We start from the raw sequence: 71,603 nt of genomic DNA on the forward strand, positions 1-71,603 counted from the left end.
AACGTGTACCATTTTACCTATAGAAAGTAGTGTCAAGTCAGTGACAGTGTGATTTTTGGGCCAACCAAACTTTTTTCCAGTGGTGACCATCTCTGTTGCCACCAAAAAGCTCAAGAAAAAGAAAAGAATAGTTGTTGAATTAATCCTATTGATGCTAAGTGAGGCAATGATGGTCATGTTGGTTGAAATCCAAGTTTTGTATGACTTGGGGTGTTTATTTAAAAAAATATAATTAAGGTTCAACACCCAATTGTACCACTTTTGCCGTGTTTGATTTTGGTGTTTTGTTGTATTACAATACATTACAGCTTTATTTTTATAGCGATTTTACAACAGCTGCAGCAGTTTCAAAGCGCTTCACAGAACATTCTAGTACTAAATAAGATGTAGTTTTATTAACACCATATTTTATTTTATTCAATTTAATTATATTTTTATCATTACAATAAATTACATTAAAATATTAAAATTAAGTATATATTTAACACTGTCTTTGTTTTGTCTTTTGAAAATCTAATCACCAAATAAGTGACCGTGACGATTCCTCAAGGATATTTTGTCAAATTTGAAGTCAGATTTTAATAAACAGAATATCTGTGTGTCGAAATTGTCAAATATAAGGTGGGCAAATCACCATAATTTCTAAGAAAAAACAAACAACGTTACTGTATTCAGATACAGTATACAGATGCGTACAAGGTTTGCGAAGGTGTGACATCACGTCGCACTGTGCGAGAGCTAATCCAATGCGGCTGCGCGATCACGCCGCCGGGAACGTGCGTGCGTGTGATCGTCCACCCAGCGCTCGTGTCTCCTTCGTGCTTTTCCGTGCATCTCCGTCATGCTAGTTGTTGTTGCTCTTCTGGCCACTCGGAGGGAGCGCTGATGATTGACAATAATGGCGGCGGGTTTATTCTGATTTGACTCCAGCAGGGGGGGTCGGGAGAGGAGAAGACAAGAAGGATAACCATCTCCGGTCGGGCCGACAAAGCGAAACACCTTTAGGTGAATGTTATGCGGCCGCACGGAGCATTTGGGATCCCCGAAAGGAGCGTGTATAAGCGCAAAGACTTGGCTTGAGCAAGGAGGAGGGTGTTATCCTGCTAGCTTAGCTTTAGCCCCGAGGCTCGCTTTTAGCTTGCTAAGTTGAAGAGGTTAGCATTGTTGAGGCGACGAGGGTCAGCGAAACAAACAATGTCGGCGCTTCGCTAGCTTTCCGCCTAATTACGTTGCCAATTTCCAGGGGCTCGGCGAATGCAGCGTTTGTTTGCCAAAGAGGAAGCGACCTCCTTCAGCAGCTAGCGCGGCTAGCTTCGCAGGGGCTGTGCGGCTTCAGTTGCGGACTTGCATTCAAAAACTGCCCGCTGCCTTGTTGCCAGCTCGCCCAGCTCGCTCGCTAACTCAAAAAGATTCGTTGGGGCTATTTCCCCCTCCTTTTTCGTTTCTTAAATGACCACCGGCAGGAACAACCGAGCCATGATGGAAGGAGTCGGGGCGAGAGTGGTTCGGGGACCGGACTGGAAGTGGGGCAAGCAGGACGGCGGAGAGGGACATGTCGGCACGGTCAGGAGTTTTGAAAGTCCCGAGGAGGTGGTGGTCGTCTGGGATAACGGCACCGCTGCGAACTACCGTTGTTCTGGAGCATACGACGTGAGGATATTAGACAGTGCTCCTACAGGTAAATGTGCACATCCACCAATTCAGTGAAGCTGGCTATAATAATATATTTTGCGTGTGCTTGTTTTGTGTATTGAGCCTACTTGGATCGAGACACTCGAAAGACTAGCACACAATAAATTCAATGGAATGTGTACACTATTGTTTTGTAGTCCGACCGCTTTCTTTGTGTAACCAACACAAAGTCAGATATGAAACTTGGGGGATGACACCGCTACCACCGCCTCCCTCAAAAAAAGAGAAAAAAAACAAAAGAAAACATATTTCATCATGTCTTAAAAGCCCCCTTTGAGATCCATCAGGCATTACACGCATGCAAGGAGCTGATTGGTAAAAATATTTTTGTTTAGTATCATGATAAAATACTTCTTGTGAGTGCAGTGACGACTGCAGGCACTCAAAATTGCAAAGACTGAGTTGGAGATTTGAATTCAGAAGTTTAGAGATGGTCAAATGAAGTTCCCTTAGCTTTAGCCGGCCGGACAATGGCACACTTTCATCAGAGATGATGTTATGCGTCACTAAATGTATTTTTGACACTGATTTAAAACATCTATCTTTTATCTAAAGCACAAAAGACTTGACATGTTTTCTTTTTAAGTTTGACCAATAAAAGCTTGCACAATATGGATTTTACCATGCTTTGTAATGTATAGCTATGATGTTTCGGGTATAAAAAAAAAATCTACCTGTTGCTAAAGCACGTCTTTAATTCTTAAATTTGACAAAACATAGAACCTTATCACGTTATAATATTGTTATTCTCATTATGAAAACCTGATGTGCTGCAGAAAAAAATGAGTGCGGATTTTGGGTCAACGCAAAAAATGATCACGAAACGATTACTTGCATGTCAATCTAGCTTCACAGGATGCTCCTTGATGATGGCCCTAAATGCACGATATGACATCAGTCACAAAATATCAAAAGACAAAAGTCCATAGTCAGCCAAATTTTGTCTGCTTTTAACATTGAGGTCAGACAACACCAACAAGTGATAGCAGAAGTAAAAAATAAAATAAGGACAAACCATTAGAGCACCACACATGCACACACACGCACACACTCTCACAAAAGCCAAACACTTTTTCCTTCGGGCGAAACTGAGGCCTACTGACAATTGGAGATCACAAGCTTTTTACGACATTTGTCATCTTTTTTTCGGGCATGTGCAAACTACTGACCGTGATTTTCACGCGCAGCGACTTGTAGCCACTTAACTCACCAACACTCCTCCTTGCCCGGCAGGCATCAAGCATGACGGAACAATGTGTGACACCTGCCGTCAGCAGCCCATCATCGGCATTCGTTGGAAATGTGCTGAGTGCACCAATTACGACCTCTGCACAACCTGTTACCATGGCGACAAACATCACCTGAGACACCGCTTCTACAGGATCACCACCCCGGGCAGCGAGAGGTTAGTTAAGATGACGGTACTGAAAAAACACAAAAAACTAAATTGGGTTACAGCGTGATGTGTTTCATGTGTTCCTCCCTTTCCCCCCGTCTATGTTTATGTGAAATTTGAGAATCTTTTGAGTGCGCCCTTCCTCACAGACAGACACACACACAATCTGGGTGCACCCAGCCCCAGTTGCCAGGCAACAAACTCGCCTGCTAAAATCTTTTTGGTCATAATATTAAGCCGGTGATTCCCATATATGGTGCAGTCGTCATAGTGGAAAGAGTGACGCTGTTCTTATTTCAAAACAATATTTGCCAATGGAAAAAAACTCAAATGAGACGTAATGGATTTTTTTTTCACCTTTTGAAATGCTTTCTCTGTGTTATTTCTGTGAAATTTGCCCGTGTTGAGGGACCGGTCCTGTGTCATGCATGTAAGCGACCATATACTCCGCCCCATACGTACTGCTGGGCCAATGGCGAATTTGGCTTTGGTTACCATGACAACCGGAGCACGCAGAGGCTAGTGAGGCGTAATCATAAGTCTGTAAGCCTTCATTATTTCAACTTTTCATGTTTCATGAAACAATGACATGTAAACATGTCACTGAACCTAACTTGACACTACATAAATAAATATGTCGCAAAAACGTTTGTATATGTAAGAATAATGGGGAAATGGGATATACTGTGTATGGTGCTTTTAATTCTTTATTTTTTTCAAAGGCCTCCCTCCCCATAGGCGACCGTTGCTCTCTGTGGCTGTGTTGGTTGACTTGCCTGAAACGATGTTCTAAACACACCGATGCTTCTTTTATATCAAGTCAGCAACCCAACACAGAAGAACACATGGCCCAACAGACGGTGGCCTTTTCAAGCGAGTACAACTTCATTTCCCCCCTGAGACAGACGGCGCACACAGCACAATGGCTGTGGTGGTCCCCCCGCCCCCTCAGATCACACTAGTCTGCCAACGTGATGGGGTGGGGGCTGCTTGTTCCACCACATTAGATTCTTTCAGTCCATCCTGATGCGTGAGTCGTTCACAGTGCTGGCCCGCCACTGTCCAGCTGCCATCAGATGTTTGCAGATGTATTTCTTTACTTTTTTTTTCTGTCTTAAATGTGCTGTGCCTATTTTCTTGGCTTGAAATAGGAGTCTTCACGAGTTTGAATTATTTTGTGACAAGCCAATTTGTGCACCACCCGTCGCATTCAATTAGCTCATTAAATAATAGCGCTGTTCGTAGATGAATCAACTAACTACACATCTGTTTAATTCCTCGCTGAGTTTATCAGCTGATACTCCAAATCAAGTGACTCGACTTGGACTCGGGTGGAAAAAGAAAAAAAAAGTGTATTGACTTTCTCCTTTGACTGTCGTCTTCAAACTTTTCGCACGTAGTCCATGTCCAGTTTGGCACGTTAACATGAGCCACATATCCGCATCTTTTAATTTGCATTTTAAAATCGGTCCTATTTGCGAACAACAACTTGATAGGTGACCCGACTGACTCAATGGGCTGTTTCTCTCGCTGTGGGCAGAGTGCTTCTGGAGTCGAGGCGCAAATCAAAGAAGATCACCGCCAGAGGCATCTTTACTGGAGGCCGCGTCGTGCGAGGCGTGGACTGGCAGTGGGAAGACCAGGATGGAGGCAACGGAAGGCGAGGAAAGGTAAAGGACAGTCAGACGCCTCCCAAGCAGACACACGTGACTCGACGTCAGTGTCGTTGTCTACACGGTGAAAGACGTAACTGGTGCTGTCGCAGTTCTAACACCTAACGTCCGACTTTTTCCAAATGTGACAGGCGACGGAAACATGTTGAAAAAATGGCATCCTTTTTCTGTTCCGTATTGGTCTTTGGCGCCGATGGCTTTCATCTTGCTGATTGATCTTAATCCTGACTAATGCTTCGCATAAAAGTCATTATGAAGTCATTCCGGTGACAGATGGGGTTGCACTTGTTGTCCGGTATCTGTACGACACACTGACATTGACTCGGCTCCAGTCCAGAGCGTATTTTAAGAGCCCCTCGCGGCAATTTAACACTTCATTTTGTTGTGGCATATCTCATCACTATTTTATGATGCCGGCAGCGGTTATCACACTCCACCCGAAAACCGTTATCCGAGATGTACTTCTAGTGGAGCCCAAGTATTAACGAGAGCCATTAATCAATTACCTCTGCCAGGGACTGAAAATAAAGCGTCTACTGCATTTACTTAGGGCACACGTTTTAATGAATAAATTAATATACTCTGGTGCGCTTCCTCTTCATCTCACTTTCTTGACCTTATGATTAGTCTCGTACCAAAATCAAACCGCATCCATCCATGACCTCGCATTTGATCAACTTTCAATAGCTGAAGTTTCCCAAGATTTGGTGTAGCAAATGTCACAAAAACAAAATCCAGAATCAATTTTCTGTATCGATAGCACATGCTTTGATGTTGACATAAAAGTAAGCTTCATGAAAATCATTAATAAGGAAGTTCCGCACATGCTTTGCTTTTGATGGCCGGCCACCACTGTCTGTGTCAGTTGGATATTGAATATCTAATAATATATAAGCGCAGAATCTTCACACCATCAAAAACATCTTTTCATTTTCATTTTTTTATCTTTCCACCATTCCTGAACACTCACGCAAACAAACGTACAAAAATGAGTATGTCACATAGTTACAGTTCCTCTTTTTCCATAACAGGTGACTGAGATTCAGGATTGGAGCGCGGCCAGCCCTCATAGTGCCGCGTACGTGCTGTGGGACAATGGGGCCAAGAACCTGTACCGCGTCGGCTTTGAGGGAATGGTGAGCACACACAGACGCACTTGCTGTCCTTCAATACACCTTTTGTGTTTGGCCGCAGGGTGGAGGCTCTTTTTTTTTTTTTTTTCCTCCTACTCTGCTGCCTTTGTGAGAGCCTCAGCGGGCTCGGCCTCTATTGTATGTACAAGCAGCTGGAGGTGGAAGCCATCTGCATGATAAACGCAATCTGTTTCTTTGAGGAGGGGGGGGATTGTGAACATGGAGGTCAACCTTGGGGTGGGGGGGGTACATTGCGGGTGCGTCTACACACGCGTCTCTGATTAAAAGCACGCTTCTACTCATTGGTGGAATTTGGCTTTGTTTCGTGAAAGAAGCCAACCGGGTTCTCCAGTTGCGTAACCGACTTGTCCTTTTGTTATTCTAATGCAGTGCAACCTCTAAAGTTGAACAAAAGCTGTTCCAGTTGGAAATACGGCTATAGAAAAAGAATCCGTTCCTGGGCCCAACTATCTCCATCATTAAGCCTTTACCAACAGTACAGGCCATGTTGCAGTTGACGTTAACATTCGTTAACAGTCATACAAGCGTTGAACTAAGTTAACCACGATTCATATGAAGATAAAACGATCTTAATCATACATTTGGGAGTAAAGAATAGTTTCCATCTGCATAGCCACAATAAGCAACATTTCTGTTCTGGAGATGTTGACCAAAGGGCATCATCAAAAGGGGTCCAAGGACTGACCCTTGAGGGAATTCATGTCATGACTGTTCGATACCTTAGAATGGTCACAAAATAAGGATAAGGATCTTCACCCTGATTTTCATCTGTGATCATAACTTCATCTATAGCACTTTTACCTCGCGATTTTGCAGGTTTTCTTTTTGTTTTTCTGTCGGACCAGTCGCAAAATATTTGTATTTGGGAACTGTTCGATAAATTAAAGTTCTAAACTGCAGACGCTTGCAACTTGAGAGTCATATTTTGTTTCAGTATATGTCGAATAAAGGCTTTGTTCACACAATCCGAAGATAAAATGTGTACCATTGGCTTGAAAGATTGGAAGGAATGTCTTCCCTTGAACTCTGCCACACATCCACTTTCTGTCGCAACGTCTTGCTTTGCTGCCTCACCTCGTCGCCATGTTGCTGATTTTGTTGCTCTGAGCAGACACACTCTTGCGGCAGCAGCTTCAGTGTCTGCATTCTGTGTTTTCATTATTCATGCTTGTGCCCTTCCCGTGGTAAAACTCTTACGGGCCACTGACTTACAGAACATTTGCTTCTTGTCTCTTGCAGTCGGACCTAAAATGTGTTCAGGACGCCAAAGGAGGTTCCTTTTACAGAGACCACTGTCCTGTGTTGGGTAAGAAAGCCATCTGACGTTTTTTTTTTTTTTTTTTTATTGTCATTATTGGGCCACTTCTCAACTATTGCTGTGCTGCAGCAAATCAAGGGCAAAGAGAGGTTCTGATGTAGTTAGCATGTATGACCACTAGGTGGTAGCACCATCTTGTTGCTTGGTTTCAGTACAGTTTCCCTGGGATTTTTTTTTCCCTACCTCATCCAATACTGGCTTAAATTATATGACCTTAAAGTTAAATGGTGCCATTAATACATGTAATGTATCTGTCCATGTAGTAAATATTACATTTATTGTTTTTTTGCTTTATGACTACTTTTTCCACAAGTTGTTATGATGTCATTATAGTGATTGAAAATATATTTTTGGGAGAAATAGGTTATATATATATTTTTTGCGCCTCGTAGGTGAACAAAATGGCAACAGGAACCCCGGCGGTCTTCAGATTGGAGACCTGGTCAACATCGACTTGGACCTAGAGATTGTCCAGTCGCTGCAGCACGGTCACGGCGGCTGGACCGACGGCATGTTCGAGACGCTCACCACCACCGGCACGGTGTGCGGCATCGACGAAGATCACGACATCGTGGTGCAGTATCCCAGCGGGAACAGGCGAGTGCTCAGATTGTTATTCCAAGTGAAGTCATCGTGGCGATGCCTCAGTGAATTCATCGATTCCATTTTCCCGTCTTCAGGTGGACGTTCAACCCCGCTGTGCTAACGAAAGCCAACGTGGTGCGCAGCGGTGAAGTGGCCGCTGGGGCGGAGGGAGGCACTTCCCAGTTCCTGGTGGGCGACCTGGTTCAGATTTGCTACGACCTGGACCGCATCAAGCTGCTCCAAAAAGGCCACGGGGAGTGGGCTGAGGCCATGTTGCCTGTAAGTCTTTTTGTTTGATCCGGGGGAAATGCTGACTCACTTTTAACCTCTTAAGCCGGGGAAGGTCAAATTGATTTTGATTACTGCGGTGTGGCATTTTTTTTTTTTTTGTAATTTTCTTTTTTTTTTTTTTTAATTTTCTTTTTTTTTTTTTAAATTCTTTTATCAGAGTTACTTACAGGGGTGCCACATAGGAGGACGCCCTGGTGTAAAATATCTGCCATTCTACCTCAGAATAATTTATAGCATCCTTGTGTCTGCTTGTCTCTCGGTTTTTGAAATGGCTCCTTTTTGTGTCGTACTTACCAACTGAATCTATTTCCAATGATTTCTTTTTCATGCATTTTAGTTTGGCCACAGTGGAAATGGCAATTTCCGAGGAAATTTACCACTGGTGCTGATTACCCTTCAAAACGGACTGTTCTTTACGACAATGTTTTTGTTTTTTTTCTTTTGAAGATTAAGTGTCCTTTATCTCAACGCGACATTGCTTTCTAGAATCTTTGACGGTACTTAATGGCAATTTATTTACTCCCAAGATGCCACCTGTCTCTACTTAATGAACCCGAGCAGTCATTGTTATTGATGAGCAGCACACGCAAAGCTTGACAAACTCCAAAATGCCGCCTCTAATCTTGGACTGAGACATTGTTTTACTCAGTTGAGACTTTGCTCCACAAATGATGAATACCTCCCAAAATTGAGATGTGTCCCGTTCTTTTTTTTATATCCTTGACTAAAACCGATTGTCATCTTAATAATAACATATCGTGATGTTTTATTGTGTTATTTGTCAGGTTTTATTTTTGCTGTGGACTTTGTTACATGTTCACGCCACCCGCCCTTATTTTTACATTATCTTACCATTCTTTGTCTCGCTCGCTCCGTTTGTACGTATATCTCACCTAGCCCGAAGAGAAAAAATTGTAATGAGTTTTGTGGCAACATTCATCAACAGACCCTGGGGAAGGTGGGCCGCGTGCAACAGATCTATTCTGACAGCGACCTGAAGGTAGAGGTGTGCGGGACGTCGTGGACGTACAATCCCGCCGCCGTCACCAAGATCGCTCCCTCGGGCTCCGCCGTTAGCAACGCCTCCGGAGGTCGGTGCCAACTCCGCTTGTGCGCCATGACTTTGACTCCGCGACTCTTAATGATGTCACACCCGTCCTTCTGTTCGTCCAGAGCGTCTCTCGCAGCTGCTCAAGAAACTGTTTGAGACGCAGGAGTCGGGTGACATCAACGAGGAGCTGGTCAAGGCGGCCGCCAACGGAGATCTGGCCAAGGTGGAAGATATTTTGAAGAGGCCCGATGTTGACGTAAGTTTGGTTTTGCTACCTGTCCGGGGGCGCGCATATCATCTTGGTTCAAACTGAACTGTCGAAATTGAACGATGGCATTTTGGGAAGCATTTTATTCCCATCTCCAGCTGTACACGCTCATATTCTATTTCTCAATAATAACCACGAGGCATTTCATTTTGCCACAGCTGGCTTGTGCATTTTAATGTGTCAAGGTTTAACTCGCAGCCTCGGGCTTTAGAGATAATTTCTTCTTGAAATACCGATTTTATTGCAGAAAAATGCAATTCTTTTAGTGTTTCGGAAATATTAGTCATCCCGCTCGTTGGCCTTTGGACTGAGGTTGGCAAGTGCGGGCGAGTCGCAGCTGGCTGCTGAAGGGCAAAAGTTTATGGTCTTCGAATTTGAGGCTAAACTCAGGTTGTTGGTTTTTTTTTTGCACACGAATGTGCTGGGAACGAATAAGACAAGGACCCAGCTGGATTTTGGAGGCTGTTTTCTTTATTTTCGCACTTGATGTTGAGGACAGCACAAATTCAATGTAAACGCTAAACTTTGTAATAACGCACGTCAGCAATATTCCTACTCCTGTTGTCGCAACAGAGCATGGATAACATTTTCAGTACGAGTGAATTCATGATTGCCTTCTTTTTGGCTCCTTTCTTGTTGTACGAAATCCCTGGCTGGAATTACAGGTACGCTTTGAATTTAGACCTGTCAGTTTATTTATGAATTTATTTTATTTATTCATCTTTGCCCTTTGCACAGAACCAAGCAAAGCACCTTTATACATCATCCAACAATTTAATGGTTGGATGCGTAACCTCAACCCCTTTACAGTGCCAGCATTTTTCGGTAACACACAACCAAGCAAAGAGGGATGTTGCCTCGACTGTGTAAAAATGCGCTCGGCGGCCCAATATCAGTCAAACAGTCTAGAAATATTTTCTAACTGTTCTGTGGAGGTGGCACTGACAACCTGGGGATGAATTCAACTCAAAGTTAGTCGCAGTAGGTAACACCCGTCTATTTATCTGATCGTAGGATGATTCGGTGTCTGTGTGTGAAAGCGCACGCCGGGTGCGTCGCTATCCTGCAAAGACATTAAAATGCCCGGTCTCCTCGTACTGCTCTGATGCAGTTTGAAAGATGCTTGCGATTGGCACACGAATGCCCCCGACTGCGTCACGCTTTTATCGCGGCGTATTGGGGCTGAGCGTCTCCGAGGAGCGGGCTGAGATCCTCCCACTTGTGCGTCCTTCTCAATATGAGGAGCGTTACCGCAGAGCCCCAAGGAGGCATGAAGCGCACCGGTGTGCACTGCAGCACAAACCTGATTCGTAGACGTGCAAGTGTGTGGCGTTTCTGCTCGCAAGCCAGATGAAACAGAAGAAGCCTACGTAGAATGTTACTGCTTACATTTAGTTTTCACTGTTGACTTAACTCAAAGAGACAAAATAAGTGAGCGTATGTGTGTTAGTTAAAAGCTGGTCGTACGCCCTACTGCCTTTCATTGGAATGATTTGTTTAAAGCTGAGCACACAAAGCCTGACCGTGATCTGCCTGCTAGGACAAGCAAGAGGTGTTTTGAGACTCTCAAATGAGTCCGCATGAATATTTATTCACACTGGTTCAGTTTTTAGCGGTGTGCTCATGAAGCAGAGCCATAAGTGCAGACTTAGCCTCTCTCACAGAGCGTGTACAATACAGCATTTTTTTTTTTAATGTTTTTGTTCCGCATAAATGGCATGGACATGGAATAAAAGTTGAAGTCATGCTAGCTCCGATTTGACAGCTGGGATGACACGCATGTCAGGGAATTCCGTAGACGGGTGTGAAGGTCATTATGTGAAGCGGATCCTCGGTTAACAAAAGCTTTTGAGGTTACCAAGAGTGTGCAATGAACTTGTTTGTGGGGCACGCTCAGTTACCTGCACACTTATGGGTATGCGTTTCTTAATGACCATTTATTGTAATGACAACTTCGCTCCTGTGTTCATGGCTGTGCATTTCTGAAATTAGACCAGCTCACTAGACACACGTTCTTAATGCTTCAAAAAGTGGTGGACGTTTTCAAATTAAAATTCGGACCTTGTTTCACCACAACATATCTTCTTTTTGAAGTGACCAGGTGCTGACTTCTCAGTTCACTTGATCCCGTTTCCATTTTCATCTTGTTCTGTACAATACAATACTCAGATTACTCGAGTACTCGTTTGAGCCCTTATGATGTGATTGTTTCAGGTGAACGGGCAGTGTGCCGGACACACTGCCATGCAGGCCGCCAGTCAGAACGGCCACGTGGACGTTCTCAAGCTTCTGCTCAAACACAACGTTGATCTCGAGGCAGAGGTTGGCATCACCCGAGATTTAATTTTTTTCCCCTCTTCTTCCTCTCCTCAAGCCGCGCTGTAACTGACTGCTTGTGTTTTCCTGTCCTCAGGACAAAGACGGGGATCGCGCGGTGCACCATGCCGCCTTTGGTGACGAGGGCTCAGTCATTGAGGTGCTGCAGCGGGGCGGCGCCGACTTGAACGCCCGGAACAAGCGCAGGCAGACGCCGTTGCACATCGCTGTCAACAAGGGACACCTGCAGGTGGTCAAAACGTTGCTGGACTTCGGCTGCCACCCCAGCCTCCAGGTATCCCGCAGCACCATTAATTTGCCATCATAATTCTAAACCACAATGATCCCAAAACTTTGATATCACTTCAAACCTATCTTCATATATTACCATTTAAATGCAAATGATTGATCATGATTATATGTTTCAATAGCCACTTACCAGAGCAAAAAAGACTTTCCGCTAACAACGCAGGTTAAACTTAGCTCCTCCCCAACATACGAAAATTGCAGTGTTCAGTTACGCCAGCTATTTTTATGGAAGCGATTGGGGGGGGAGTCCCCTTTAACGCAACGTTTCCCGTCCAGGACTCTGAGGGTGACACCCCCTTGCACGATGCCATCAGCAAGAAGCGGGACGACATGCTGTCTGTGCTGCTGGAGGCGGGCGCAGACGTCACCATCACCAACAACAACGGCTTCAACGCCTTGCACCACGCCGCTCTGCGAGGAAACCCGAGGTACGAGACGCCGCCGACATTTGCTTGCCGTTTGCAAAGGGAGGAGGATTGGAGCCAATCATCCTACGTCACATTCGTGCCTTGATTGTATTTATTTTTTTTTTACGAATGCTCAAATTACACAAAGTGTGAAGTGAAGCCTTGTACATTTTATTGTGTTCACAAACCAAACGCTTAGATAAATAACAGCGGTGGGAAAAGTAATTACCTCTGGGATCTTTTTTTGATTTGATTCAGTATTGCTGACAAAGACTTTAATTGGAATTGAGCGGCGCGTGCTCCGTGTGCGTTTTACATCACAACGGGTTTTGATTTCAGAGCACGGTCTTAATGTGAAACTTTCATAGTTGAACGCTGGTTGTCTTGTCTTCCAAGTTGTCATCGTTTCAAAACACCACAGGAGATAAACTGTCGCCATTATGACACCTTAACTAACTCTCGAGGCAGCGTCTTAAGTCATATTTGTCATTTCTAACTGTCTTACATGTTCATCACTATAAAGAAAAAAACACCCTCACCTTGTGTTCTTTGGAGTACTTTTGAAGTATGCATTCTCAGAATTATTTCGTTGAACTTCAAATGATACAACTTGGATTTCGGAAGTTCCGCACTTACGCGCTTCAGTTTTTTTTTTTTCTTCCTTCTGACCTCAATGTCATTCCTCCATGCCTCATCTACCATAGTCTGGTTCCATCTCAAGCATTTGTTCCATTGTTCTGTACTCGGTTGTGCTCCAGGCCTAAAGCGTCTATCCCCGGCATTAACAGTTGTCCTTGGCTATTTCTGTGTCCTGCGGGTTAGCTTTTTTTGTTGTTGTTGTTGTTTTCAAACCCTCGAGTGCATTAAAGGGTCCCCCGTTGTTATCAAGAGTAGGATCTGGAATTCTTGATGGCCAGTATAGTTTTCGGCTTGAACTCCTTGCTGCATCTATACGAGTGTGTTTGCGGCATTTCCCTCTTCCTTCCTTGGCATCATTTTAATTGGCGTGAGGAGCTGCAGAACGTCTGCCTCAAGCCAACCGAGTAGATTGTCAACACTCGCTTTTCCCTGAGCGTCGGATTCATCAACTGTGCACATAAAAAAATCTAAAAAGACATTGCACATTAAACTTAAAAGTATGGCGAGTTAAAGCCTGATTGTAAAAAAGCTATTTAAAGACAATTGCTTTGTTTTGTTTTTTTCTGTCCTGAAATGAAAATTACCCGAATAAAAGACTGGGTCGCTAAATTAGGAGCGAAGGAGGTGGGGTGGTGTTGCGAGAAGGGCCCATCGTGCTGCATTTATTTGCAATCTCTTTGGTTGCATATACAGTAAATTCCTGACAACAACTTTTAACTCTGTGTACTTCTCAGCTAGCCTGTCCAGAAGTGTTGCGATGAGCTGCTGATAAATCGCTCACTCTGCCCACTTTCCTCACTGGAAAGCAATTCAATGCACATAACTTCTAGCCTTTAAAAAAAAAAGTCTCGTTATTTAAAGAAGGTCTAAAGCTGGCGGTGGTGCACTTGAAATTGCTTGCTTGCATAAAGCGTCAACAGTTTGTTGTGGTTTATGTTTGTACAGCAGGAATCTGATTGTTAAGGAGGGAGTTGGGTGGGGGGGCCGCGGAGGGGCTCCAGTGGAGGACTCTCTGGACTTGGAAATGAAAAATGCTGGAGTGCAGCACGACCGTGTCACGGCCCCCTTGTTGTGTGCGCGTGTGTTGTCCACTTGCTTTAATACACTTTGTGTACCCTCGCTCACCTCACAGTCAAGAAGATATACGTCCCCTTCTATCGTTTGCCCATTTACTTTTATTTCACGCTTCAGCTCTTCCAATATCAGTGAGCCTGGCCGGCCACAAGTCCTAAAGCCCTCGAAAATTTCTCCCCCCAGGCTGAGGCTAAACTTCCCACCTGGTGTGCTTTTTCGTGGTGAATGCTTATTTTTTTTTTTTTAAAGTACACTTGATGTGTTTTTAGTGGAAAAAGTGCTTGAAGATTGGATTGATATGATATGATATAATATGCCATGCGTAGATTAAACAACTGTAAATTTTCCCCTCCACATAAATTCTTCAAAATAGCTACAAGAGAACCTTTGCTTAGAGAATCCAGTGAAACAACAGAGACATAAAGTATCCCACATTTATTTGCTGGTGGAAAATTGACGCCTCAGCGCCATCAGTGTCGTCTATGCGGAACAGCGATCATCGAGTTTTCCTCACCGCGCCAATTTTTAATGTTAAAAAAATAAATAAAAGTTCCACAGTCAAACTGTTAATTGTGAAATCTTTAAGTGTACTGGCAGCATTTAAAGTCATGTTGTGACATTCTTACCTGACCAGTGTTCACGCGGTTTGTGATGCTCAATTTGGATTTTTTTGTTGTTGTTTTATGCGATTTGATGTGTACAAAAACAAACGTGACTAACAGAATGCGCCCGTGTACGACACACGATCGAACGTGGGGCAGTGTTTGTGATCAGATCGATTGGTCGTTCCACCTCCACTTTTTTATGTGACTTTTAGGACCTTTGCGCTTCACTTCCAATTTATTGGCCCAAAATATTTTGTCCGTCTGTCACATGATTTTGTTTGATTTGACGAATATGCAGCAACCTCGTAGTTTGATCCGAGTGCATCCTGACACGGCGCCCATCTGTGTCTTGATGCATAGCGCTGTCATGTTTTACACTTGCCAGTAACCATAAGGGAAATATACACCGTATACGTCGCTGCAATGTGTTTTTGGACAGCAGATTTCTCTCCACCTCGTGTGTTTACTGCCATCTCCGCCTGGCTCATCTCTGAGTGTTTTCCCTCGGGCTGCTGGAAGCCAGTACCTGCTCCAAAACTGTAAACAGTTTACAGATTAATAGCCCATGACTCATAATGGTTGGGATGAGGGCGGGGGGGCTCCAAACAAGCCCCGCACTGGTCGTCGTGTACCATTTCACGTCACCTCCCTCTCAGCATTTCTTTTAATATGGCGATGCTCTTCCAGTTGGCCCGACCACATATGGTAATTACTCCGCGGGCTCTGTGGGAGCTAATGGCTGTCGAGTTAATGCCGTGATGGGCGTGTAATAACAAGGATCACAAACAGAAACAGGTGTTGCCACACTATTCGTTGCCGGTGTTTGGATTTGTCAGCTTCCCGCTTTTACATTTTACAATCGGCCAGTGTGATGTTGGTGAGGGTGAGAGTGGAGGAAGCACTTCAAGGGGAACTTTAACAGTCCCTGACAGTGGTGGGCTAAATTTGGAAGGGGGTGGGTCTGATCATAGGAGTAAATGTAAAATGAATCGGTTTAATAAGACGCAAATTATTCCTATCATAAAACCTGGCCCAGAGTTGCCAAAAAATGCCAAGCAAGTTAAAACCTTGTTGCTCCCTGAACTGAGCTCTGGATGTTTTTTTTTTTTTAAAGAATGAATATTTGTTGATTTCCAAGTATTACTTTTTACTTGCCTTTCGCTTTCTTTATGATGTCTTAAGTGACATTTTATCCTTCTTTACCGCCGTGCAAGTTGAAAGAGAAGTGAACCGCTGTTATGAAACTCAAAGTGGAACTGCTCACTCTGGGATAGCCGTGTAATGGGGAGTGAACAGGGAAGGTGTTTGCAGAGTGATACTGCCACCTAGTGGTAGATTTATCCGTATCGGTGGAAGGAGAAAGTCCCACGCCGCCATGGTTTCCATGGCTGGTTGTGTGGTTGTCTTGGTGGCGTTTGTCTTTGCCGTCGAAGATTCACATTTGGAGTTGAAAGGTTTGCCACATACCTCGGCGTTTAGGTTCACCTTTGGTACCGTAATGAAACAAAAATACAAAACAAGCCGCATCTCTTTTGTTTATGACATTTAAAATGAAACGTAAGTTGCGTCAATCTTTTCTTTTTGCGATAGCGCAACATCGATATGGTGGCAGCAGGGGAGCACAGCAGAAGCTATTTGAGTTGTGCTATAAAATGACAATGGCGTTTATTGTGGGTGAGTTTAAATGCCGTTGAAAATGTCTTGTTTGGGGAAAAAAGGGGGGGGCTAGTCGTAAGAAGCTGGATTTCTTGTCTTTTACCTTTTTTGTTCTGTGTGTTTTCGACCCAACATATTCCATAATTGCCACTATGTTTAATTTTTTTAATGGCTGGTTTAGAACAGAAGTAAAAAAATAAATGTATGGCTTTGCGGGCTACATAAAATTGCAATCCTCGGTTTTGATCCGTGTGCTTTAGATGCTGACTGAGATGAACTCTCAGGGGAGCCAAACGTTAACATGTTGGTCGAATTCAAAATATTTTTTGTGTATTCATTGTCTTACCGTAAATTCACAATTGTGTCTCTTTGTTCTGTGACTCAGCACAGGTGCTCGCATCGCTACCATTCAGACCCATTTTGCCGGGCCGTTTAGCTTGTTTTACGTTGCCGTCACACCACTGCCGAGTCGTATTAAGTGCCAGCCCCTCGCCCAGAGCGTAATCGGCCGTTAGCGTCCGGCGACAGTCATTTAAGGAGGCATCTCAGCCGTCCATCCGCGCAGCGACGCGCCCCTGAAATAGCCCGGGCTGCACGTCTGGCTTTGCTATTTTTGAAAAGTGACCACCGATGATGGCGTGCTCAGAATACCAAAAAGGGGACCAGGGCAAAAAAAGTTTGATGCAGTGCCTTTTTATTGTTCTTCTAAAATGAGACATTCGGCGTTGGCCACGGCAATCACAAGGGGTCGGTTGAAGAGCGACACCTCAGTCGTCCCCGCAGTCATCAAAGCATAGCTACAGCTGGTTGAAGGGGACCAAATCCATTCAAGAGCTGATTTGGTTCCATTTTACCAGCTTTAGCAAAGCATTGTGGAAAATCGCTCTCTTCACACCTTCGTCGTGATTTCCTTTTCAAAACCAGTCCTTTCCCCCCTAAAACACACTTAACACACACAAAACTTCATCGTTCAGTCTCTCTGTCTTTCGCTACTTGTCGTGAAACAGAATGGAACGACTTTCTGGGGGGTGGAAAAAAAAAAAAAAAGGATCATGATAATCTGTAGCGCTCGAGTCAAATGTCCTGCAGTCACGAAGCAATTACAACCTGTGACAGATGGGCCCTGCTGCAAGTGTGCGGACGCTCTGGCCGCTCAGACGGACACGTCCACGTTCACGCACACACACACACACACACACACGCACACACGCACACACGCTTATCTACACTTGTACTCCTCAAGCAACCTTCTGGGTGTCAAGCCACAGCATTCATTTAAGTCGTTCGGTGGTTTATGTCACGCAGACTGACATGTAGTGCGGAATATATGGTATGAATGGCGGCAGTGCAGATTTCCGAGCTTTGCGTTATGCCTCCCACAAAAAAAAAACATTTTGTTGATTTTTCTGTGTACCCCTGCCAGTTAATTATCCCGCTCTGGCTTCAAGTACTAACAATCGAGCAACATGAAAGAACAATTTGGTTTTTTTTCGCCTTATGTTTGGACACCCGTGAAAATAAGGCGCCGTTTTTCGAGGGGGTTATTTGAATTTAGATAAATAAAAGCCACAAACTCCATTTATCATTTTCTGAAGGGGAAAAGTCGAGCTTCTATTTCGGTGTACCTCCTTCCAACTATTTTTTTTTTTTCCACCTAGTCTTGACATTATTCAATCGGGGCTATTTTTGTATTCTATTTTTATTTTTTAAATATATCTTTATATAGGTCTATACATGCAGAAAACCTAAAATTATGCATAATTAAAACTAATTACATTTTATAAGTTTTCAACATTTTCAGCCTCCTATTAAACGTCCTTTTGGAGCCCAAATCTTCCAAATGCTTTTAATTTCCCTGACATTATTTTTTGGGGCATTATTTTAATTTGTCAACAAACTGTCTTCAACCTCCAAAAGGTTGTTGCCGAGTCATGCATTCATATATTGGCAGGTGCTTTTTAGGCGTCATTTTTAAGGTCTCCATCCTACGTGTTAAACATAATAAATATTTCCCTGACATTATTTTGTCGGCTGGAAATGTCAGGAACGCAGTTGGCTGTTCATAATTCTTGACGTTGGCTCCCTCTGCCAAAGCACAAGCCAGCGTCTCAAAGTGGGCGCGCGACAGCTGAGGCGAACGCAACGCAGCTCGCCGCGCCGCGTGAAGGCAAGATGGAGGTCAGCGTCATGCCGGCTTGACTGCACATGCAGTTCTATTTGCAACGTACGCGTGCACACCGACAGTAGCAAAGAGTCGGGTGGCCGGGCCGCCCACCTCGGCGGAGGGCCCATAACAGGGCAAAAAAAGCAACGTGAGGGTCGCCAGGCGTACAGGGCATTTGATAACGTCAGCGTCTGCTGTGTGTGTCACTCACACACAGCAAGTCGTTGGCGTCGAAGGCCTCGGACAAAAGCTCAGCACTCACAAATGAGTTTGCTCGCCGGGCACAATTGCCGTGTGTTCACATTGAAGTTATCTTTGCATAACTGTGTGGACGTTTATCCGATGGGGCTATTTTTAGGTATGCCAGTGCCCGTACTAAATGAATACAAATATTGAACAAAATGTTATTCCATATTCTGAGCAATTTGGAGGTCATGTTTTTACTTTCAGGAAAACTGCACTCGCTCTTTATATTGCATTCACTTGCCTTTGAAATTTGATGTGACATTCTGAAATGACCTTCTAAAGACGTTGCTTGTGAAGGTTAATGACTTTGCCTATTTGCTTATTGGAAAACAATTTTCATAAAAAAAAAATATCACTTATCCTCTTAAATGTTCTGATGATAATGAGGCTCTTTTTTGTCTCGAAATGATCATCACAACACTTTAGATTTCACCTTCAAAGTTTTGAAATTGGATGAGTGTTGGCGAATAGCTTGCTGCATTGTGTCCGTCCACTGTTGGGAAACAGCTGACAGGCCCGAGTTGATCCTGCATTGTCACTTTTTTTTTTTCCCCCCCGATGCTCTAATCTGACTGCCACGCGGCCTGGCGAAAGCATTTGGCAAGCGTTGCAAACGTGAACAATGAGGGTGGAAGGGAGTTAAGGGGGTTAGCCAGGTCGGCGTGTGTTTGGGGGGCCTACGGATAAAGGGAGGCCTGCCGTGGTTAAACACACAAGAACGCCGATGCTGTACGACACAAGTTTTGCGTTCTGCCTCCTCAGCAACTATTATTGCACAATGACAGCATTTTGCTTCACTTGAACACTTTTTGTTTCCCCCCTCTTGTGGCGAAAATATGACGCTATTAAGGTGCCGCTACACTACAGCGGGCTAACTGCAGCAACGACGACTCTGGGCATGTGTCGCATGGCCGTGCTGGGCAATCCGTGAAATGCTGGCGAGTGAATGTTTTTTATCTTTTTTTTTTTTTTTTTTGAAGGGGGGGGGGGGCTGCTACAAGAAACATTGTCATTATATTTTCACCGTATTCTCCGTAATTGCCCAATGAACTGTCGTCATATCTTGGATGAGAGCTTTTTATTGGCCATGTCAGCCAGTTTGCTGAAGCTGCGAGCTCCCCCACAGCGCTGACTGCTGCAGTGAGACTGCCCAGAGACAGTATAGCTAATGCATGAGCCTTACATCCCACTCTTTTGCTCTTTCTCTCTCTCTCACTCTCTCACTCGCTCTCTCTGCTCTCACACAATTATCACAGGCACATTAAAACAGAACGCATTTCTTCCAAGAGTGACGACTCGCGCCTCCCCCAGAATACATACTTCTTTACATTCCATAGCTGTCATATGTTCATATGGGTACATAAAGAAGTATGTGCACCGGGGAGGCTAGGTTGAGATATGGAATTCTCACTCTCTCTCGTTCTCTCACCTTTCGGCCAAGACGGAGAAGTTACGAGCGGAACAATTTCCTTGGCCGCTTTCCCTCCCAAGTATGGTAGTCTGCACTGTAAGGTGACTTTGAGTGTAAATTCACTTGAACGCTCGAGGCTTTCCTCTGGTTGCCATGTAAGGCTGAACGGGATGCCCCCTCCCTCCGCTCCGTCGCCCCAGAACGTAACTCTCGCAGTCCATACGATTGTCGACCATCCCGGTGACCCTTTTGCCGTCCTCCTGATGAGTACCTCCCATTTGTACGGCAATTTAAAAAAAGAAAAAAAAAGAAAAAGTCCTCTTGATGAATTGGTTGAAGGCGGTTTCCTCCCGTTCTGCTGGAAGTTTCCTCCGTGTGCACCTTGTCTTATATGACGGCCTCCGCTGTGTCCACGGTGCTGGGTTTCAATGACCATACTTAACATTTTCACTTCTGCCCTCCCACTGGCCCGACGGGCCCCCCACCCCTCCGTACGGGCACCCCTGCTTCTCTTGTGTCAGCGACGCCCCCAGTGGCTTGCGGCGTTTGCTGATGTTTGAAAACAACGGTGATCCAAGTGGAACAGGAAGCTATTGTGAGACGGATTTGGGCTTTAGGCGCCCCGGGGTGGGCAGGCCATAGGTCACATGAAGGCGCTAATGCCCACTCAGCACTTGTGGATCGGTGGCCCCCCTCGCTCCCTTTGCACGTACGTCCCTCCTCTGCTCCAACTGTTTAGCCCCTTTCACACAGAGATGCCGCCATATAGAAATTTCCCTTACACATTTGTTCTGTGTGAAAGTTTTTGGATTGAAAGAGAGCAGTAGAATTGACGACCATGTGAAAGGAAATGGTGGAAATCCGGGAATTTAGTATTACGCTTAACATCGTTTTCAATACAACAGAGCAGGAGAGGTGTCAGGTGTTAAACTTTACACCCCAGTCCCGGCATTGTGGAACTCCCTTGCACCAAAGTGTCATCCTGGCTCCAATGCAATTTAAAAAAAAAAAGATGTCTTTTTAAAGGTTGTGTTAAAGGGGCTTGTATATTTATGGGCAAAGCAGCTGTTGGTCTGCGCGGGAGGGGGTGGCGCAGATCAGCAGATCAATAACCATTTGCACCACAGTGAGAAATGTTCAGTAGGCCTCTAATGAATATTTGCCCCAGACCAACACATTCCACAAGTTGACACTAATCTCACCAGCAGGCTTGAACGCTCAAGCGGGCAAAAATGAAACTATTGTTCCCCCCGCTCCCGCCTCTATAAACGACGAGAAGTGGTGCAACGTGGTTGGCAGGTGGAATAGCAATGAGGCTGAGCTTTCAAAGGCACGTGCGTGAGTCCTGAAGGTGTGACGTGTCCTCGGACGGAGGTTGCCAGGAGTGCAGAAATCACCGCCAGTGGGTTTTTTTTTTTTTTTTTTTGGGCCGGTGCACTGCAGCACTGTGCCTTGCCCTGCCTTTGCCCCCGTAACGGCAGCCGCGTTCACTTAGATGGCCAGTAAACTGGGTTAGCAGTCTTTAGTGATGAGGCGGGTTCCGCCGCTGACACACATCCATCCCGTCATCCGTCCTCAACCCGCCACATCTGTGTTAATACACTTCTCACAGCTGCGTGTGCCGTCAATCCTCTCTCCCTACCCCCGCCCCGTTCATAACTCCTGACCTGCGTGCTCGTCATAATTCTGATGCCTCATCGTGCCGCGTGTCCTCCAACTTACCGTGACCTCCCCCGCCTCTTGCTTTAATTAAAAAAAAAGTAAAAAATAAAAATGTTAGGAGGGAGGGGGAAAAAAAAGCAGATTCAAAGTCCCGGTAATTTACGTATCCGTGGATGCATCCCCAAACAAATCGAATCCGATGCCGGCGCAAGTTGACAAGTCCGTCGTTGACATAGCCGGCGAGAACAATACTTAATGAGCCAGAGGAGCCGTGTTGCGGCGGCAGTGGCGGCAGCAGCATGTCCGGTCAGTGCCAGAAACAGACAGAGCGAGGGGGGGGGGGGGGCGAGAGCGAGCAAAGCTGGGGCGAGCGAGCGGGAGGGAGGGAGGGAGTGAAGGAGAAAGATGAGAGAGATAGTGTGGACAGTGCAGAAAAGGGCTTAAATCCATGTGGACCGGAGCAACTCCCTGTTCCAGCGCATCTTGCATCCTCGCTACTGCTCTTTGTGGCTTCTAAGAAAGGGAGAAACAAGATGCAAAGCGCGCGTGCTTAAGTTGCTGCAGAACAGTCGACACCACCCCCACCTCCCCGATCACCAGAGGCACTACTTCAACACGCACCTTCCTGTCGACGGTGCGCCTTGTCAACCGTCAGGGTTAAACTCCTTCCCAAATATGACCTGTCAGATCACTTTCGCATCCTTGCAGCGCCCCGCGAGTGAAAAGAGCCGTAATGACCTCGAGAGTGTTCCAGCTGCTGCAGCCACAGTTGTGCGTGCGTGCGTGCGTGCGTGTGTGTGCGTGCGTGCGTGTGATCTGACTCGCTGAATCAGCTTCTATGATTGGGGGGTGGATGAGGAGGGAGGGTGGGAGGCAGATGAGTGCCAGTGACAGTGAAGGGAGGGGTGGGAGTTGGGTGGCGGACATTCCCACACACACACGCTTACAAAAAAAAAGTGGTACACCTTTTTCTGAGACTCACTGAGGGCTGGTTTTGAGGGGGGAAAAAATTGCCGCACTCTCCTCTCCATCACGTGCATGTTTAAAAAAGAGATGTGGGGAGGATGCCCTCGACCATTGAACGGGCTTAAAAGTGTACAGGGCGTCCTCGCCACTCTTAGATTCTATACACACACGCACGCACACACACAGCCACGCACACTACGACTTTATCTGGTTCGTGAAATGCACTTTTGTCAACTCGAGCGAGGGAGTTTGCTGAATATTTGACAAGCAAATTTTGGAGCGCTATTTAAAGTGGATGTCGTGAGAGGCGCTTCGTTTGTGCAAATATTAGATTACAAACATGGGGAAAAAAAGAGAATATTGAAACATTTAGCGTGATTTTATGTTACATTTTTATTGGTTGTTAGTTTTATACAAGAATAAAAATCAGTTTACTGTAACCAAAGGACATGGACATGGTGACTACATAATAATTCGGTGCTGAGCAACAATGAAGTCGGCCTGTATGGATAACGCTGATATTAAAATTGCAGAGAACATGCAAACTCCACTCAGGAAGGCCAGAGCCGGAATCGAACTCACAACCTCTGCACGGTGAGGCCATCGTGCTAACCAGTGGTCCACCTCTCACCATAATAGTATTTATTTATTATTTTTTTTTTTTTAATAAAGGCAGCAGTCCAAAAACATTTTAGTACTACTGACCTTGTTCACATGAAGATATTTTGATGGACCAGAATAGAAACAAATCAAAACAAAATGATTAAAAATAGCAGGCACCATTAGCTTGGCTTCAACAAACTGTGGTCGTATTCTGACAAGTGTTACGAAAGTCATGACACAGTGCCATCATGTTTGCTCCTCTGTGATGAATAATCTTCTCGTTAGCACGCAAGTTGCAAGTTGTTGTGCGGCCCTTCATCCCGTTCGCACACTGCCGCTTAAGGCTAGTGAGTCGCCACATGAGGCGAACCTCCATTCGGAAATTCAATCCGACACCATCGCTCTAATCAAGGACGGGAGAGTATTCCGAGAGGCGGCGCGAGCTCCCTTACTCTGAATTTACAAACGTTTTTGTTGTCAAATCCCCCGTCATCTTGCTTGTCCGCCGCTTTCGGTCCCCAGTCAGAGCGGCAAGAGTGCCGGCATCCCCAGAGTGCGGCACTCTGAACAACATTCCAGCAGTGCTCGGAGCGCGCTAAAGGTGCAAACCCCACTTTTTTGTTTTTCATCATCACTTCCTGTTTCTGACACTTTCTTTTTCTGTGATAGAAATAAGTTGGCCCAGAACAGCAACCACAACAAAAAAAACCTGCGTCTGACTCTCGGTCGTGGCCCAACACAGCGTTGTACTGGCCAGGGGCTACTGTTAATTTCGAACCTCGACATTCAAATTTGAAACGATCTGCATTGCATCCCGACAAGACAAACTAATTAACAAAGTACAACAAAGATAAATCTGCCAAGAAACTGTGTGCCTGCCTGCTCGATGAGCGATAAAATCGCTTTCAGCGTTTTACTCTTGACAATTGGCAAGGCCCATTTTGGGCCCCGAAGCCAAAGTTTGCGAACGCTCTTCTGGTTGAATCGAGTCCGAGCAGTGGCCCAGAGAGGGCACGTAGAAGACGGTGGCAGCTAATAAGGGCCGAGGGGCCAACGTGGCAGAGAAGCTTGGGCGTTTAGCACATTGTGTGCAGCCAAGCATTGGAAGCATGCCTCAGTGCTTGTTGCCGGCCTGCTCCTGTGTCTTGTCCCGACACCCTCCCTGACCATATTTAGTCACGCCGTGCAAAAAATAGTTCCCGTGTTGCACACCTTCCCCCATCCCTCACTTTTCCATATCCCTTCCTCCCCCTCTTCTGCAACTGTTGGCTGCAGACTCCGGGAAGCGTCGCTCCGGCGGCCTGCCTATCGATTCCAGCGGCCTGGAAGCGAGAGAGGAGCGTCGGACCGCTTTAGCCTCTGCTACCATTTGCTGCTCTATTTTTAGCGGCCGCCAAATAAAGTGGTCTCTCATGCTTCCACTTGTGTGTTCTTGAATTTTTACCCCCTCCCCTGTTTTACATCCTTCACCACCACCACCACCTCCGCTGATATAAGCGCCCCCTCACTCACTGTGTCCTCTTGACCTCCCCGCATAGTCTCCACCATTCTCCTTTTAAAATAGTCCAGGACACACTCCTTATGGTTGTCTTACACTCACCCCTATATTTAGAATAAAGGCGTGTTGGCGGAACGGATCTGAGAGTGAGGTTCAATGCAGGACAGCCATGGAAACAAATAATGTGGTCTCTTTCATTGATTCACGAAATTTCTTTAAGTTTAGCCAGTTAGCAAGAGTCTTGCAGTGTACGGTTGGTAAGGACGGCGACTTTACAAAACAGTTATAGCTTGAAGCCGTTTAAACATCACCAATTGTGTGTTTTGGCAATTACAACATGGACGTCAGCTGGTGGTGGGTTTCATCAGCAAAGTAGCACGGGGATTCAACTGTGTGTTAAAAGATAAAAACGATTCAAGGGGGTTTCCGTTTCACTTTGATGGATTTTCGATTAAATCAAGGATTTGACGCAGTACCAATTTTACTTTTGCGTCCTCAGAAGAACCAATGCGGCAATTAGTACAAACATCTTTCTGTAACTCGCATTAGTAAAAATCTGTGCTCTTTTCAATTACTGTATCTTCACGGCCGTTGCATAATTGAACGTTCAAACGGGGCAAATTGATTCCCAGCTAATGTGTCTTCTTAAAACACGACCTTACTCAGCCGACCGTAGCGGAGCATTCCAGTGGTGCAAGTGGCGAGTTTGACTGAACGTTGCACCTGTTTGCATCCATTTTGTCGGCTAATTTTAGACAATACTTACGTTATGAGCTCAAGTTCAAATTGTGTGGCTGGAGAAAGATTAGCTGCGTGCGTGTTTGTCCGTCATTTTCGTGAAGTTAATTGAGTAGTGACTGGTTGTGTCGAGTTTTTTGTATAACATGTTTCATTTCCCACAAAAAATAAAACGTTTGTATTTGCTCGTTACCAGGTAAGCTAACAGTTAGCCTAGCTTCGTCTCTGACTATTTTGTCCTCGCTTTTTGCGACAATCGGGATGAGCTTTCTAACCGTGCTGCCTCACACGTGTCAGTCTTGTATGCCAGGCAACTGATTTGGTCGTGATTTGCGTCAGGACGCTTTTTACGCTGGATACACTTGCAAGTTTCCAACTCATTCTACCCACGGCCGGACATGAAGGCGCTGGCCAGGAATCAAACCGATGCCACGCTCACCATCTGGATGAAAAGCCGCGCCATGTACGACAATTCGATGACCGCAATAACAAATAAGAACATCTAGTGTTCATTTTTATGTCGCAAAATCTTGCACTGCACCTCCTATCAGTTTGTGTTTTTACGTCCGTCCCCTTTGCACGCGTTACGTTGTCCCTCAATAATCAATTTGCTCCGTTGGCGAACATTGCGCTGTGCAGTTAATCGATCCATCGAAATAAGACGCGGGTCATCGAATGGATGGGCTTTGTTTGGCAGAATGAAAGGGCCAGGGCAGGTTGTTCGTCCCCTTCGTATTGAAATGGGAAAACAAATAGCGAGAGTGTTTTCACAGAGCAACGTTTAATTAGCTGATTCATTTTGTCGGTGCAACAAAGCATCGTGAATGGATGTAATTAGTATTTTAAATTAGGTGAGAACACAACACATTGTTTAAAAAGACGTTCGCTCTTTAAAACAGTTGTTAATTAAATTGGAGTCATTCCCAAGATTTTAGATCCCTGCTTTGTCATTCACAAGCCCCCCCCCCCTCCTCCCAATCATTCAACTTTAAATGCCATTCTTTGGCAACTCTCCGGAAGTCTTGCCGCTGCTTTTACCCTGCCCACCTGTCAACATCGCACATAAGTGCTTCGATGTGTGCGTCTTCATCCTCCCTCCGTCGGCCTTCCTCTTCTTCCGCGCTCACCCACGACCGCCCCTCCCCAATTCTGTCGCCCGTCCCTCCTCATCCCTTTCCACCGTGCATCATTTGAAGAGGCAAGGCTGCTGAGCGCCGGGGAGGAATAAAAGTGATTTATGAATGGGCCACCCTTTACCTGGGAAAGCCAGTCTCCCTCTCTCACGCTCACGCTCTCTCTCACATCCAGCATTCCATTGTTCCCCCGCGGCCACACTGCAGGAGAAGCTGCTCTGCTTCCGCTCCTGCGTCTGATCTTTTTATCGTGCTTTACGGCCGCCACGTTGCCGTTGAGCGGCTGTCCGACGGCACGGATGCCGACCGTGTGTAGTGGCGGGCTGCTGATGTTTGCAAAGCTGTCATTCAAATGCAGTTGCTCGTTTTATGTTTTCTTCAATTAATGTGTGAGAGATGTTTTTTTTGTTTTTTTTGCTTTCTGATTCAGGAGAGTTTGTCGCATTGGAAAACTTATCTACAAAAAAACATCACTTGCCAGCATTATAATTAATGAAGAGGAATGGCCGTTCAAGTCAATTTCTCAGATCCACTTTGATCAAAATGAACAATCAATGAATAATTTTTCAAATAAAATAAAATATGCAGATGCTCGGTGCTTGCTAGGACGAATCAAGTTCTCATCAGCCGACAGTCGTTTTCCATAACATTTTGCCGCCAAAGTTGGAGCTCCAGTCCGCGCCACCGTTCTCATTTCTGGCCGCCAGTCTTGTACCCATACTGACACTGCCATAAATTTTTTACGACAGACTCGTTGCAACCGGACAAGTCAAACCTCGTGATGCGAGGTCACCGCAATGCTTAATTTAAAACGCACATTTTTTTTTAAGCTCGTTCATACCTGCACAGACTTACAGAGACTTTGTCGCTTTTCTGGCTGCACTTGTCGTTGAGATTAAATTTCGGCCGCGGTAGTTGACAGATGGTTCAAAAGTCCCCTATAAATTGACCAAATGGACGACAGGGTGGCAAAAAAACGCATATTTAGTGATGAGTTGACTTCCATCTTTAAACATCCAACGGGCAACTGCGGGATAGTTTAATAACCTACACTAATGCAGTAGTAAAGTCTTTATTACAGTGTTTGAACGAAAACCACTTCTGCATTGTAAAAAAACAAAAAACAAATACATAACTTTGTGGTAATCATGCATGGCTTCTTATGATGATGTAGATATAGATTTGATTTTTGAAGTATCTGGAAAAAAATGTATGTAGTTAAAACACCAGAATGAAATCGTTACGTTTCAGACACGCTTTTCTAGCCTCATGCAGGTAAATGCATCTAATGAAAAAAATAAAAATAAAAGTTCGGTGCAGGGACTCATTCGGTCTGGTTCCTCCCCGCATGCATTCATTTTGACTTAATTGCAACTTATTTCTCAAAGTACCGATGGTCTCCACCGGATAGATTGGGCCACAGGACGGGTCTACGCAAGCTTGCATTCCCCGTGTGACCCATTGGAACACCCACACATCCGGCCAAGACCGGGCCGACGGTGGCCCTGAGCTCAGCGGTACTATTGCGCTGTCTGTCGTGCGGCGTGCTGAAGCGTTAGGTCACTGGCAGCTACGTCGCTGTCGCAGATGGAGTCCGTGTCGTACGTTACTCAAGGACGTAGTGTATGTAGCTATCGAGAAAACGACTGCAACACGTATAGGAGGATGCTGCCATTGTGCTTTTGAATTTATTTGTGCCATTTAAAGGGCCGCCGCCTATGCAGATAATAAATACTATAGAGCAAAGTGATATATTCCCGACGGCAACGCTGTCAGACATCTTTAATACTTCTTAGCCTAGTTAAAAAACAAAATGCACTTCATATATTCATTTTATGCGCCGGAATAAGTCATTGGATTTATCGGCACATATGCTTTGCCTTTTAAGCATGTGCTCAGCGGTCCATCCGAAGGTAATAAACATCCATAAAAATCAGAGCAGAATGTCTGTTATGTGGTTAACATAACAAGCAATTATAAATCGTTCATTTTTGTGTGCATTCCTTCAATACTCTGCATTTTATTGCAGATTTTTGACAGAACAAAAATTGTCTGCAGTGCTATTAAAATACGTGGAAAGTTTCAATTTTAAAAATGTTGTTATCGTCATCTTTCAGGCTGCCGCATTATAGTTTAGCGTCCATTTCGAGTCAGCAAATATTAAATAATCTACTTCAATAGCGCTTTTGCTGGAGTGTACAATATCTACGGACCAGCATTAAATACTGGCGCCTAACCCAGAATATGCAGTTCAAAATAATGAAACTATATTCCCTCACTCCACCGAATTTGCATATCTATTTTTATTTTTTTTCAAACCTGAAAATAAATCCAACTCAGCTTTTGGCCGTGCTACATTTTTATGTTTAACTTATGAGTGAAGTTTGCATTTTAATGCACATGTATATTTTTATGATTAAATTGCAGGAACACATTTTTTTTTTTTTTAAATAAATTTCTCTTCCCGTTAGAATTTATCATCCCTTCAGGCTGTTACAACACATGTATTCTAGTGTGGTGTAAAGAGCGCAATTTAAATTTTTATGGACTTGGCCAATGTTGAGCATCCCATGTTCTGATATTTTCAACATTTGTCAGCCAGGTGGTGTTTTAGTCATCCTAACGTACACAGAAGGATGCATATAGTCTGACGTTCCTCTCCCAAACAAACAAATGTTAAGAAGATGAATAATGCAGGCCGCGTTACCTCAGTAACGCATATGGACGCCAAAGTCAGAGCGGCGCCCATCTAAATGTTGTCTGACAGGTCAGACAGGCTGAGAATATTTGCATGATTTGTCCCAGTCAGACAGGTATTAATGTCGAATTTGGTTGAGGAAAAACTTTCATCGTGCTCTCTGTAGGTCATGCGCATTTGCGAGATGCGTTTAAATTTCTTTGGCGGCTTATCTACACAATGCATTAGCTGCTTGACATTTTGTGCATGAGGCCTGCCGCCTCAGTGTTTTTCTTTTTTTTTTTTTTTTTGGATACAAGACCCTTTGATCTGTATTATTTCCCACTGCGAACAATAGATTTTAATTACAGAACTGCTTCTGCCACAGCATCCTCGTCTGCATAAACAGAGCCGGCCTTATTTTTCCCATTAACTTAAATAGAGCAACTTGTCGTGTCATTTTGGATATCTACTTTCAATTCGCCGCCTCCCACTTCAGCAATTTTGGGCTGGCTTTCTGCTCGCAACATGCGACAAAGCATCGTTTCAGAAGGGAGTCTAATTTGTCTGAGGGGCATAACTGGCAGTCCCGTGCGGTGACTGCGTGAGGGGCTGTCGATGGAAGGACCTTGACGGCGACCCAATACAGCACCGCTATGCAAAATTCATTCGCGGCTCAATATATGGAGCATGCAAAAAATGTCATCATCATGCAATGAACATATTAATTTTCTTTTTATGTTCGACCGCACACAGAACTCTCCAGGAATGCACTTAATGCTTTTCCTCGTGTGGCCACCCACAAAAAGATGACTTCATCGACAATTGTTGGTCTCCTCCCCCAAACCAGAGGTAGTCACAAGACTGACCTGTGGGGGGCAGCATAGTGCCATGGGGCATCGATACTGCTTGATAACTCAAAAGAAAAAAGAGTAGGACAAGAAGAAAGGGAAGAAAGGATTTCTTCTATTTTTTCTTTCCAGTGTTCGAATGCATCTGCTGTTAATGCAATGAAAACGTACAACTGAATAACATTGCATTTACAATTTCCATAACAAGTCTCCCCGGCTAAAGTTGTCATGTAACTCTGAATTGTACCCGTATCACGCACATATTTGTGAACAAATGACACACGTAGAGTATTGTTGCCGGTGCGCAAAGGAAATTGAAGCTGTGGAGTGTAAAGTGCGCGAAGACAAAAGCATGAGAAAGTAATTGGGCCATCCTGAACCAATGGGATATTAACACGCCATTGGGCCACCTCCGCCTTCATAAATGAATCAGGACGTCCCATAGCACCAGGTGATTTAAGGCTAATTAAAGCTTAGCCTTTCCGTACCCCCGCCTACGTGTACCAAGCGATGTCAGGCCATTTTATTCGGCCGCCTGCAAACAACCTTCAAGGTACGGACAATAGACTGATAAGCAAGACGTCACAGGAATGGCACCCCCCCACTTGTTCGCTTTATGCAAATAATCCCGAATGAAAGCAACGCCAACGCAGGAGCCTCAGGTATAGGCGGCAGGGGAAGGTCACATTGGAGGGGGGGAAATGATGCTCGTCGCCGCATGGTAATGAAAAGTCGTTCACAGAGCGGCGCCCGTCAAGTTCTTGTCTCCGGCTCCTGCGCTGCGTTGGTGACTCAAATGCGAACCCGCCTTGATTTACTCCGTCCAGCGCGGCGCTGACAATGGTGATGTTGGAGGGCCCTGATGAAGCGCGGTAGACCCATAGGCGTTTTTTCAGGGCAGATTCTGCTTCTGCAGGCAAGGCCACCAGCACAGCAGAGAGAGTGAGAGAGAAGTGTGCTGCAGCAAGCCAAAATCAAGCAGCTTTTAATTTATCGGCCTTGAAAGTTAAAAAAAAAAGCCGATGCAGTCATTGACAAAATGCTAAATATGCCAATAATTGGTCTATCACTAATATCTAGTTAAATATTGAATATTATTAATAATAAGACCGTGGAAGTTCCAAAGTAAATTGTTGTTGTTGCGTAAACATAATCTTGGACACCTCGTTAAAGAAAAATATCAATCGAAAGCAACTCTTGAAGAAATGTATTGATGGTGGGACTTGGCATGCTGAGGCCGACCCAATTAAGCGTCGCTAACGTAAATATTTTTGACATCATCTCCCAAAGTCCACTTCACAGCTCAGTGAACGATCCGTCTTGGATATTGTTTTATTTACTCCTTACAAGGTCAACTATTAACTTAGCGGCAACATTGATTTCCGTTCGATTAAGGTTTTGATTGGCCTGATCCCCTTCATCATCGCAAGATTGCGTTTTTTTAAATGTCATTATACACTTGATCACCCGTTTCGCTTTGCCGAAGCAGGTGCGGCAGGTGCTCCGCGAGTCATTTTCTAGCGTGAAGGCGAAGTTAATGACTGAAAGTATGCCAAACACGTCTCGTACATCAGAGTAGCCATATGTTTTCATCTCCGGCGTGGATGTGGACTTGTCACTCTTCACTTCCCCTTCTAATACCGGTTTGCCCTACCAGCACGCAGATGGGCTGTCAGGGCGGCGGACGGGCCCTCGGTGCTCAAAGCCGCTTCACTTGTCTGGCATGCGGTGACAAACAGCGGCGTCCCGGTCAATGACAAATTGCAGAGCCGAGACAACGGCGCTCCTGAGGGACTTGCGGCCATCTCTCGCAGGCTGACCCACTTCGGCAGCGTCTTCCATTTCGCCTTTTTGTCCGAACAAACGTGGCCTTCTGCTTTTGTGGTGGACTACTCGTGGCTTAATAACCATGTAATTAATCCATTAACCCGCCAACCGCTTAATGGCCCCGTAATCTTAATTCTTCATCATATGAGGATATTTTGGATAACTCTGCTTTGAACTTGTGCGCGTGACTGGCAACCAGTACAGGGTGGAACTCGCTTTTTGGTCAAAGTCAGCTATGATATGTAGGGATGGACTGATGTGCTTTTTTCGTGACCGATTATTAGTCGGCATGGAGGTTGATCTATTTTTCTCTGTAGCGGTAAATGTATAGTCCTCAATCGCTTGGCGTGTGCAGAAGAGTCGACGGCGATATCGACGGTCCACTCCAGCTGCGTTCACCTGCGTCGCTCGTTGTGTTGGACCGAAGACGTCACGCCGTTCACAATGAAATTGTTTCAAGTTAAAAGTCCACTATCTTACGCTCATTAAGTCCCACTCAGGCACCGCTAATGGCATCGGTAAATTTGGCCCAAAACGGAACGTCACCTTCACCGTTGTACTTCAGCGTTCTGGATTTACAGTGTAATAATGTCTTTTCAGTCTAAGCTGACTAAAGAAGTTTAATGTACACGCGCTCGCAACGGCTTTCATGCGATCGCTTCGGGCCAGACTCTTCACGTGACAAGGTCTTTTCTTGCATAATTTGCTTGTCTAAGTCCCGGAGTAAGAAGCTCCTTCCCGGTGCGAGTGCGGCGGATTGAATTAGTCGAAAGTGTCCCTCCTCCTCACATCCCCCCATGAGAGGTTAAATCTACAGTAGGCGAGCAAATAGTTCTCCGTAACAAAGGCGATGTGTCGTGAATGTGTGATGAGGGTGGAGGGGCGCGGTTGCTATCGCGTTTAAGCGGCGCGCCTCTGCATTAAGTAGTTGAAGATGGCTGCAAGCAATGCAGGTGCAATTGGAGCGAGCGAGCGAGCGAGAGAGAGAGAGAGAGAGCTATGCTGCACTGTTCATCACTGCAGCAGTACAGCAGCTGCATGTCCGCACGGAGATACCTCGTGCCGGCCCCTCAAGCGGCCGTGCTGATGAGGCAAAAGCCCACCATCATGATTAGCTCGGCAAACATGTCATCTTTGAATTGCTTTCTTTTTTTTGATTTTCATTGATTATCCTGAGTGTGCCACCCCCTCGTCGCCCTTGCGTCCCCTCCGTACGGACCCCCGATCATAAATCCGCCACGTACGTACGGGCTGCTTGGCCATACACAAGAGTAAAAAAAAATAAAGAAAAAATGGCTCCTTTTGTCGCACTTCAAAGAAATGTCCTGCGTGATTCTTGCGTACTAATCAAGGTCGCAAGTGTTCCTCCCGCCTTAGCGGCGTTAATGCTTATTTGAAGGTACAGCGTGTCCCGAACCTCAAATGGGATCAGTGAGATCAGACCGCTCTTTGACTTATATTTTTTATTTCCAATTTCCGGAAACTACGCAACCCCTTCAAATTGCACAATCACATCCTCCCCTCTGCGTGAAGGAGGAGTTCCTTTTAATTTAGTGTTCATTTGTTTTCAGACTCTTAACGCAAAAAAAAAAAACGTCTGGTGGTACTGAGATAATGACTTCAAGCTGCAATGCAATTGTTGTCATTCTCATGTTTTTATTTCGAACACAATGCGACATTGAAGCGTCCTCGGACTCTTCCGTGCTTTTACTCCATTTTGCAGCGCGCTCGCGCCCTCCAAGTGACCTTCAGTCGAGCAGAAACAACCGGCTCCGTTGGAAAGCGCATCAGGGCACTTAAGTCAAACAACGGCATGTCAACAATGTTTTGTTTTTTCATTTCATTTCTTTTCTTGCTTTTTTTTTTTTTATGCCTCCCTACAAGAGGCACTTTGGTGGGTCACAAAGCGACAAATGGCTTTCCCCTTTTTGCCCTGGAGTGAAAGGGGGCTCCTGTCTAAATCTCCGTTTTTAAATAAATGAAAGTAAGTCCTATGTTGTTATCTTGAACAAGTACAGCTATTTCCATGGCAACCGGGACTGTCTTTCCAAACACACACTTTTGCCACAGATCACATCTTTCCCATGCGTTAATTTTTCGACTCAATCTGATCGCCATAATTTGTTTTAATAATAAATCGGCAGAAACAATAAACCGCCCGCCGACAACCTTGAAGGGGTCAGAAAAAGTCAATTTTTGTCTTCCATTTCACAATGATGGACGTTGATTTCAGTGTAAAACATCAGCGGCGCGCTTTCATGACATTGCGAGCTGTCGTTTCCAACTGAGGGGAACATAAGCAGCTCGTAAATATGCGTTGATCATACGAAGCCGGGAACACAGATCGGCGGAAACATTTGAAAACGTACGCATGCGGCATCCGGTTGATGGCGGTGAAAACAAGATTGATGTTTTTGCGCGCGAAATCTGTCCTTTTGCGACGCATTTTAATGAAATACGTCGCCCGGAAAAGCGTTTTTTATTATGGAAATGTGACAGTTGTCGTCAGACGGCCGTGATTAATCGCCCGCGCGAGTTGTACGTAACGGCGCTTTTGGGAGAGCCGCTCGTCCTTTAAGTTGATTAAATGCGCTTTTGGCCATGTATGAAAATGGGACGCGGTCTAAATGGATCATGCTTCCGTATCTGATGCTCAAACCTCACAAACTTTGTTTGTTTACCGCCAAGCACCGCCGTGTAATATTTAGACGCAACTGGATTATTTTTGACATTTCCGATTGATTGGAGCTCCTTCCTCTACCGCGACCCCTCACCACTCTTTATTTATTTATTCATTTTTTCTTTTTCTCGTCTCTGCAGTGCGATGCGCGTGTTGCTATCCAAACTGCCAAGGCCATGGATCGTGGACGAGAAGAAGGACGACGGCTACACGGCGCTGCACCTCGCGGCCCTCAACAACCACGTGGAGGTGGCGGAGCTGTTAGTTCATCAGGTAAGGAACGATAAGCGAGCGAGCCGGCAAGCGAGCGCTGGAGCTCCTTGCTCATTTAAATGCCTTGCGACAGATGCGACAATTGCGCTCCCTGCAGCCAGCCATGCTGTACTGGGCCACTCCAAGCTGCAGCATTTTTTTTTTTTATTGAATCCATACGGTTTGCGGGCCCTCCAGGGGTGTTCTTTAAGGCCCTGTACCCTCCTCCTCATGCAATCATAGCTTCACGCTCTCCTACCCCCCCTTCTATTAATTCCCCCGAGACTTACAGGAGTTTGCGGCAAAAGCCACCTGACTAAGCAGCAACTGGGTTATTTAGGATAAGGCAGAACTCCAGCTGCAATGTCCCCCCCCCCCACATGTGTTGGGAGAACCTCACCCCCTCCCCATAATTCTCCGCAACGGGTGTTTGGCAGCGATGCTTCAGCCTTGTGTTTAGCGCTCATGCGGAGCTCACTGCAGATTCCCACAATCACCCGCCCACCCAGCCAGTCTGATTTCGTCCAGAATTAATTAGCAAACTGATCACAATCATTAGCTTCCCTGCACATCTTCTCAGCTGAGGAGTTTGCAATTTGGGGAGTAATAATCACACGTTGTGTTGTTGTGTGATCCTTTTTTTTAATTTTTTTTTTATAAACACCTCGCCCGCTTGCCCTTCTCCTGGCAGACAAGGTTAAAGAAACAGAAGGTTCTGCTATGGTACATGGAGCATGAGTGTTTTGACCGTTTTTTATCATTTAGAAAGTTATATTTGCATATTATAGCGCAACCTCGAAACATTTTGGGGACAATATCCCTCAATAATCAAATTAAGAACTTGACGTCAGCAAGTGTAATGATAACGATAGATCCTGAAACTGGCTTCCCTGACTTCTCTGAAAACATGTTTGGGTTGTTGCTGTTGTTGAGCGGGGACATATCCTGTCTGACTTGGGGGCGAGATGTGTGGCGGGGGGGGGGGAGACACTAGACTGTTCTCTCGCCAATGACATATTGAGCTCTCACTGTTGAATATTTGTCATTTTTCCATCGATTAATTGGATACAAAAATTTTTGTTAAAAATGCATTTTCCCTCAATTATTGATTAGGAACCAATTAGCGATATTAATTTGGTTTTGTTTAGTGATTAAAAGATAACTGCAACTAAGCAATATACACAAGAAGATTTTATGTTATACTCTCCAACCTTTTTGAAACCGATTCTTACTTATTGGGTCATTGTCTTCCCAAATAAAAGCAGATTTGCTAATGTCTTATTTTTCTCCAGAGAGGCTGGTTAAAAAAAGGATTGTTTAATTTTTAAAATAGGTATCTATTAATTTGATAATAGACATTCAATTAATGGACAATTTAGTCTTGAGTGAAATTACGATATAAGATGTATTATATATTGAATGTGGTAGCACGTGTATTAAATAAACAAAATCATATGAAAGGTCAAAAACCTGTCTGTTCGCTTCATTAATTGAACTCTAAATTGTCTTTGCAGCCGATGCGAATGGGAGTATGATGAGTATGGGTTTTTTATGTACGTGAGCATCGCAATTACAGTAAATCGCAATATGCAATTAAATAGCCGTGAAATCATTTAATTTTTAATTAGGATGTCGCCGAAGCATATTGGCTAATGACTTGCGTGAAGAAGCTTGCTGCTTGCTTTCGATTTTGGCCCGGTCACTTGAAATGATATAACATTGGTGTTTAATTTATGGCTTGCTGCCATATCGCTCTGTTGTATGTCGTTGTAAACGTATTCAGCCATTTGCTTCATTTTATGTCTTTCCTTGTCCGGTTCTCAGGGCAATGCCAGCTTGGACATCCAGAACGTCAACCAGCAGACAGCCTTACACCTGGCCGTGGAGCGTCAGCACACCCAGATTGTCAGAGTAAGGAAGATTGCGCACTTGTTCTTCCTCAGAATGTGTTCTGATCGCAAACACAGTAAGTCACGCCAAAGTAATGCTGTGTCAGGACAAAGATGTCTTTTTCCATTGAGTTTACAACACTGCCATCTTGTGGACTCAATAAAAAAAATAAAGGACATTTTGAAGTACAGTCCTCGCCGTAGTGAAACGTAACGGTGCCAGGAGCGACGTGTAAACGGGATTTATGGCATTTCTGATGTACCGTTAAAAAAAAAAGAAAAAGAAGGCCACTGAAAAGAGTTTCTTTTGTTCCTCGCGCCGTTTGCGCGACAGCTGCTGGTGCGAGCCGAGGCCAAGCTGGACGTGCAGGACAAGGACGGGGACACGCCGCTCCATGAGGCACTGCGGCACCACACGCTGTCCCAGTTGCGGCAACTCCAAGATATGCAAGACGTCAGCAAAGTGGAGCCTTGGGAGCCTTCCAAGAACACGGTAGGCAGGCACATTTTTTTCATGACAGGTGCACCTTAATAAATTGTCAACAATGTGATCTTTCTTTCAGTAGTTCCGTACAAAAGGCACCTTTTTTTTTCTTCCCAAAATGTAATTAAATACTGCATAAGCCATCCATCATTTTCATCCCAACCGCTTCACACTCGGCTGCGAAGCGCTCCAGTGAGAGTTGGCGATCACGGCTTGAAGAAACAGCCATCAGTACCGCATCATCATCAAAAAGCACAATTGCAATACGGAGGCCAACAAACCTAACCGGACCCCCTCAGTGCCTCGGCTGCCCCTAGAAATTCTGTCCATAAAAGTCTGTGACAAAGGGCAGCCTTGGCGAGTCCAACCCTCACTGGAAACAACATTTCTACCCTAAAATGAAATTATTAATGAATATAATCTAATCAGAATTTGCTTCAGGTTTTCATAGTTTTTTATTCTGAAAAATCTGAAAAAAATCACTGGCTTTTATTAATTTATATACTTGATTAAATTATTGTTGTATTGCACTGGAGAGGGGAGCTCTCTAATGTCGTTGCACACTGTACAATGACAATAAAGGGATTTCGGATTCTGATTCTGACAAAAAGCTCTCTCCAATTTAAAAAAACAAAAAAAAATGGTTAAAAATGTTTGTCGTGTGTTTCCCGCTTTACTTCTTTATTGTCCTCACCTGTCACGCCTCATGCTCCGTCCCAGCACCGTTGGTCAAAGACGACGGGAGCCGGATGGAGAAGCGGCGCTCTCTTCCTTGAGATGAGAATTGAATTAGCTACATTGGCCGCATGCTGACGACTGTCACACTCTGACTGAGCAGGGGATGTTGCCGTAATGAGATTTTGGATATGGCCGCGCTGCCAGAGAGGCTTCTTAAAACATGACAAAACTCTGATTGGATAATTGCTGGTGATCTGATAGCACTCCGACACGGATCATCTGGTTCTGTCTACAATGGCTCACGGCGCGTTTGTTTGTTTGTCTGTGTCTGCAGTTAATCATGGGCTTAGGCACCCAGGGGGCGGAGAAGAAGAGCGCGGCGTCCATCGCCTGCTTCCTGGCTGCCAACGGAGCCGATCTGACCATTCGTAACAAGAAGGGCCAGTCGCCTCTGGACCTGTGTCCTGACCCCAGCCTCTGCAAGGCGCTGGCCAAATGTCATAAAGAGAAGAGCAGGTAAAATCAAAACGTGTTTACATCTGCATTTGATTGATGGTCACAAAACATTGTTTGGAAAAAAGGCCGAATTGTCATTTAAAAACCAGTTTGTTTTGGTGAGTTCTCATGAAATGAAAATGAGCAAGGGAGCTGCCAGGGACATTTATCCACAGAAAGCCAAAATGCGTCCAATGGAACAGCGAAAGACACTTTGATAGTGGAATGTTTGCATTGTATTTTTGCATTTCTTGATCTTTGCCCACCCCCCGTCTGATTGTGTGATTTCACAGCGGCCAGGTGGGCACGCGCAGCCCGTCTCTGAACAGCAACATGGAGTCTTTGGAGGAGTGCATGGTGTGCTCGGACATGAAGAGAGACACTCTCTTCGGCCCTTGCGGACACATCGCCACATGCTCCCTCTGCTCACCGCGTGTCAAGAAATGTCTCATCTGCAAAGATCAAGTCCAGTCACGCACCAAGGTATCGCAAACGTAAACAACGCTCCATATTTTATTGATGTCGTTTGCTTGCTAGCCGCATAACGACCATGCGTCATTCTACTTTTGAACCTCTAGTGTCGATCACTGCCATGCCGAGGGGGCGCGTGTGACCCCGTGGAAAGTGTATTTTATTTTTATTTTATTTTTTGCTGTTCTATAACAAAGTGTAATTGCACATCCACTCCACTAGTGGGCAGTGGCGCTCTCCTTTCCCATTGTGCGCAGCGAGCATTAACTCGACGGTGTCGGTTTGTTTTGCAACGGAAATGCAATTATTTAGAGTTGTGGTGGGGGGGGCACTGCTCCATAGGAAAAAATGTTTATTAGTTGACATGGCGCCAGTTCAAATGGCTGATTTTGTTTTCCTGATTGAATACAAAAATTAGAGGCAACTATTTGAGGAGCGGCATTGATTTGTCCATTTCCGCCCCCCTTCCAGATCGAGGAGTGCGTGGTGTGCTCCGACAAAAAGGCGGCTGTGTTGTTCCAGCCCTGCGGCCACATGTGCGCTTGTGAGAGTAAGTCGCGCTCCTCTGAACGTCGACACGTTGGACACGAACGTCAGGTTGGACGTGTGACGATGTTAATCGCTTTGCTTTTTTGCGCGTCCAGACTGTGCCAGCCTCATGAAGAAGTGCGTACAGTGTCGGGCTGTGGTGGAGCGCCGGACCCCCTTCGTGCTTTGTTGTGGGGGGAAAGGTATGGAGGATGATGATGATGATGCCGCAGATGATGATGATATGGATGATGATGATGATGATGATGACATTAGTGAGTGAATCTTCCACACGTTCCCTTTTAATTCCTTTAATGTTTCTTTCTTGACTTTTTTTTTCCTCCCCTTCTTCTGCCGCTGCCTCGTTTGAAGCATGTCTTCTCTCATGTTTGCATGACTTTTCTTATGTCTATTGCCATGAATTTGAAATCATCAATGTTTATGATTTGCTGTGTGTTTTTATCTATTATGACTCAATGTACATTTACCAAATGGGAAAAGTCTTTTAGATTCGATAGGCCTTTTTTTTTTCTCTGGTTCAGTTGTACATCTCACATATTCTGTTTTGTGTTGAGTTAAAAGGGAAACTGTTGCAAGTTCACAAATGTATTTGTGTCCGCACGGGGCGGTTGTCTTTAGGGTGAGCAGGCACACACCCATGCACGGGGCAGCATTGACATTTGATTCCCCTTTCTGATCGCAGCAACATCAGCTCATAATCAGGTGCATGACATGCTCGCGAGTCAATTAGGACTCGTGCAAAACGGCTCTGTCCCCCCTCCCCTCTTATTTCCTGCTGGCTTCTTCTTCAAATCTCTCTTTGAACCTCGCTTTCGAGGCTTGTAGTGCGTAGTTCCGCTTGTCACTCGAGCTGCTGTAACAATGTGACTGGTTATTCCCAGCAGGGAGCTCGAACTCTATGGCAGGGGGATCGCAGGATCTTCTCCAGCCCAACAATCTGGCACTAAGTTGGTGTAAGTATGCCTCCACTGTCCCCTCTCCCGTATCAGTGCTCTGACCACACTGCTGCCCTGCCCCCCTCCCTCTGTCTTCTTCTTTGCAGCACACACATACACACACACACAAACTGTAGCAATGAGTGCTGTATATGAAACTTGCACAATCAAATTTCATCCAATACAGGAACTGTGTTTAGCCTGTGTGTTCTGAACAATGGTATACGCAGTTTTGTTTTTTTTTCACCAACAATAACAAAGTAAAGTAACTAAAGAAGTTGAAATAAGTAAATAAAAATAAGAACGGGAGGGGAAGGAGGCTTTTAGAGTTGTGTGAAACTTCATTTTCTCATACAGATCGCCGTGGCTGTTTGGGTGGACGATGATTTTGAACCCTGCGTTTTTTCTGTTGATTTTTCTTTCAGCGGGTAGGGGGGCGCTCTATAGTTAAGAAAATATGCGAAATAAATCTTTTCTTTTTTTTTTTTCTTGTACCTTTATGTGCATTCACAGTAAAAAAAAAAATAATTATTTTTTCAACATAGAAAACTGCGGCTTACAGCCTGCTGCGGCGTCTATATCATTGTTTGTTGTTGTTGTTGTTGTTGTTGTTGTTGTTGTTGTTGTTTTCCCCCCAAAAATGTAGCTGCGTCTTGTATACGGGTGCGCCTTATAGTCCAGGAAATGCTATGCACGTGGCATATATACACTAGAGATGAAAGTATGAAAATGTCTTTATCGGTGTCTCACGATGTTACTAAAAGAATGTAAACACACACAAAGACAAATACTGATGCTGGTCATTTTTGGGCATCATTTAACGATGATGAAAATCTGAAAGTGTGATACTAACCCTTAGGATCTTCATCACTTTCTAACGGTATATCGTTTTCATCCCTAACGTACACCACATTATTTATTCAAAACATTCTTTAATGACGAGCAATGGCACCGATTGTTATTCCTGTTCATGTAGCTCACGTTTTGGATTTCATGACCTCACCAATGTGGCAATCTGTTTAACTCGTAATCATCTCCTCATTGAGGCGGCGTTCCACTGGTCTTTTTTTACAGTTGCTGTCAACCTTAATATGCCAAATATATTTCGATAATATCTCTTAAAACAGCAACACGAGGCTAAAGGATCGCTCCGCCAGATGTGGTCCTTCTGCTTGTAAGATAATTCGTCAAAGCGTTGGCAGAGCGAGTGGTTGAAGAAACGGCGGTATTTCCTCTCAACGTCTCTGGGTTGTGTCCCGACAGCTAGCGGCAACATCCCCGCCCTGCAGCGGGACAAGGACAACACCAATGTCAACGCTGATGTTCAGAAGCTTCAGCAGCAGCTGCAGGACATCAAGGAGCAGGTGGACAGATGCAACACGACGAACATTTGAGGCGTTTCGTGAACAAAATGAATGGGAATATGGGAATTATTCAACGCAACCTTCAATTGTTTTTTTATTTTTTTTAATTACAAATGTAACACATCAGCCACATTTCTTGCTTTTTGACGTTAAAAATAGTAAATGTGTAAATATCTAGATTTATTAGTAGCGATACGCTTTCCAACAATTGAGTTGGTTAGTTGATTTATGAAGAATTTCACTCCAAAATAAAAACACAACAAATGACGTGTTTCTATTCAATAAGATTGTGGTTGACAAAAGCGTGAACAAGAACAACAAAACTCAAAATGTTCATTGGCCATCATTTTCGTGAACAAAGTCCAATCGGATTTTGAAGCTTTGAATTTTTTTTAACATTTTGGCTGTATATAATATTGATGCAATATGCGCACAAAATGTTCATTTTTTGCCGCAAAGTAGTAAGAACGTGCAAAAAAATGCTTTATTACAATTTAATACAGAACTTTGTTTGTAAGCAAATTGAATGCATATTCTCTAAAAGATAAGGTTGATGTTTCTCAAGAACAATTCGATTCACTTCAAATCACAGTTGTCAACTCATTATATTGTTTTCATGGCATAAAAATATGATTCATTTGCACTTCATACCCGTTTTGTGGCCTCAATTTAGAATATTATGTAAGATCGTTTTCCCATTGTTATTTTAATTCTTCTTAATATTTTCAAATCCTAAACCGTCAACCGTAACAAGTGTCCCCTCGTCCGTGCTTCCTTCCGTTGCCTCCGCAGACCATGTGCCCCGTGTGTCTGGACCGGCTCAAGAACATGATCTTCATGTGCGGCCACGGGACCTGCCAGCTGTGCGGCGACCGCATGAGCGAGTGTCCCATCTGCCGCAAGGCCATCGAGCGCCGCATCCTCCTCTATTAGACGCTCTCCTGTCAGACTTTTTTTTTTCTCGCCCACGCCCACAAACGCGCCACCAGCCACCAAAGCGCAGCCCATCTTACGCTGTTCCACAACACGGAGAAAATATCCAACGGACACCCTCTTGGTCCTGCGTCCCGAACGCCTCTTGAATCCTAACCTGGGATTGACCGTGTGTGACGACACACACGTGCAGGAGGTTGGATCGCTCTCGTTTGGCGTCAAGTGTTGCCGCCGCCAAATGTTGTGTTGGTTTGCTTCGTCGCACTTTGGCAACATTCATGGTTCTGAGTATTTTTTCAGGAGGGAGACGAAGCGAGGCTGCAACGCGAGTGGGTCAGCCTTCAGTTCTGAGAGGACACAGGTAGAAAAGCAACTTGTTGACTAGACATCCAAACATTCAGTTATTTACACGTTTGTGCAATCAGCTCTGCTGCCGTTTGCTTCCCAGAAAAATCTCCTCGTCCGATTTTTTTTTTTTTTTTTCAGAAGGGAGCGGGGACAGGGTTGTATGGTGCTCTTTGTCTCGTATTACTTTAATTTAATTGTATTTCTGCTCATAAAGTCAGCATTTATCGAAATAGAGGACAAATCTATTAGAACTCCTAGATGGGACTGTAGATAAATTATTTTGTATTGCTGCCCAAAAAGTAAAATAGGATTTGTAGGTGTCACTGCCTTTCGAATATGTAGCCTAAAAAAAAAAAAAATCTTCCATTTTCACTTTTTTTTTGACGTTGTACATAAGAACATCTTGTTCTTTGTTGAAAGTGTGTGCGTGGGGGGGGGTTGTTCACTGTTTCAAGTATCTTCTCACCAGTCTTTTTCTTTATTTGCAAACTAACCATTTTTGGGAGGGAATTTGCCTTACTTCAACGTCAAGGCCGCCGACGAGCATCCTTTATTTTCAAGACTGAAACTTTTTAGTACAATTTCATGTTTTTTCACCGATGATGCCAAACAATGGCTCTGTTGTCTTTTGTTGTTTAAATTTTCGCTTTGATTTGGTCCATGTCAGCAATGTATCAGTCGCATCTCCTTTTTTTGGGGGGTGGGGAGGGCAAGAATGTTTGACATACGCAGTACGTGTATCAAAAAAAAAAATGTTGGGTCTGTATCGCAAACAAGTGCTTTTAAAACAAACCACATAGATGAAATAAAAGTCACCAATGACCGGCTAGTTCATTTTTGTTTTTTCCAGCTTGTTCCGCCGGTTTGTTAACGCCATTTTTTGTTTTTGCTTTCTCAAGTCAAGCTCAGATGTGTAAAGAGGGATTGTGGGGGCAAATGACCCTGTTGTTGCTTTTCCCCCGCTGTGCAGCGTCTGCCACACCGAGGAGCCGGCCGGCGGGGCGTAGATGGGGAGGTATGTGCTCATTGCAAATGACTCCACACCCGAGTGTCATGGCTCAGCTATGCTAATGGAGAGATGAGAGGGGCCTTGCATCTTGGGGGGGTGGGGGAGAAAAAAAAAGATGAAATGAACGTTCTTACATGCGCTGGGCTGTAATAGTTGTGCTTTATGCCATAACTGCGCTAAATGAACTGAATTCTTAATTATTTAAATAAACAATGTTCAATAAATGAAGATGACAATTTATTTTTTAAATGGAGCATTTTTAGATCAAATTAAGTTCTATACGTCCCATACAGAATGCGTTCCCCATAACCACCAGATGTTCGTAAAAGGTACACGTAAAAAGAAAACCCCCCTCGTAAATCGTCTTTCACTTCGTCAATGTGACGGACGGTATTAATGAATTGTCGCTATTTTGTTGTTTAAAGCCAACATTAAATTCTCCGATGTGAAGGACGTAATTGGACAGGACACGACTTGATGGCCATCATTTCTGCTAGTCTTTTTAATGGCACTTTTTTTTTTAACTTTCATTACCAGCCGCGGGAAAAAAAATCCAAATTCATCTTTGACGTCTTTAGCCGTCAATGGCAGTAAATGAGTTACTAGAGCTCCTATTTAACTAAATGTATAAAACTCATTTTTAGATGTGACTTAGCAAAATGGCCTCAAGAAGCTCTGACAGCTCATCACGCTCACTGGCTGCGGGGGAGGCCCCGCGCAAGCTGCCAGGGATGCCTCACGCTGTCAGGGTGTTGGAGACGCCGCTATCTCCTCCCCAGGACGTGGCCTGATCCCGGGGAGGACCCCCAGACGGCCAGGCCTGCCGCTCGGACACCCGTGCTCACCGACCGGACCGCAGGGGTTGTTACTCCCACGGCGGGGGTTCAACTAATCCTCGGTCCGCCCCGCAGCGGGTGAGCGAGTGTCAGGTGAACGGCCCACTGAGCATTTGACAAATTGAGCCGCTGAGGCCAGACAACAGCACTTGTATGTTCACCTCCAAAAATTACGCACAAACTGATTAAAAAAAAAAAAAGGATTTTTAAAAATGAAGGGGGAGGAGCCATGCAGGATGCTTCTGGTTGATTTGAACTGCGTAGCAATGCACCAGAGCTCCGGTTTGGGCTCTGATGTTTCAATTTTTCTGAAGTCAGACTTAGCCAAAAAGTTTGCTTTGCTTCTGTGCATTTTGAGACTTGTCCACAAGGTGGCAGTGCAGCCACTGACTGCTTGTAGGTGACTTGTGGTGTCCAAAAACATCCACCTCGTCCTCAAGCAAACATTGAAATTCTGATCAAGTTTTCTTCCTGCCCAGTAAGGGCTCCATTACTTTTTTTTTTTGTCATCAGGCTGTGTTTCAGCCACGCATCGATGCTTCTCTTCATTCATCTTGTCCAAAGCCTTTTTTTTTTTTTTTTTTTTTTTTTGCTCCTCCTCCGGGTGCCATGTTGGAAGAATTGATCGTTGACTGTCTGAAGGTCCCTTTTGCTTTCTCTCTCATGTCATGCAGTTCACGACTGCTCACATTTATTGTCTGACTTTTTTTTTTTTATGGCCAACCTGAGCAAAGTTCAAGCTTTCTCTCTAAGGAGCCTTCTGGATTTCGTGGGCGCCTCCTCAAACGGGGACTTTTTGGACTTTGTTGCCAGTTGTTTGTCCAAGTTGCTAAAAAAAGAAGCCAGCGTCTCTCTCACTCTTTTTTTTCCTTTTTTTTTCAGCATTAAAAAGGGGACCCACTGGCGTCAACAAGTTGTTTATGGGTGGATGGTGGGTAGTTGGAGCTGAATGCAGCACAACCCCACCTTTGGCTGTTAAGCCATAAAAAAAATAAAAAAAAGTCTTCAAAACACGCTGGCCCCCTGACGTTGCTTATTGCTTTATTGTATTGATCCGGCCAAAGTGTTCCAAGCGGTTCTCCTCTTATTAGTCTTGTTATTAACAACGCATTATTTTTTTTGCATCGCTACATGGCAGGGGTGGGAAACGTAACAGCCTGTGTGCCTATTTGACCTGACTGTGCATTTGTTGGGGCCTGTTGTGCAAGTCTGAAAATACACAAAACCCAAAAAAAAAAAAAAGGCCCTCGACAGCTTTAGCTGAGGAAATAGTCTAAATTTTAATCCACATTAATATTCATCACAGAGTTTGTCTCGGGTCCCCCGAATGACTGCTTCGTTTCGTAGTCTTCATTTTTGTATTTGATGACTTGCAAAGAAATTTGAGTTGCATCGTTGCCACCGGAACTGAATTTCGTCCTACGCTAAGGACCCTGCTGCTGCACTTTCCAAAAGTCGCAGCAGCAGCTTTGATTCGGTCATGAAAGTCTCTTCAATGTTGACACTGTAAAAGATAAAGACGATTCGATGCAAATTTTCATCAATTTCAAGTGCAACCATTTAGTTCCGTTTGATGCACTCGCTTCTTTTAATTCAAAGCTAATTTCCTGATTTTTTTTTCTTTCTCCACCCGTCGCCCATTTTGCGTGATGACACCAAGTAGAAATGGGTCCGCCTATTCTGCTGCAAAATGTTCTGTCCTGTACATTTTGCAATCCTCGCAAATTTTTTCACCGATAAATTGAATGTCTCTCTCGAACGATGTAACGTGCGATACGTTGGCTGGTTGCCGGTCGTCCCTTCAAAGATTTCCCCGAACGCTGACGTCTAATCGCAGTCCGGTCGTTTCCAGTCGTGACGTTGTTCTGGACCAAAGTCACACGTCTGCGGCACCTCCTTCGCATTTCCGGACCTCGGTGGCCTGGCCACCCTTGCCAAAGGCGGGAAAAATATGAGGATGACACTTTATGATTTCATATTTATTGGGACTAAGTCGAGCCGCATGCCGAAATTTGAAGCGCTTCGGAACGTCCTATTCGTCAACGGAGCGTTGGGTGGCTTTTGACCCGTGGAGTGGGTGCCGTCCTTATCATCGGCGTGCGATTGGAAGGCTGGCGCTTTGCAAGCCACATTTACAGTGCAAATGTTATCGTTCCGATGACACTTTAAACAGCCTTTATCAATATATACTCATTCAAGGTTTATGAGCTTCGATAAAAAAAAAAAAAATGTCCGAGGCGATGACATGTTTTATTTCTTTTTTTTTTTTTTTTCAATTTCAGATATTTTTGAGTCCTCAGCACCAATGGTATTGATTTTCCCGCGACGGCGCGGTCCAGCTTCAGTGTGAGCTTGGCAAAACCTTATCATGCAATTATCTTTAAAACGCCGGCTTATCATAATTGCTTACTTAATAATTCTATGAAATGGCGCAGGCGCAACCTTTGCCTGGGCCGTAAAGTGTCAAGTGCGCGTTTGATGCTGAGATTTGGAAAAGCTTTTTCTTTTTTCTTTTTTTTCTTTTTTAAACACAGCTTTAAATGTTGCAACCTATTAATTGCATTGCTCATTTTATTTGTCCGATACGCGCTTGTAAGAATGATGTCACGTTAGTTTCTGTTCATGTGAGTCAAAGCTTTTTCACACTCAAAATGGAAGTGCTTCCTCCTCAAATTTTCTTTCACCTCCACAAGCATTTGAAATGAGCTCATCGTTTAGTCAACAAACTGCTTTTTCTTAACCACTTCCCGCGATGGCATTTTCTTTTGTCGCAAGCTGATGGGCCGACACGACACACAGTTCGGCCTCTTTTTCCCTTGAGAAGAGTCGCGTAACATTCTTCGCCATCATGCAAGTGTAAAAAGAAGAAGACGCCCAAATTTTTCAAGAATTTTTGGTGTTAAAAAAATTTCTATAATCCTAGACCCCCCCCCCCCATTTATAATATGCGCATATAATATGTTTGCGTAGCGAAAGTCTGAGTGCGGTGAACCTCCCGCGAATAACATTTTCTGCATCTCCTCACCTTTGAGCTCAACTGGACTGTAAGCAAATACAAGTGCATATGTGGCAAACATCCTCAGCGTTTTACAGCCGGGAGGATGAAGGTCATCACGAAGGATGTTGAAAAGTCGGCAAGGGAGAGGAGGAGGAGGAAGTTATGATCTGTAGAAGGCCGTGTTCCAACTAGGCTCATTATAGGAGTGACCACACACACACGCGCACACGCACCCCTGCATGCACACACACCTGGCGGGATTCCTACCTGTGACTAAGGTCAGAGGGAGTCTCAAGAGCAGCAGGCGGTAATGAGTAACAGCGTTATATGGCGCCGTTAATGGTTAACGTGGCCCCGAGACGCTGTGCCCCCGGCCCCTGGAGCACCTGCAAGGCCCCCACCACACACACACACCCCCAGGTTTTTTTTTTTCTGCATAGCAAACACTCGCAAAGCTCATCAGGCACGCTGCGGTCACATGACCCGACCTCAGAAGAGCAAAATGTTCGCAAATATGGACGACTTTTTTATGAAAGGAAATTCAAAATGAACAAAGAAACACTGCTTGTGTGTGCGTGTTTTTTTGGGTGCAGTTCCACTTCAGACCAGCAGGGTTGGGAGCCAACAAAGCCCAGTTGGAACTTGTCATGTGAGTTGAAGTCGTTCTGTAACGCAATTCAGTCAAGACCAATTTATTTGAAATGCCTTTGACGTGTTCGAGCAACCCCAAAAATCGACCACATTTTTGGGTTACATTTTTCAATTAAAAAAAATAAAAGAAACATAAAATGAGAATGTAATTAGTGTACACTTGACAAGTTACAAGTTAATTCGATTATATAATCTCATGACTTGGAATCGGTCACTCCACGTCTCAAATTTTGCGATGGATGTGTGCCTTTAAGGGGTGTGGCCGAGTGAGTGCTTCACAAGCTTGAGACGTGGCTGCCGGCTGCGTCCAGATGTGAGTTGTGGCCTACAACAGCTCCTTTGTGAGCGTGGATCCTGTTTCGAAACGTACGACGCTCGCTCTCTTTGCTCCCTGACGCATCGGCAAACCATCACTGATTTGGCAGAAAAATGCAAAATATCCGCTGATCTTTTATTAATATTATGACTAGAAATAGGAGAGAAAAAACAAGCAATTAGCAGTCAGTGCTAAAAAACAAAAACTAGAAAAGTTTACAGGTAGTGTATTGCGATTTTAATATTTTTTTAATTCTCAATATTGTTAGTGCAATTTAATAAGCAATTAATTTTTGAAGCCGTTTTTGCAATTTGAAAATTGGATTTTACAACATTATTTGGATTTAAATGTGATTATTTCTCCATCGCTTGTTCCATGAGAAAGTCAAACGCGAATCAATGCAGCTTCGAACTCAAATATGCGCCAATAAATAAATACAAGGTGGACAAAATCCGACATCAGCAGGTCAGGACAACCGTAATGACGACCTCGGCGGCGAAATTCGGGTTGCCATGTTAGCCACAAACCCTCTTTGTGCTTTTTTTTTTTTTCAGTTTTTTTTTTTGCAGGAAGTGCAAAAGTCCAATGGCACTTGATGAATGACAACAAGACGGACATTTCTCGACATGAGCTCGTGTGTGTGTGTGTGCGTAGTGCAAATAAATCTGAGGGACGAGAGCACTTGGCCAGGGAGCGGGAAAAAAAAAGTGTGCTAATGTGACTTTCTGCACTTTAATAGTTTTTGATAAGAGAATATGTGGAGATAAGTGTTGTCACTATCCTATCTGCCGAAGCGGATGCCAGCTTGATAAATCCGAGCCGCTGCAGGAGGATGCGCGGTAGCCGGCGTGGAGGGGAAACACTCGAGCGGCACGGAGGCCGGTCATCTTGTAAAAATTGATAAGGTGCTTACATTAAACAAGCGACTATCCGCTGCCGATTTGTTGACACATTGGAGTCATACTGATAGGCCGCCAGCTCGCTCGGGTGCCGCGACGGACGACGCAGCGCTAGCGAAAACATAACGTGCCGTGTGTCAACAGGCAGATGCTGCCTTGTGGGGACAGCACTTCAGGAAGGGTGAAGAATGTCGACGCTGTGGGAAAAAAAAAGTTGGGCAATTCAATCAAGCTTTGCTCAGGTAACGACCAATCACGGCTCAGCCGAATGTGAAGGTGAGCCCCTCCCTCAACACGTGAGCAAGTAGCAAAATTGAGCAAAAAAAAAAAAAGCAACATTTTTAAGGGTGTTAATTGGGCATTAAATACGAGTAGTACATTTCATTCAATATAATGCATGAAATGTTTATAAAAGTTTCATAAGAACAACAAAGAGTGAAGTCTTACTAAAATCATGCAACAATTTTTGCATCAACTTGAACGACCAGAAAAGTCCCGCAGTGTGAAGTTGCGTTTTTGCCATCCCGTCCCATCGCAGTCAAATAAAAGGGCGCAACTCGGATGAATCATTTACAACGTGAGGGGAAGCAAATAAATCAAAAGGTGACGTGGAGTGAAAATAAAGTTCAGCGCTAAACTCCACTCATGAATTTCCACGTCAAGACAACAAAAGTCTCGTTAACACCTGATAATTAACGACAAACGCAAAAACAACAACGACGTTGAGCTCCCTCACCAAGCAAAGCTGCACCATCAGAAACCGAAAATAACTTCAATTCGTTCGGTCATTTTCATTGAGTGTGCTCGAGGAGTTGCAAGTGGCGCTGCCGCCTCCGCAAGCAGAATAAAAATGTGATGAGTGACTAGTCGATGAAGTAGTAAAGTTGACTAGATTTTAAGTGTATTTTTGTTTACCTTTGATGACAAAATGTCATTGTTTCCTATTTGATATTTGAATATTGCATAGAGCATGTCTGCAAAATGTTTACGGCCGCAGTTTGACCGCAGCATAGATAATAAAAAAAAATATTTTCCAATCTGGATAAATTGGCGGTGGCTCAACATCCAAAAAGACGTCATCAAGAGTTGTCTTTCTGAGGTTTAGAGTGATCCCCCCCCCCTCTCCCATAGCCCATCGCCCCCCCCACACATCTCAAGGCCAACAAGTCCGCCCTCACCCCCGCATGGAGAAGCTCCCGTGAGGTTCGTGTTAAGCAAACATTGTCAGCCGTGTAACAATCTCCAGCAGAGAGGTGTCTCCACGCTCATCAGGAAACCTTTCCCACCTCCAAACAACTCCGTGACTTAATCAACCCCCCCACCCCCCGTGCGTCCGTCACCCAGGTTTCTGCTCCCTATCCCGTCTCTGGAGTCGGCCTATCACGAGCCACACGTCATCCATCTCCAGAACCCAACGGACGGGTCGACCTCGGGAGATTAGTGGCGACTATCTGATGGCGGGGGTGCGCGGGCTTGTTTTCCACCCAAATGGATGCGCCTCTCTCCAAAAAGTCAGCTGTGGCGGCTTTATCTGAGGAACAGTGGCTGTGTTGCTTGGCCGCAAGGTCATCAGCCACATATCAAGTCAGCGTCTTGGATGCGCGGAGGAGGAATGAAAGCAAACATTCAGATGATTTTTCCACCGTCCGTTGGAGAGGGGAGCAACAACACGCTGCACCCAGATGCTTCTTTCCCAGGATGAGGCCTTCAACTTGCGTGCCGGGCCACACAATCGGATAGATCAAAAAATCCCTTTTACAATCCACAATTGTCTCCACTTTTTCAACGCTTCGCTCTACTTTCATGATCACACATTTGTCAAAGTCTTTTTGGGGACAAAAAAGACCAAATTCAGAAAAAATGCAATTTTACGAGCAGCAGAGTGGCTGCTAATCTATCTGATTTTTAGGAGCGCAAAAAAAAAAAAATTTACTTTAGGTGCGAAATTTCTCCTATCTGTATGCTAAATGTGACCAATCAGCGAGTGGTGCGCTCGCTTTGCCTATTAGCATCAACACTGATAAGAGAGAAAAAGTGATAAGAAAGTCAAACTTTTCTTAATAAACCAACGAGGCTTATTTAGCGTTTCTTTGTATCGCAATTAAGACACAGTAGATAGAAAAAGTCTGTACACCCTTGTCTGCCACCTTTACGTATGGTCGTACACCACCTGAAACGATGAGTAAACTTCAATCTAGTCGTAAATGTCTAAAATACTGTCTGGAGTTTCGTGCATTTCTAAATCAGGTTTTAATTATGCTAATCGAGTAGTGGTGTCATACAGGCTCGGTACAAAATTTGTTTTGGATCGGCGCCACTTTAACTGTCCTATCCTAAAACTACAGAGTGTTTTTTTTTACCAAAAAAAAAATTTTTCCAGGTTCCGGCCTTCAAAAAAAAAAGTCAAGCAGGTGGTCCGAACAGCACTCGCTCTCAGGCGGAGGGGAAAGAACGTGGAGCCGTGGGAGATTTGTGTATCATGTATTGATTTGGAGGTACAACACTTGGCTCTTTAGAAAAAAAAAAAAAAAAGATAAAGTTAGTTATTAACTCTTTTTTTTCAGGGGTCATTCTGAGCCTGTTGAGTTGCGAATGGATTGGGGAAAAAAAGAAAAAAAAAAAAAGCAAAGCAAAAAATGCTTGGGCGCTTGATGGACTCTGGAATATCGATCTTGCTCTCTCTTGCTCTCTCTGAACATTAAAAAAAAAATTTTTTTAAATCTTATATTTCCCTGTGAGCTGAGATAGGGCGGCGAACATTCCCGTGTACTCCCTCCAAGGTTGCTGGCAGCTGAGCAGTGGAGGCCAACACCTGCCAGATGAGCTCTTGTTTTCGGATACACTGTGTCCATTTTGGTACGACGGTGGAACGCGACACTTCGACCACAACCAAACGCTTCTGCGTGTGGCCTTCATCGCACGCGTGACGTTTGGACGGGAAGTGACCTCGTGCGGCGGCGTCATTAGACGTCCATCACACGCCATGACGAAAATGCAAATGAGGAGCCATTTGTGCGACGATGGCAAATTTTAATCATTTTTCAGTGCGACGGGGGACCGCACAATTCCGAAAAAGATGTTGGACGAAAATTAACCCAAAAATGGTCGCTTTCATCCCAAATGGCACATTTGCTGTCTTTTGGTTTCTGAAAAGTTTTTGTGGGTCCGATTATGTTTGACATGCCGAAACAATTTCGCTGTCAATGCTGTTTTTGTCTTTTGCATTTTTTTCCTTCTAAAGTTCGTTTTTGAAGAAGCTCAGCTTCAAATAAAACTGCCAGACTTCCTGTGCGTTTTGAGACTTTTTTGGTGTGCCTTCTCATGACACACACAGCTTTGAAATTTTTACTCCCTAAGCAAAGCTGAATATTCCAAAACCTCTCGAGGAAGTATCGATTTTTTTGGGCCAATATAAACGCATCTGTCAGTTTGTGAGCAGATTAAAACATCTCAAATTTGTGAAGAGTTCAATGAAGCAAAGGAGCAAATGCTCGGAGGCAGGAGGAAAGCGTGTCCTCAGCATGTTTGCTTAGCCGAGACTTCAAACGTGACAAAGGTTTGCACTTGTTGATTAAGTACGTCTGCACCATTGTTCCGCATACTCGCGGCGGGCGCTGTGAAACTCATCACGTCTGAATCGAGAAGAGCGACTCCCACAAGTTTTGGATTATTTGGAGAAGGTCGTCTTCAGGCGCCAGCCGTCGTCGGACTTTATTTGGGATATTTGGTGTCACATACGGGTTACGTTGACAACCCAAAATGTCTGCAATCTGCAAGCCACGCCCACTCAAAAGCAGCAACGACTCAAAGCCCATTTCTGTTTTATTATCTGGAAAGACATGAAGAAGCCCGTGGGGAACACGTTCCAGAGCTTCTGACCAACGTCTACCAAAACAAACTTTGCTATTTACAGAAGCAAAAATTAAATCAGGCAAGCATAAGAAAAGAATGAAGTTGCAATATAAAAATAAAGTTGGAATATGTAAAAAAGAAAACTCAGTTACCAAAGATAAAGTTAGAATATTATGAGAATTAAGTTGTAATATTCATGTGTCTCAAGTTTGGAATACGGTTTGTTGCTCTTTTCAGGATTTTGGTCTGTCACGCAAATAAAAAGTTGTATATTTTCCTGAAAAAAATTATTGTGAGGAAAAAAGTTTTAATCGTTAATATATTTTTTTATTATTTGAAATAGAACCTATATTCTAATATTATTCTGTTTTTAGAACGGAATCACGGCCCCGAAATTGCGATTCAAATCAAACGTAACATTGGCAGATCGGTCCGGAACCGACTCTGTACGAACGCCGCGTTTCCCATTTCCCAACTTCCTCGAATGCAGCATCCCCCCCATGCAACTCCCACTTGCACAACTTTTTCATTCTTGTCAAAAATTCAGTGTGGACGTGACAAATCTTTTGTACCAGTCACAATAAATTAGAAAAAAAAAGTTTAATGTCATACTAGGTGCTACTGATGGTTCTGATAGGTCCATTCCTGTCTGTGTGTGTTGCATTAGCCACACAAAGTCAACACACACGCATGACAGGCTGCTACGGGGAATTTTTTAAACCTGAGTCAATCTATTCTTTTCTCAGCATGGGCAAACATGGCATAAAGTGAGTGTTACGCTACACACAGCGATATATATATATATATATATATATATATATATATATATATATATATATATATATATATATATATATATATATATATATATATATATTAGGGGTCTGAAAAAAATCGATATTGCATTAAATTGTTGCAAACTCTGTCGCAATAAATGATCAATACCCTGGCGGCAAGTATCAATATTTTAAAACAACACACAAAATGGATTTACCTCGTCATCACCGTCCGTATTTAATCTGTCCTCTGGGGGCGCTAATGCCGCAAACGGTTCTAAAATTGCCGGGATTAGCGGCCGGTGAAGAATTGACAATAAAAGAGGAACTAATGCAAGAATGGTGGAAAACCCAGAAAGACAAATGAAAGATCCACCGGCGAGTTTCCACTCGAAAGTGTGGAGACACTTCGCTTGGAACACTGGATAAAGAGTATGCAATCTGCAAGAACTGCTTTGCAAAGGTAAAATATAACATCACCACTACTACTAATTACTCGCAGGTGATTAAAAAAAAAAGCAAACCAAGACAGCCGACAATCACGACTCCTTTGAAAGCAAAGTTTCCCTTTGTTGTGCTCTTACGTCTGAGCATGTTGATCAGTTCGTGTTGCTCAAGAAGAATTTGTCTTCTTGTGTCCACTGGGCGGGTTAACGGAAAGCACTTTAATGACAGTTGCTTCTGACATTTTCGGTTCAGTGCTTTACATAAAATGTCTTATTCATGTTTGTGCACTTTAATTTGTCCAGTCGTAGCTGCAGTGTTAAGACTCAGCGGCTGTGAGGTTTCTTTGTACTTTGTACACGTATTGGCATTGAATAAATGCATAATTACAAATGTTTTCATTTTTATGGGCTTTTCTTTTTCTTTTTCAGTCACATATCTCGTGTTACATCTGTGAAGAAATTTCTAATGATATATTGAATATTGTAGACGGTGTGTGTTGTATTGTGATATTATTGTTATTGTGGGCCACATTTCGTCACGGTATCAAATCGTGATTTACACGTATAGTCCCATTCCAAATTAAATATTATTTGATTTGATTTGATTTTTTTCCCCAAGTCAAGCATGGAATGGAAAGAGCACTTTTCATTGTGTGCGTGTTGCTAGACCTTCATTCCCCCATTGTAGATTGCAAATCTTATCACATCACGCACACACACGTCTTATTTGTTCCTCTGCTTGCACTTGGAACACCTGAAAAGGAAAGCGATTGACGTACGGGCCATCAAGGCCAACGTTGAGGAAAGGCGACCTTTCTTTTGCATTTGACTCATTTCAAAATGTCCAAATTGTATTTGAATGAACTTGTAGCGGAAGAAAATATGTTGAGAATAAAGTCGGAATAAAACCGTAACGTCACTTGTAAAACTAATTTTATTCTACTCGAATAAAATCGTAACGTTATGAAATTGTATTCAAATGAAAAGTGTGAGGCGGCACGGCGGCCGACTGGTTAGCACGATGGCCTCGCAGTGAGAGACGGCATCGGGCATCCTGTGTGGACTTTGCATGTTCTCCCCGTGCCTGCGTGGCTTTCCTCCGGGTACTCCGATTTCCTCCCACATTCCAAAAACATGCATGGCAGGCCGATTGAACACTCGAAATTGCCCCGAGGTATGAGTGTGAGCGTGGATGGTTGTTCGTCTCTGTGTGCCCTGCAATTGGCTGGCAACCAGTTCAGGGTGTCCCCCGCCTACTGCCCGAAGATAGCTGGGATGGGCTCCAGCACCCCCCGCGACCCTCGAGAGGAGAAGATGGATGAACGTGTGAGTAAAATACATCAAGAAAGTCCGACGATTTACGCGACAAAAAATCCAATTTTATCTAAATGAATTTGAAATATTACGAGAAAAATATTTGTCTCGCATGCGACTCTGTTTTTTAAATTCACAGACTTTGTTTTGACAACATCGCGACACAAACATCGCCACTGGCTTCGAATCGCAGACGTATTTCGATTTCTTGCCGTGCGTGCGCTCAAGAAGTTGCGCCGAAAAAAGTGAGCCGTGACGCCGACGCTTCCTCCTCCTCACGTCGTACAACACCGGCACGATTATTTCGTGATTGCACATCCGCCTCTCACGCTGACCTTGGCAGCTGCCGCAAGGTCAACCAGCTGCACACACACACACACACACACAACGACGACGACATCAGCCAAATCCACCTCAGCATACGCGTCTCCCACACACACTGTCACCCCTGCCAAAGTGTGTCCGCGTGTGTGTGTGTGCGTGTGTGTCGGTGGAGTCCAAGGCTGCTTTGTGTCAGCGTGCGGCTCGCCGGCAGTCGACTGAGGGGAAAGTCACACGGCGTCAGCGACCTTCTATTCTCAGACAAAACACAACGCAGGATGGAGACGCTGGCATGGAAACAATAACTCTCACACTCACACACACACGTTCTGTGGGGGGGGGGGGTGTGTGTGGAGCAGGCTACTCGGTGTCAGACGCCTTTGCTTCTTTTTACACTTGAAACCTCCTACAAGTGGACAACTTCATCATCCTCATACTAGAATTATATTAATCATATTACAAACGCTGGCATGAATCATTTAAGAAAAAAAAAATGCCACTATCATATCAATTTGACTTATTTACGAGTACGAGTATTACTTTTACTTTTACTTTTACTTTTACTTTTGCTTAATTACTCCTACAAATTCCGCCATTTGCTGCTTTTCCCGCTTTCCTCCCCACTGACCCTTTTCCTTCCATCCTCCAAGTCGCCATTTTTCGGCTAACGTAGACTTCTATGACCCCCAACTACTTTTTTTTTCGTTCCTCTCCAACTTATTTGTTTGCCTCCTCGTACCCAACAACTCTTTCCAATTCTCCCTTTTACTCGTATTACTTTTTGACTGGCACCGACCGCCCAATGTACTCGGACGACACGGCGGACTGGTACTCGAGTATTTCACCGAATACTCCCAATGACTTTTCGACTCTCCTGTTCTCGAGTACCTTTGCTCCGCGCCGTCAACGACGCGTTCTTCTTTGACTCAATCTCCGACTTTTGTTACTCTAGCGACTGCTTTGACGACTCAACGACTTCAAGTACTCTTCTCGTCTAATGACCGACTCCCTCACATCGTCGTTCCGACTGGCCTTTGTCGTTTTCCGCTTCCTGTACCCCGTCCGCTACTTTTAGAACGCCAAGTGCGTCGTCTTCCCCTCCTTCGACTAATTATCATAATAATAATAATTTGTAGTGTGTGTGGCACGTTGCTGCCAATGTACTCTAACTACAAATATTGCTCGAGTCATGGAAACTGCCCCTTTTCCTACCCCAACGATTCTCGTTCCTTTTACGAAAAGTTTTTTGCTTTAAGTACAGGAGCGTACTACAAGCTTGATTTCCTCCTTGAACGGACCAGTTTTGCTTATAAACTTGCAGTATTCGAGTGACTTCTGCGAGTATTTCGTCTGTGACGGGAGGTGATGTGTGGAATTGTCCACGTCCGTCTTATCTTTTTCGAATGGAGCCCTCCGCTTCAAATAGTTGATGGATGGACGCGCTTATCTGGCTGCTGCTTCTTCCCAGGCCAGACTTTTTTTTTTTTTTTTCAACCTCAGGCACTTCCGCATTTAAATAAGTTATGAAAAGTTGAATTCAGTTTGGAAAAAAAAAAATTCTTGCTTCATTGATTGTACGGCCCATTTGAATTATGTTGTGAGACAAAACAGCAGCACCGAAGAGGCGTGGAATCAGTTTGTCAGATGTTGTCAACCAGCGGGCCGCGGCCCACTACTGGTCCCCCGACCCCTTTGAAACGGGCCGCGCAGATGAAAGAAAGAAAAAAAACTTGCAGTACTTCTCGTTCATTTATTATTTGAGGCTGAAAAATATTTTATTTTGAAAAATGACCGGCTTCTCTTTTTTAGATGGGATTCGTGACGCATGTTAAGATGCTAATTGTGGCATTATGCTAATATTCAAGCCGCAAGCGAGCCAAAGGAGTAAAAAAAAAACAGACCACGTAGGAAACCTGCTCCTCACAACATGCGGCGACCCCCGAAACGCCCTCCAACCCCCTCCCTCACCCAAAGGTTGGTCGTCTGCAAAAGTCGGCAATATTTGTCAATATTCATATCATATTCCTCGGTAGAATAAAGGTTGGCGGCCACTCTTGTAATTGCCTCCCGCCCCTTTTTGAACCCGACCTAAGATTCGTGTCCACAACGGGATCTGACGTGTGTAAGTAACTTTTTAAGAAGTAATAGATTACATTTCCATTCTCACTCGTGCCTCCGTCACAACTGCATTATAACGCCGGTCCGAGTGGTGGCAGTTGAAGAGCCGAGTCATTTTTGCGTTGGCACTTGATGTGAAATGTTTGAGTAGCATCGCACGGCCCAAATCTTGACGTGACGCTTCCAAGGAACTTGTTTGCGTCTCCGCTGATACGAGCGACGCGATAATGCCGACTCATCATTAGAACAACATTAGCGTTTGGAGTTAAGCGAACGGGTCAAAACGGTCCGGTGTCACGCTGATATGACGTCACAGCAACATGTGATAGACGACACACGGCGCGACACGCACACATGTACACGCGGTAGAAAAACGGGCAGGTGAGCCAAGGCCATCAACAACATGCCAAAGGTTGCGTTTACACCTGTCCTTTAATCATCTACCCGAGTGGGAACGCCGGCCGCGGGCCTCCCGAAGGCCTCCCACAATGCTTTGCGGCGTGAAGGCCGAGAGGGCTCGGCGCGGCGCCTCACCTTGATGGACGACGTCAGGTTTGAAAACGCGGCTGCTGCTGCTGCTCATCATGCTGCTCCCATAAAACGACAGAACAAATAGTCCCCTCGGCCATGAACAGGAAATGGAAGACGCAGGTGAACAATTGCAACTGTCAACTGCTGAATTTGATTTCACCTAAATTTTGTAGCTCTGCACCAGATCCGCCAAAGAAACCCGTTTGTACATTCTTTGTACCACCATATGCATACATGCAGTATGAAGTCGAATATTAATTGGGAATTTTGGTATTCTCACTATTTTGAAATTCGTAAAATGTTTACATTTTTAATTTTAAGTATATTTCACCAATTAAAAAAAAAAAAGCTTCCAAATTAGTTGATTCGTGAAACTGATGTCGTTGGGGCAGCTCTCTTGATATGAAATTTGTACAAAGATAAAAAAAAAAAAGTGTATTGTTCTGCTGTTTTATATTGGCCTTAATTTTATTTATTATTTTTTACTTATTATATTTTAAAAAGCAATATAATTTAGTCCTAAAAAAATATTATTCAAATCAAATGTCTTTTTTTTTTTCTTCTAATTTTTGGGATAGTTTTACGTCAAATAGTTTGTTTCTTTTGCATTAGACTTTTAAAAACTGGATTTGTAACTCACAAAATAAGTTTAAAAAAACAGCAAAAATATGAATACTGATATCCACAATAATAATATGTTTAAATACGAATCTACTTTATTTTTGAATGATATTTCTTTAAAATGTTCCATTTTAAAGAGATGATTCAATATTTTGCAGCTCATTTTACTTCGGATCCATTTTGCCACGTTATGCATTCTTGAACTGATAAATGACACTTTGACTCTAAACACGACTGGGAACATTTATTCTATAAGATTATTTATTTAAAAAAAAGAACCAATATTACAACAGTCGTGACGTGTAAAACGGTTTGTTAAACGCTCGTTAATCTTTATAATGTCAAGATTACGAATATACGATCTCGCATTGAAGACGAGACAAAACACTCGCCAGCATCCATAACAAAAAGATAAAGCTGTGATAATCATAACAATCATCCTTTTTAAAGATCACACACACACGCACACCGGAGATAATGATTATCGTGTCAGTAAGCTTTCTTGAAGCGCTTCAATCATTTAGCAGGAAAAAAAGGGAATAGAAATATAAATAAAATACACGATTCTGATAAAACTGCCGCAAATCTCAGAGTGAACAGGACAGACAGACCCAGCGAAGGTTGAGCGAATAAGAACCATTTCAAATTTGGGTGTGTGTGTATATATATATATATATATATCTATATATATATATATATATATATCACATTTGAAAATATATATACATATATATATTATTGTATATGAATGTGTTCGATTGACTCGGAGACGGGGGGGGGGTCGTGAGGTTCGCCCCTTGTCACGGGCACCACGTGTCACATGGCAGCTTAAATAAAAAAAAATAAAAAAACACACCACCACCCCATTCATTAAGTCTGCTGCTGTTTTTAACGCGCACACAAAAAAACACGCACACACATACACGCGCGCGCGTCTATGTATAAATAAAGCTTGGTGCATGTTGGGTCATCATGATACCAGGTCGAGTGTGACGTCATAGAACAAACACTTGCTTGGAGTGCTTGAAAGTTGATGTTGGGCATTTCTTATCGTTTGCACTATCAACTGCGAGATTTTTGGCGAATATCTATAACTACATAAATAAAAATGTAAACATTGTTCGCACTGTCACAGTTTTTATTTCATTTTGATACATTAAAAAAAAATCAAGAAGTACAGTTGTTACTTTTAACACATAACGATTTTACTCTGTAATGAATCCATGTCTTTTGTGAATCGTTGTAGACGTTCATATCCTTTTAGGCAGCTAATAATATTCATAATTGAAGCAATATATTATAATTACGGTTTGAGTGCGTGTTGACCTCTGACATGCGAAACACTTTTTTACGTTTGAAGAATTATAATGAGCACGCCGGCTTTCGCTGGTCAGTTTATTAGGCACCCCTGCTGCGGGGATTTTGGTCCAAATATTGGGAACACCTCTCGCGATGGGATTGAATGAACTTTATTTGTGTGACTTTGCTTTGGCATTTTAGCGGGGTCGTGTTCCGAATATTCTGGACGCCATCACGCGTGAGCGTGTTAACACAATTACAAGGGGAGAATAAACAACACGCACGCGCACGCACTGCTTAATGAGTGGCTTGATTCAGTTTGACACCTCTGTGCGTGCGTGTGTGCGTGCGTGTCGTTTGATCATCTCAATGTTGATTGGTGCTTGTGCGCATGTGTGAAGCAGCCACTCACTTGCTTGTTAAATAAACGAATTAGCACTGGGGGGTGTTATTGATCGGCCTGTATGCAATCAACAAGAAAAAGACACGAGTCAGCACCTTGATCGCCGGAAAAGTTCGCATTTCATAAGAAATGGTGTAAGAAATGTGACCGATGGGGTTATGTATGCGTTTTTTGTTTTGCTTTGCATACAATCGAATTCTACTTGAAGTGATAAGCATACAGAGAAAAAAACGTGACTTGTCTCGACATATTCCACGAATGATGCGATTGCTTCTGATTGGGAGCAATAAACACATTGATTAAGGGAAGCCTTTCTGCTTTAAGGAATTGGTCCATCAACATTTCTTGACTTGTCGCCTGCGAGCGGTGGATTGAGAATAATGACAATGATAAAAAAAAAAACATGCTCATAATGATGTTGCGAGAAATAAAGAATAATATATGAAATGCTATTTTAAAAAATGGTAGGCTATATATGAAATAATGTAAAGTTAATGACAATAAGATTAAAAAAGAAAATCCGTATTTTTGAAACGCAAATCATGAGTTTTGTAAAAGATAAAGTAAATGTTGAACATAGAAAAATATAAGACAACTTTTTTCTCTTTTTAACCGCCTATATATATATATATATATATATATATATATATATATATATAACAGTGACAAATCAAACGAATTTTCATTTTCAGAGCAAATAAGCGAGTCAAAAAGTGAGACTTGAGTGTGGTTGCGTGCAGGTCCAGTATGATTGGATGACGCCGAGAAGGCGGTTACGCCCTCTTTGTCGTGACCACTCCTCGTATGGCGTCAGGCCACGCCCCTACCGAACCAGGTCCTGGCTCGCTGACTGCGTGCGGCATTTGTGCTGCTCACCGACCAGCCAAGCAAGCAGCGCGACGCTCGCTCCTCACCGAGAAACTCTGCGCGTGAGTGTGCGTGTGCGCGTGACACCTATGGCACACCACTGAGCAGGTACGTGGGCCCCCGCCGCCCCACACCCACCCCACTCCCTTATAAAAAAAAATGATCGTCGTTGTCTTATCAGCTTCTTATCAAACTTTTATCTAACTTTTTTTGGGGTGGGCGTATATGTGCGGAAGAAATAGAGTACTGCGTGGTGTGCGCGTGCGAGTTCCGTTCTCATCATGTTCTCTTCGAAATGAAATGAAAGCCGATTTAGTGGCCAAATGTGTATCTATGACCGATGTTAATATGAAATACATACGATTTACCGTATTGACGTAAAAGAGGGGTCAACGTAGAAATGGTACAATTTCAGTGCGCTTTTGGCTAGCCGATACTTTTCCTCGCGTTTGCGTTGACTTCTCAGCGAGCGACGCTCTAATAACGATTGAACTTATGAAGTCTGAAATATCAACTCGGGTATGCACAGTCGTCCGTTTGGATTAGCCGCATGTCTACAGTTGAAGAAATGAGCGAAGAGACGCGCGTGACCACAAATTCATCGTCATTTTGTCTGCCTCGCTTTTCGCAGGGCCGACGACTCCCTGGCGACTTTTCCTCCTTTTGACCCCCCAAGGGTGTATGGGAAGTGCTCCTGGATGGACCTGGGCGAAACCGGCTGGTCCATGGTCAAGCGAGAAGCATCCAGCAGCCCAGGGTCACCGGCCGAGCCGAGCTACCTGCAGCCCGGTGAAAGCCGGCGGAGCGGCGGCGCCCACACCCCGGACGAGCTGAGGACTCCCCCGGGCGACCTCGACGCGCTGCAGGGCGCCAGAACACTCCACCCTTACGCCCACTTCGGACACCACGGCAACCCGTTGCAAGGCTCCGGCGGCGAGGACGTTCCGCTCTTTACGGATCTAGACCAGGCCGGCAAGCTGGTCCTGTCCGGCGGGGCGCACAAGGCCGCCGCGGCGGGCCTCCTGGTGGACCCGTCAGACATGTATCAGAGCCTGGCGATCGCCGCGGCCCAGAGCCAGACCGGATACGAGTCCACGTCGGGAGCTTACATGCACTCCAACCCCAACTCCCCCGTGTACGTGCCCAGCTCGCGGGTGGGCTCCATGATCCCCAGCCTGTCGTACCTGCAAGCCGGCGGCTCGGCGCAGCCCGGCCACGCCGTCTCCGGCCACTCGGTGTGGTCGCAGCCGGCCCCGGAGAGCCCGTCCTACGGCGCCGGGAGCCCGCACGCCGCGTCCGGCCGCTTCCACTACCCGCCCAGTCCGCCCATGAACAACGCCGCGAGCCGGGACCTCGGCTACGGGAACACGCTGAACGTGGCCAACCGGGCCGAGCAGTACGGGCTCTCGCGGCCGCTCGCCGGCGCCTACCCGGCGGCCTACTCGCCCTACGTGGCCCCGCAGCTGTCGCAGCTGCCGTCGCCGTGGACCGGCGGGCCCTTTGACAACGGCATGTTGCACACCTTGCAGAGCCGGGCCGCGCCCTTGATTCGGGGGCCCAACGGAGGTAAACGTGGCGAGCGTCGAGACAAATCCAACTTTGCATGCAAATGGCCGCACACATTTGACACTTTCCTCCGCACTCATTCGTCCACTTTAACATCTATTTTTATTCTCGTTCAAACAAAATTGAAAGCAAAATATTCAAATGATTTACGTTTCACAGTCATACGTCATTGGTTTTGTTAAGAATTTGTAAAAACGCACTCGTTTGATGATAGCAAACTAAAAGATGAGAAACAATTTCCCATCATTCATTTCTCCATCTCATGTCAAATTCGGCCCAAAAATATTAAGTTAAGAAAAAAAAAACTTAATGACGTGTAGGACACTAATTTGTCATTTTGAGCACAAAATATTAGGACAGATATCTCCCTGTTCATTGTTAATTTTCCGTTAATGTTGAGATGAAAATGGCCATTATAAATAAAATTTTTAACAATAATGACGCTAATTTTTTCCATTTTGTGTGCGTAAATTCATAATTGAGTGTACCAAAGCTATCAATCATAAGCAAGTATTTCTCGCTATTAATTCAACAGAGTTATATTGCGGTTGACCTGAAAATGTACAATTTAAGCAAAAATACATTTTATTTAGTGTGCGTAAAACATAATTACGTTAATGATGACCTGGAAATTTTCAACTCGAATTTATTGTATCTGATATAATCGGACATGGATATATTTTTTTATGCTTCAAAACACACGTCTAATAAACACTTTAAATAATCTTTCATGATTTAGTCAGGTGTCAACAGTCGATCTAAAAGGTTTGATTTTGCGATAACTTCTTTTGACCATTAACTGACCGAAATAATGTAAACAATCCCCACTCATAACTATTTAAAACGTTTGTGTTAGAGTTAACTAAAAGGACAAGTTACAGCCAATAATATATGGCATAAATTCTGCCACTTTGTGTGTTAAAACGAAGCAATTGTGGGGGGAAAAGAAATCCTTTTTTCCTAGGCTAAAAAAAGTGCAATTAAATCCAAAAGTGTATATTCCATAACCAAACACTGATTCTGGCATTTTTTGTGAACAAATAAATGCTAAACGTCCATTATTGTTCCAAGCTTGAATAGTGGAACCAATTTTCACCCATAACCAAAAGAAGACGAAATACACGCGAGCAAATGGCCAATCACCAAATTGACCGTGAGACAATTAAATTGAAATAAAATTCTATCCCTTGACGTGCGTAATGGAAATCACATTGTGTGTTTCAATTGTCAATATTTTTGTGCGTAAAAACAAGCTTGTCTAATTGTGCCAAGCATGAACAATAATAAATAAGCATCGTTAACATGGCAAAAAAAAAAAAGATATGACATTTTTTGTATATTGTGTGTGTGTGTGCTGCAGTTTCGGATCTCCTGGACGACATGTCCGAGAGCCGGGAGTGCGTCAACTGCGGCTCCATCTCCACGCCGCTTTGGAGGCGCGACGGTACCGGACACTTCCTGTGCAACGCCTGCGGCCTCTACAGCAAGATGAACGGCCTCAGCAGGCCGCTCATCAAGCCGCAGAAGCGCACCGTAAGTTCCCGTACATTGTTTGAGACGCACTCACAGGCCACTTCATTAGGTACACCCCGCAAAATCCTTAAGAAGCCTCGGCAACGATGCTGTGGGGAGGGGGGGGGGCATCGAACAACATCACACTGAGTTCTGTTCCTTATATTTTTATTCTGTCCGCCAATACAAATTCAAATAATAAACTCGTTATTAATTGAAGATGCCGTAAGAAATTTACGTGCACGTGTCTCAGATTGTAAAACACAAGCAACAACAAACGTTTTGGGATTAAAATTGAAAAGTAACGGAATGAGTGCAGCTAAATTTGGAATCATTACGTAGTTTTTTTTTTGGGACCGAAAAATTGTTGTAATTTGTTTTGATAAAATTAATTAAGGTTCTTGAAAGTATCCAAGTGCTGTTTTTTATGTGCGTTTAAGGGAAACGCTTTTTGGGTCTCATTTACCACCCATTGTCCTCTTAGAACCAACCATTAGTCGATGTCAATCGAATCACGTGATGACCACCGATGACGATCGCAATTTAAAGAAGTTTTTTTTCTTTGCATTTTTCACTTTTCCATATTTGTTACTGTCAAGAAACTGTTGCGTCTGACTTGTTAGAAATTGCAAACCTATCAGACGGAAACATGTGCAACAAATGATGTAACATAATTTTTCAATTTCTCGCGAAGGGGAAAAAACAGCCTTGTAATTTAATAAGTCAAATCAAAGCGACTTATTGAATTATTTTTATTTTTGCCATTCTGGTGCCATTACGCACGACTTTTACGCAGCGAGAAAAGTCACATTTTGATTTAATCGAACATTTAGTATTGCCTGGAAACTGCCGTGTCCGTCAAGACGCGTGATTAAATTAACGAGGGGGGGGGGTCGTGCACTTTGGAAGCACGTGACATGCAGTAGTTCAATCAGCGTTCCAAGTGCTTCGATGCGAATGAATGAACCCCCCCCCCCTTCGTTGCAGTCGACGTCCCGCAGGATCGGCCTGTCTTGCGCCAACTGTCAGACGAGCACCACGACGCTGTGGCGCAGGAACGCCGAAGGGGAGCCGGTGTGCAACGCCTGTGGTCTCTACACTAAATTACACGGGGTCAGTCCACTTCTGGACCACTCAACACTCATCGTCATCATTCTCATTTTTCAGAGAAAGCTAACCATGTTTTTATGCGCTCAGGTACCTCGACCACTGGCCATGAAGAAAGAAGGCATCCAGACTAGAAAAAGAAAACCTAAAACACTGAATAAAACCAAAGGGGGCTCAGGTGAGCGAGATTCGTGTTTTTTTGTTTTTTTTAAGTTTTTTTGTTTTATTTTTGTCACGCCCACCTTAACAAATGCAACATGGAAGTAATGCTCACTTTGGAGTGATTGAAAGACTCCATTGTAAAATATATATATATATAAATTGTGTGTGTGTAACATTTTACCATTTTTCCCTGATTGAAGTATAGACTTTATTTTTTTATATATTTTATTTTTCTAAGGACTTTATTCCCAAAATATAATAACTCAATATGGCTCCAAATGTTTTTTCTCTCTCTCACAATAGACCGTTGTTCCATATTAAGTTTATTACATCATCACTGTAAAACAAAAAAAAAAAGGCATGGGGGGGATGAACTTCAAGAAACTTCAATAACATTTTAAATTGAGCAATGCGACTAAATATTTGAAGTGTTGCTGTTTTGAAAATTTGCTTTCTTGCATTTCCCAACAAAGAAATAAGAGTTGACAAATCTTCATAGGCTGCGTCCTCCAAAAGCCAAATTGGAAGGCGACATGATAATAACATCCGGTGCGCATCGACCGCATGCTGCTGCCCAAATTTCCGCGGCCTTCGAATCTCGCCTTCAAATCTCACCTTGCAGACGAGCCCTTAGCGAAGGCTGTTTGGCAACGCCGTTTCGTAGCCTACATTGTTCCGCTCTTCTTCTACATTTCAACATATTTTGTCGAGAGTGGCTCGGCCTGCCCAGATTGGCCACGGTTCATGCGCTCGACGATGTACGGAGGAGCCTTCAGACCATCTTGCCTCGAGCACGCCGCCTATCAAATTGGCAATATTAAAGGTTAAGGTCCTTGTTTTAGACTTTTTGTGCGCTTCATGAAGTGGCCAGTGAATGAATTTGCCAGCATTGAAAGAAAACACATCGAAAAAAAAAAGTCACTTGATGTCATGTTCTGATTTCTAGGAAGTAGCAACTCTGTCGCCATGACGCCCACGTCCACATCGTCATCCAATTCTGAAGACTGCTCAAAAAACAGCTCTCCTTCCACGCAAGTGGTACGTATTTAAATGCACGTCGAGAATGAGCACCTCATTTTTATTTTCAAGTTGACCCCGGCCGTGCGCGTTCCTCATTTTTATTTTCAAGTTGACCCCGGCCGTGCGCGTTCCAAAACACAAACAAAATCAACACGAAAGGCAACGCGAATCACATTCCGAGTCGCTCTGAGTTGTTGTTTCATGCTCAACTCGCTTTGGCAGGTCAGCTCGTCCGTGCTGCCCACCTCGGGGGAGGGTTCTGTGCTCAAGTACCCCGGCCCGGACGGTCTGTACGGCGCCGTGGGTCTGGCGCAGACCACCGACGTGGGCTCAGTGAGGGGAGAGCCCTGGTGCCCCATGGCTCTGGCTTGACACAGAGGAGCCCCCGGATCCTCCCGTGGAAATATTCGGGCCACGTTTGATTCTTGGCTCTCGTAGCCCGCATGACAAAGAAGGACCACCCGACAGAAGATTCCCAGCAAGCGCCAAATCGCTGGATTTTGGTTTTGGGAGCCAGATGGCGCGGCGTCGGATACTTTTGCGGACCTTGGCGCCGGTCCCTCCAAGAACCTCCACGAGTGTGACGGTTCCTCAAAGAGACACCTCCTCAGTGGACACAATGGATTTCCTCTCCCAGAATTTGGATACTCAAAGACATGCTTTTTTTTTTTTATTTTTTTTTTTGGTTTTGTTTTGGGTTTTTTTCACAACTGGAATCACCACGCCTCAAGAATCAAAAGAAAAGAATATTTATAAATCTCCCATTGTTGAGAAGATGATTGTAATAAAGTTATGGATGTAGAATAGACGCCCAAATCTTTTCAATGTCTTCTTTTTCCACCTGAGAGCTCTTAAAGTCTTTGGTTCAAACAGGGTATCGCTGATGTTTTTTTTTTTTTTTGTTTTTTTTTTTTTTGGGTGGAATTCTGTTCTAAAAGCAAAACAAATAATGTCGCAAAGGTACTCGTGACATCATTAAAAACAAGCGCAGACTTTTTTTTTTTTTTGAAGTTGAGCAAAGTGAACAGAAAAGTTAGTAGTAAGTAAAAAAATATTCACATACAAAAAATATTATATATATATTTAATTTTAAGAGAATAACTCGGTCCATTGTACGTATTGAAAAAGTCAGCACAGTGTCTTCGTGGTTTGCAACTCTGGCTCACATTTGAGAGCTTTGTGGTTTGAATTCGAGCTCGGACGATTGAATCGGCCAACGTTAGCTCTTTTGACTTCAGCTACAATTTATTTATTTTTTTCAACACATTGACACATTACAACTCACGTTTCAAACTCAAGGCCCGGGGGGCCAGATCTGGCCCGCCACATCATTTGATGCGGCCCGTGAAAGCAAATGATGTGCCTTGACTTGTTTCATGCTGACATTCCAAAATGACAAATTGACTTTAAAAACAATGAGATGTTGAAATCATTTTTTTGTTCCCCAACCCTCTTCTAAAATAAATGAAATAATACTTGAAGAAATCTTTTTTTTTTTTTTTGCTTGTAACTGCAATTTTACTGGCTGCTTGTGCCGTAAACGGACGGCGAGCCTGAAAAGCTTCACGGGGTCGAAAGTCCTCCCAAAAGTAAACACGGCCATGAGGGCAGCGCGAGGGCCTGCCGGTTCCGCTCATCTTTCCCCACGTTGACTTTCAAATGCGAACAACGTTGCTCCCCCTCCCTCCTCCTCCTGCTGCCGGAAGAGATGGCATCTCTGACTCAGCCCTTTTGGGCTTCCTCAACAGACGTGGGCGGGGACTCGGGGAGGGTGCGAACTCTTCAAAACGCCCCGACGGCCACTTCACTGCAACAACATCGCAATCGCCGCTTGAATCGACGAGTTCCCTCCTCCCGCCTCGCTCACGCTCGTCACTACTAACCTGGGAGGTTTTTGTGCGTACCAATTTGCGCAATCACCTCACACTCAACTCGACTAATTACTGGGACATGGACGTATAATTCTCGACGGTTCCGTTTTCAACATTTGACTGCAATTATGTCCCAAAAATTAATTTCTTGAATTGAAATGAAAAGAAGACCGAAGTTCTGCTGTTTGGTTCCAGTGGCCCTTCTACTTTCAACTCTGTTGACCTTTGCCCCCTGGCATCTTATTTAAAGCCAAAAGGCTCCAACTTGGGTTTTTGAAACCAGATCGGCAAATCGGCGCCGCTGTGAAGGAAGCCCTTCCTTTCTTAAGGGCACTTTGAAACTTCGTTGCATCTCGGCTAGATTACTGTCATGGATTTTATTTTGGAGTCAGCCAGCCCTCCCTCAAGCGCCTCCAAATGGCGCAAAATGCCGCTGCTCACGCCTGCCCGCGGCCATCAATTTGCACTTCACGCCCCCATGAACTTGAGTGCCAATTCCGTCTCCTCATCTGCCAGTTTGCCCATTCCCGCCATCAAATTTGCGAGCTGAGTCTACTCAGGAAATGATCCGCTTATGGACTATTGATGCTCTGGATTCCATCGAAGGTAACGCGAGGAGGCCACGTCGGAAGCGTGTGCGATCACTTTGCCTGGCTGGGCTTTAGGGACAATGGCGCCTCTCCCAACGGCGGCACAAAGTCATCTCGCAGGCGTCTTAATCCCAGGAAGTTTGATCCGCGCTGGGGTTGGGCTACCAACTCCAAAATAACAACCCCCCCCCTCCTCTCTCAGCCCACTAATGCAGTAAGGAAAAGCTTTGAGCCATATCACCGCCGTCGAGTGTTTGTCGTGACGCACCGCGTCGTGATGACATCATCACTGCTTTGAAACAATGGGAGTGTTTTCAAGGAAAAGGTTGAGAGTGAATGAGAGCACAAGTGTGGAAGTTTGTGTACGAGTGTGTCCGCTCGGCTCGTACGCGAGCATTTAAGAGGGCGCCAAAGTGGGTGGGGCGCACGACTGAAAGTTGAGGGGAAAGATAAAGACAGGCGCTCGCAATGGGACGAGGTTGCGCAATCGGCGGTCGGCGGGCCGCGCTGGCTTTTGCCCTCCATTAAAGTAAAAATGTCGACGAGAGCCGACATCGCTCACAAGTTGAGAGATGTACACAAACAAGAACCGTTGACAGTTCGTTTGAAGCGCAATAAGAAGTTACTCATTTACAAATTCTTTTTTTTTTTTTCTTAAAACATGCCCAAACGTTCAGCAGTTTTGGACCATCTTTGAACGGGAAAGAAGAAGATGAAAATCAAAAGCAACAGCACGCTCGTTGTTTCTGCGCATTTCATTGATTCAAGGAGGCCGAGCGTTGTTGTTCAAAGGCGCTGACGTGACAGAAATATTGCAAGACGTATTTGGCTTGGCGGCGCGCTCAGGTTCCCATAACGGTGAACTTGACTCAAAAGGCCTTGGACACGCGAGGATGGGGAGAGGAGAGACGGCGCTAACCTCGCTCTGAACTCCCGACATTCCGAGCAGGCTTCTTGGACGGTGACGGCGGGGAATACTTGCATCAGTCACATGATTTAGCGGCGCCGTTTCAAAGGCACGACGCTTCTCCCGCCGTTGAAGTCGGATCGCATCTTCAAATGCCTTCAGATTGTCAACCCCCTTTTTTTTTTCTTCTTCATGGGTTCAACGTGACCTGCTGACATATTAACTGCCAAGTCAATCTCCCTCTTCTCTAGAACAGCTTTTGGGATGAATTTTACCAAGACGTTGTCGTGTGTCTCTTGTAATTTACAAATTTGTTACCTCAT

At 44.4% G+C, this 71,603-nt stretch overlaps 2 protein-coding genes across 6 annotated transcripts; both read left to right on the forward strand.

Moving 5' to 3' along the window:
• The first annotated feature begins 795 nt into the window (after positions 1-795).
• mib1 (MIB E3 ubiquitin protein ligase 1) lies at positions 796-44,382 on the forward strand. Of its 5 annotated transcripts, XR_015846138.1 has the most exons (23): positions 796-1,678; positions 2,926-3,097; positions 4,629-4,758; positions 5,793-5,897; positions 7,155-7,221; positions 7,626-7,830; positions 7,914-8,097; positions 9,056-9,200; positions 9,283-9,416; positions 11,643-11,750; positions 11,842-12,039; positions 12,330-12,481; positions 35,031-35,163; positions 36,967-37,053; positions 37,366-37,524; positions 38,528-38,709; positions 38,982-39,171; positions 39,631-39,709; positions 39,804-39,962; positions 40,590-40,661; positions 41,907-42,007; positions 42,800-43,301; positions 44,259-44,382. XR_015846138.1 is itself a non-coding variant. In XM_088310967.1 (22 exons), the coding sequence occupies exons 1-22, from the start codon at positions 1,450-1,452 to the stop codon at positions 42,938-42,940; spliced, it is 3,132 nt and encodes a 1,043-aa protein (XP_088167093.1). In that variant the 5' UTR covers positions 796-1,449; the 3' UTR covers positions 42,941-44,164. The 5 variants fall into 5 exon arrangements, 4 of the variants coding, with proteins under 4 accessions (XP_088167093.1, XP_088167095.1, XP_088167096.1 ...); XM_088310967.1 differs by lacking the exon at positions 44,259-44,382 and having other exon boundaries at positions 42,800-44,164; XM_088310969.1 differs by lacking the exons at positions 42,800-43,301; positions 44,259-44,382 and adding an exon at positions 41,771-41,817 and having other exon boundaries at positions 41,907-42,004.
• Positions 44,383-62,529: 18,147 nt separating this feature from the next.
• gata6 (GATA binding protein 6) lies at positions 62,530-68,720 on the forward strand. Its single transcript, XM_088311789.1, has 7 exons — positions 62,530-62,653; positions 63,177-64,111; positions 65,472-65,644; positions 66,611-66,736; positions 66,821-66,908; positions 67,839-67,930; positions 68,135-68,720. Exons 2-7 carry the CDS (start codon positions 63,244-63,246, stop codon positions 68,282-68,284), a joined length of 1,497 nt encoding a protein of 498 aa, XP_088167915.1. The 5' UTR covers positions 62,530-62,653; positions 63,177-63,243; the 3' UTR covers positions 68,285-68,720.
• Positions 68,721-71,603: the final 2,883 nt, after the last annotated feature.

This window comes from Idiotropiscis lumnitzeri, chromosome 12 (assembly GCF_059441095.1).
Source record: "Idiotropiscis lumnitzeri isolate Australia: NSW breed Sydney's pygmy pipehorse chromosome 12, RoL_Ilum_1.0, whole genome shotgun sequence".
Lineage (NCBI taxonomy): Eukaryota > Metazoa > Chordata > Actinopteri > Syngnathiformes > Syngnathidae > Idiotropiscis > Idiotropiscis lumnitzeri.

Bases quoted from the DNA above. Each gene is read 5' to 3' on its own strand.
- gata6 (XM_088311789.1), top strand. From the start codon at position 63,244: ATGGACCTGGGCGAAACCGGCTGGTCCATGGTCAAGCGAGAAGCATCC. The intron at 64,112-65,471 runs GTAAACGTGGCG...TGTGTGCTGCAG, and splicing joins GATTCGGGGGCCCAACGGAG to TTTCGGATCTCCTGGACGAC. The intron at 66,909-67,838 runs GTGAGCGAGATT...TCTGATTTCTAG, and splicing joins TAAAACCAAAGGGGGCTCAG to GAAGTAGCAACTCTGTCGCC.
- mib1 (XM_088310967.1), top strand. From the start codon at position 1,450: ATGACCACCGGCAGGAACAACCGAGCCATGATGGAAGGAGTCGGGGCG. The intron at 9,201-9,282 runs GTCGGTGCCAAC...CTGTTCGTCCAG, and splicing joins CGTTAGCAACGCCTCCGGAG to AGCGTCTCTCGCAGCTGCTC. The intron at 35,164-36,966 runs GTAAGGAACGAT...TCCGGTTCTCAG, and splicing joins CGGAGCTGTTAGTTCATCAG to GGCAATGCCAGCTTGGACAT.